The 72,089-nt window shown below is 39.4% G+C and overlaps 2 protein-coding genes and 1 pseudogene across 2 annotated transcripts; all 3 read right to left on the reverse strand.

Annotated features, from left to right (window-relative positions):
* Positions 1 to 26,419: 26,419 nt before the first annotated feature.
* On the reverse strand, positions 26,420 to 37,651 carry LOC147908280 (uncharacterized; annotated as a pseudogene).
* Positions 37,650 to 39,134, reverse strand: LOC147908281 (uncharacterized). The gene has a single exon (XM_087410429.1). The coding sequence runs from the start codon at positions 37,970 to 37,972 to the stop codon at positions 37,655 to 37,657; it is 318 nt and encodes a 105-aa protein (XP_087266555.1). The 5' UTR covers positions 37,973 to 39,134; the 3' UTR covers positions 37,650 to 37,654.
* A 20,122-nt stretch (positions 39,135 to 59,256) lies between these two features.
* Positions 59,257 to 60,081, reverse strand: LOC147908282 (uncharacterized). Its single transcript, XM_087410517.1, has one exon. The coding sequence runs from the start codon at positions 60,079 to 60,081 to the stop codon at positions 59,257 to 59,259; it is 825 nt and encodes a 274-aa protein (XP_087266643.1).
* Positions 60,082 to 72,089: the final 12,008 nt, after the last annotated feature.

The raw sequence follows: 72,089 nt of genomic DNA on the forward strand, positions 1-72,089 counted from the left end.
AATGGACAATATCTCTTTCGCTCGATTGATTTTCGGCGTATATATTCTTTTACTCGATCCATGTCTTAACGTTCGTAACTGAAACTTACGTTTGAATAAAAAAAGTCTAATACATTGCCTATATACATTGCATATATGTACTATCAGATCGGACATGTCGCGACACATTTAACAGAAGCGTTGATGTTTTTGAATACATACATACATACATACATACATACATACAAACATACATACATACATACATACATACATACATACATACATACAAACATACATACATACATACATACATACATACATACATACATACATACATATTATACATACATACATATATACGTACATACATACATACATACATGTGTTCATACATATACGTTCATACATATAATTCATACATATACGTTCATACATACGAGTACATGTATTACAAAGGAAGGGAAAAAAGAAATACATAATAAATACGTTAACATATTTTTATTTAAAAAATTCTTTTGCAACCACCAGTTATATTTTCAATACATTTTGTAACGTACAATTCTGAACATGTTGTCCACATCACATAGTATTAGCAACATCCAGCTTGATTAAATTAAAGATTCCATGTCTTCGTAAACTACATCCAAAGTCTCGATGCACATGCGTTCTCACTCATCGTCCAAAAGCAAGTTCCACAGCCACGTTCGTTTCTCGCGCCCCTTAAGTATACGATAGCATCATTTTTAAATACAGCTGCTGTGATCAGACGTTTCGCATCGTTGTACGGGACCATCCCGTCTTCCGATCGCAATCCATGATGATAAGCAGTCAACCAGGAAGCGCAAGACCTGTCGAATCTTGTCAAAAATTTCCATGGCACGGAACTCGTAAAAATGTAATGTGTGAGAACGATCCCCTGTTTCAGCATCGCCACTTCCTTCACGATCAATTTCTTGTTAATGATAAATCCTTGCAGATCCATGAACGTTGGCAACACGAGCATGTTGTCGAGAAGATTGCGGTCGATTGCGATCGATTGCAACGTATTATAGATCTTATACCGTATTAGAAGTACATTTAGGTGATTTTGCGTACAACGTTGGTCAATGGATACTGAACCACGCGATCGTGTATGATGAGATAATAGGCTGTATTTGCGGGTACATCCTCTTTACATTCAAAGTCTAATCGCACGTCCACGGTGCCACTCTTGACTGATTCGTTCTGTCGAGAGCAATCGATGATCACGAATGAACCATTACGTAAAAAAGTTGTAAAAGAGACTCGGCTCGAGATACTTGTATCCGTAGTAGCCCTTGCAGAAACACTCGTACAAGTCGTACAGAATCGCACATCTATTTTTATCAAAATCCAGATTCAAATCATCGTACGGATAACATTCTGAATTCAGGTATAGTTTCGCATCGGTTAATTTGTAGTCGTCGAATCGATTTACATCCTTGGACATGATGTTTTTTCGACCTGTTTGCGAAAATAACGTAGTGCGGCTTCTCGAGCTGAGTAGCCATCTTGATGACCCACGAATGCTTGGTTGTGCTATGCAAGAGCGGAAATTCGTACAGATCCCACGAGCGAAAAACCATGCTCAGATCTTGTCCGCTCTCCAAAGCGCGCAGCATCGACAGCTTATTTATCTCTCTCAATAACACGTGCGGCATTCGCTATTGTACTTTGAATAATTCGAGCGTTGGTTCTATCGTCGGATGTCCCGTCAGACAATTGTTGTTGTTGCGCGCTCGTATTAAAATCGTGACGAGCGTTGATCACCACGCGTTTGTAATCTTCGCAAAATCCCAGCAGTATGTAGAGCGGTACTCAGAAATTAAAATATTCGGCTGCAGTAGTTTGCGCATCCCAGCCGGCATTCCGTAGAATCACGTTTCTGTCGGATGACACTATTACATAGTTTTTGAGCGTGCTAGTTATGCCCACATTTCTATTACGGTCAGTCTCCATACCATTGAGTTCATATCGAATCGTATCGAATATGAACGCGACGCAATTATTTCCCAACGTCACATGAGCACCCTGGACCACTTTATTCTTCATCAGTTTTCCCTCGACATATAGAAAGCTTTCGTTACGGCAGTGTGTACAGATCCTATTGCTGTATGGGTATTCTTATTTCGTCGCTGTACCCAAACATTGTGTTAACGAACGGGCTGTAGGTGTGAGTCTCAATCTTGATGATGCGATCGTCGAAGATCGGCTCGTCTTTAATGTTTAATATATCAGTCATCTCAAATGTTGCGCACCGCGAATCCCAATTTAAAAATGTAACGTTCGAGGCGCTGAGTTTCTTCTTTTTTCTGACGCAGCTGGATGAGCGAGTGTTGTCGAGCTGTGGCATCACCGACCTTGTAAAGGATGCGTTATTTCTCTGCGTACGCTCTGTTCCGTTCAGCACGAACATCTCACGCTCACGTTATCACTGTCGCCGTCGTATGTGCAATCTAACGGTGATCTCTTCTCCTCAAAACTTGAGCAATCATCTGTTCTGATCGACGATACATATCATTAGATCTGTAATGTTCCGTGCGATAATCGGTAAATGATTTGCGTCAGCCTCTCCGATATTTTATATTCTGGAGACACGCTCGGCAAAAATTCATGTATCGTGTGTGCGCTTTTGCCGTTGCTGTATGCACCCGCGGTCACGTTACACTCTACGCGGATAACGTTTACATTCATTATGTTGATCGACACGTTCGATTCGTGCCACCTTCGCGGCTGCAGTATACGCTTCGACGAGAATCCCAGCAGCGATCCAATGCTGTTGGACTTGCCAAAATTTATTCTGTACGCACATCTAATCTCATCGTGTTGTAGTTTGAGCGGACCGTAATCGGGTATTCTCCATCCTCACCATTATCATCATCATCATCAGTGTCATTGTTATTGTCACCATCCACTACATCAACAGTTTCAAGTCGCGGTGCGGACGTTTTCGTAAAATCGCGCGTTTCAGAAATTCATTTATGTTTCGCACTTCGTACGAACCCTCGGGAATTGTAATTTCCGCGACGACGACGCGTGGTGAAATAAAATTTGTTGTTCGATTCGTTCACGTTTGGTATCATGTGATAAGTCTCAAAAATCGCCAAACCGAGCTCGTAATCTCCATCACTCAAATCTATGGCGGGGAAGTATTTCGCCACGAGGACGGTGCTCTTTCCGCTCAGCGTCAACGACATGATGGAAAAAAGCATTCGATTAATATTAAGATTTTACAGCACCTCGTCGAGTTTTAAATTCACGCGCGTGTACCGTTTGTAGAAACCGCAGACATATCTGTCCGCAGAAACTCTGATCGTACGTCTGATTGGGACGTACGATTGTATTCTATCATCGTAGCACCGTTCTCGAAATATCGCACCAGTTCTTTTAGGCGGTCGAAGATTACCGAAACTGTCAAAATACACGAATTAAAACTGTCAAAATACACGAATTAAATACGCGATTGTTCCTCTTCACGTACGCTACCAGTGAGTACCAGGCCCCGTCGCATCGTCCAGATTTACGATACCGCTTTCGTTTCGGCGCACGCCGCTCGTTGGTAACGTGTTATGGATGAAAACGCCTCTAAAGTATGGTACACGCATACGTCTCGCGAGCTCGTTCAATTGTATATTGGTAGTTGCGCCAGACGGCATTTTATCGGTTTTTTTTTCTTTGCAGCTATGTCCATATTTGTACGAAGCGAGATACAGTCCGCGACCCTGTTCCATCGCGCGATCGTGACATTGCAGCTCTTCGAGCTGACATCGCGCTGCTATGCTATCGTTTACCGCTTTCGCCACGCTGGCTGCTCCGCTGATCAAGGACCCGAGTGCGCCCAACATTAGCAGAAACGGTAACGCATCGCCTCGTTTCGCCGTCGGAAGTATCCGCTTTTTCGTCGCCTTTTTCTTCGTCGTCTTCTTCGGTTTCATGCCGATCTTGGTCTTGGCTTTCATCACTGCCCAGACGGTAGCAGCGGCGGCTCTCTCGCTCAGAGCCGAATCTCTCGCGACGACGCGTCCCAGCACTTTATCGGCGAGTACCTTGTCCGCCGTGTGTCTATAGGTGAGATCGTTGTTCCGAGAATACGCAATGTCGTGTTCTCGGCACGCCGCGTCCAGCGGATTTATGCCCGCGTCATCTCTGGCTAATCGTTTCGTAAGCCGAGTGCCCGGACCGCAAAACTGGTAGTCCGAAATATGTAACTCGAAAGGAAGCGCGTTTATCGCTCGATTTAGCAGATCGCCGCGCGACATTCGCTACAGTCCTGTATCTTCGGTGTGAGGCGTCAATATGCGTTCGCTGCCATGGCTGATTGCAGTGTTCGTCGCAGCGACGATAAGTTCGAACCTCCGAATCGGTCTTCACGTGTTCCGGAAGTTTGTCCCAGACATGTTCGATGTATTCACCGTAAACGCGTAAGAGTACGACCTTCGGTATATATTGCAACTGCTCGGCGTTCAAATTTCAAATATCGGAAGGATGATACAGCGCGAGATACATTTTGCTACTGCGCGATTCGCGGATTCAGGCACCTTTAATTAATCGTTCGAAAGCGCGTACTCTTTAATGTGAGCATGAAATTCGTGTTGCAACCGCTGACGATACGTGTCACAAACTGTAACGCAAAATCACAAATGATGGCAATGCGAAGAAGCGCAAGCACGAAATGCTGCCGAGTACTATACGCGTGATCATTTGCGGCTCGTCGAATTGTGATAAAATTAACTTCTCATAAGTTTGTTCGAGAATCCAAACGGCGTATGTTTCGAGAATGTGTACATCTACTCGAAATTACTATAATAACCAAAGTATTGATATCTCGAAAATTTATTTACGTCTATCGAAATCGGCTACTTTACGTTTTCCAACAACAGCGACATCGTTCCGAACGAAGCGCGCCCAAATTCTATTTTTATCTTTGATGACGTGGCACGCGACAAGCAGGATGCTGTGAGAGAATATTTTTCGATGGGTCGCCACGCGAACGTTGACTGCTCCTATCTCTGTCAGACGTACGTGAGGATACCTAAACATCTGATACGCGACAACGCGAACCTGTGATCCTGCTGTTCAAACAGGATTGTACCAACTTGAAACACGTTTACAATGATCACGTGAACACCGACATGTCCTACGACGAATTTTGCTCGTTGTGCCATGACTGTTGGCAAAAAAATATGGATTTTTAGTAATAGACATAGATAGTGCGCTTAAAGATGGGAGATACAAAAAAGGATTTAACGAGTTCGCGATACTGTAACGTCACTAGTCGTTGTTGATACTTCGCCAGAGACGAACATGGCTGATGTACGCGAGTGTGAAAAAATCGCGAGAGAGATCGAGAAGACGAGCGAGTCGATCCGCAAAAAACATCGCGCTGAAAACCGATAGAATCGAGGAAGACATGGCATTGGACAGACATTTTAAACCTATTATCAAACCGCTGCGACAGATCGTTGACAGCCCCGGTGTGCACGCGATAAAGAGACAGTCGCGTGACGATGGCGCAGTGTTTGCCTCCAAGCGTGAGAGGAAGGAAGAAGAGGAGAAGGAGGAGGAGGAAAAGGGAGAAAAAGAGAGTGAGACGTTCGAGCGTTCCGCGACTCCGGATAAATCCAATGATCGATCGCACGATCATGTACAGCCGATAACCTCCACTCCGCGTATGATCGTACCGATAGAATCGTTGGATAACGTTTTCGAAATGACGGACAACTCGCTAGCAACAAAGATTCAAAATCGGTTGCAAAGGTTTCGTCGGAAGGTCGAAAGGCGTTGCAAGCCGGCTTGGTTCCGCTGGGTCAAAAGTACGTCGATGTTGTCCTGAGGGGAGCGCGAGATAAACAGAAGAGTGATATAGATTGAATGGTATAGATTATGTATACGGCGTTTACCTACACAAGAATAGATTGATGTTTGGCAATAAACGTTTCGACGTGGTGCTGACAACATTAATTATCGATGGCGTACGATACGCCGGTACGATTCACCCGGTCTTTACGAGTTAATTTTTAAGAGAATTCCTGACGATCTCCTTTACACGGAAGACGATATGAACAAGTACAAGAGCATGCTGCTGGCGATGAATGCGCACAAACACAAGCATCATTCGCAGGGCCGATTATTGAGCAACAGGGGATACAAGTACAAATACGTAATCGCGCCGTTGATGTCGATCACATCCAAGAAACAGAAAAAAAATCTGAAAGGAAAGGGTTTATCTCACGCAATGACATTAAATGACAACGCGATCGATTACGTGCACTGGGACGATCCCAACGAACTGTGGATCGTCTACGATTGCTTGACGCTTCGCACCGAGCGGGCAACGCTCACGACAACGAGATGCTGTCGATTATCGAGGAATTTTGCGAAGCGGGTCTTATTATAAATTAAATCGCGTATCGACGAAACGAGTCAGTCGAGTGGCGTCAGCAAGAAAAAAAATACTTTTGTCCTTTGTATTACGCGTAGAATGAAAAAGAAATCCAGCGAAAAGAGAAAAATTAGCTCCGAGAGACGTCGATTCGTCAAGGAATTGCGCTATCCGGCGAGAAGAAATTTTCCACGAAGACGCGTTATAGTTCGAAGGTACGATGATCTATGGCAGGCTGATATCGTCGAAATGTGTCCGTACTCGAGCTTCAACAGAGACCACCACTACGATACTCACCGTCATCGACGTGTTGAGCAAATACACGTGGGTCGCTCCAGAGCAAGGGTGGAAGCGAGACGGCTGATGCTATTGTTGAAATAATTCGAGTAAGTGGAAGATGTCCTAAAAATTTATAAACGGATATGAGGAAGGAGTTTTACAACGCCGATGTGCAGAAAATCTTGAAAAAACACGACGTTAATCACTATTTAATCCACATATTTGACGTTGAAAGCGTCGGTAGGCAAACGGTTCAATCGTACGCTCAAAAGCGACATGTAGAAGATGTTTACTTAACGGCAATTACAAGTGGATCAACGAGCTGCTGCGTCTCGTATCAGATTACAACGCGCGCAAGCATCGCACTATCGGCATGCGACCCGCCAACGTAACTCCCGCGATTGCCGAAAAACTCTTGGATACGGTGTACAGCGTGATAAAAATCGCTAGTCCAGCAAAATTCAAAGTGGGCGATTTCGTACGCGTGAGTAAGTACAAGACGATTTTTGAGAAGGGTTACACGCCAAATTGGACCACTGAAGTATTTAAGATCGTTAAGGTGCAGCGTCCCAACCAATCCCGTAACCTATCTACTCGAAGACTATCGCGGAATATCCGTCGATGGTGCGTTCTGCGAGTTGCATCGCACTACTCATCTGGACGTGTATCTCGTGGAAAAAGTACTGCGCAGGAAGGGAGACAAGGTGTACGTCAAGTGGCTGGGATTCGATGGATTGCACAATTTATGGATACACAAAAACAATGTTATTTGATAAAATTCTTCGTGTATTTTTTTTCTACATATAAAAATATATCAATATAAACATATAAAAATATATCAATTTAAATATATAAACGTTTTTTTTTATTACTCCCCATTTATCATCATCATCATCATCTTCGTTTTGGAGTATACAAAATGTATAATTATTTGTAACAATTTATGTATGAAGTAGAATACATATGTAGTAATACATAATAGTAATACTTATATATATGTAAAAAAAAATGTACGTAAAGTGTAAATCAAAAGAATAGAAATACACAATACGCATAAATGATAAAAACATGAGACACATAAAGTAAGTAAAGTAAATTAGAATACTAGTATACGGGGTGGGCCATCTATTGGTACGTTTTTAAAAATGCGATCAAATGAGCATACATTGATATTTTTTATTAATTTTTTTTTGTTGTGAAGCTAAAAGTATCCGCGTCAAGAATGAAAAACGATTTCGTTCATGTGGCTCCCTCTACTGGCCTTACAGTATGCCATTCGGTCACCCCAATTATTAATGACATTTTGGACTACCTCGGCGCCAATTTCACTCAAAACAGTCGTAATATTGTTTTTCAAAGCTGGAATTGTCTCACACTTTGGGCCACAGCCTCAATATTCTCGGGTGTGCGCACTGTCCGAGCTCTGGGACCACTTCTGTCATCCACTAACATCCCTTTCTCACGAACTTTCCTCACCAATTTGCGTATAGCTCCTTCGGTGGGTGCTCTATCACGACCCATATTTCTTTTCAAAATTCGTACAGTTTCGGCGACACAGCACTGACTTTGAAAATAAGTTTTTAAAATTTCAAAACGCTCTTCAAGAGAAAACATGTTGTTTCGTGCCGCGGACGGTATGACTAATAAACTGTCAAAATTTCGGGTCTGTAGCTCGTTCGGTGTTGCCATACGACGAAATTCAAAAACGTACCAATAGATGGCCCACCCTGTATAATACGTATATAAATATTAAAAATATGCGATATGTATTATATGAAAGTACAATAATCGTAATACATAAAAAATAGTAATAATACTTGTATAAATATAGAAAAGTGTAAATTACAGTAGTAATATATAATAGCAACATATAATACATATAATACATACGAGGTCTGTTCAAAAACTATCGCGAATTTTGTGTTTTTTCAAAAATTATTTATTTATTCATGAATATCTATTTTGTCCCCTTCAAAGTAATCCTCATCAGATATTATACATTTGTGCCAACGTTTTTTTCAATCCTCGAAGCACTTCAAAAAATCATTTTTTGTGATCTTGTTCAGCTCCTTCTTCGATGCTGTCTTTATCTCCTCAATCGTAGCGTAGTGTCGTCCTTTCACGGGCCTCTTCAGTTTCGGGAACAAGAAAAAGTCACAGGAGGCCAGATCTGGGGAATACGGTGGCTGCGGTATCATTAGTGTGTTGTTTTTGGCCAAAAATTCGTGCACAAGTAACGATGTGTGAGCAGGGGCGTTATCATGGTGCAAAAGCCAATTTCGCGGCGACCCGTCTCATGTCCAAATCATTGGTAAAAATCGAATGGCATGAGCCAATCGATATGTTTAGGTCCTCAGCAACTTCTCTAACGGTGATTCGACGATTGGCCGATACTATTTTCTTCACTTCATCAATGTTTTCGTCTGTTGTTGACGTGCTCGGGCGTCCGGCACGCTCTTCGTCGTTCACATCTTCTCGGCCCTCTGAAAACATTTTGTACCACCGATAAACGTTGATTCGGTCCAAGGTAGCTTCACCATATGCCACAGTCAACATTCGAAATGCATCCGCGCACTTAATTTTGTTTTTCACACAAAATTTGATACAGATTCTTTGATCCATTTTTTGGAATAGGCAAAAAACGAAGACGAGCCAAAACACGTGCAAGCAAAGCAGCTGTCAAAAATTAACTGAACATTCAAAATGGCCGAACTTGTCGGCATAAGTGAGAGACATGAGTATCAACATAACGCCACAAAAAAATCGAAAATCGAATATACGTAACCCGCGGAAATTCAAAATTCGCGATACTTTTTGAACAGACCTCGTATATTGTATTATAAAGGTATCCGTCAATGTCCCCACGGTAACGTCTCCGTCGAGTTCGATACGACGTATCGTTTGTCGTCATATGGACTCAGAGCGATTTTCGATTCAGATATCGTGTACATCTCGTGTAATTTAGATCGTATACACGACAGTGAGTCATTTCAATCTCTTCGTTCAAACACCGAGTGTAATCGTCGAATGTTATCGTTCGCGCTACGATGTTATTCTTTACGCCTTTCGCCTTTTTAATATCCTTCTTGCCATCCATTCTCATCGCGTACATCTTCGCTCTAAGTCCAACAAATTCGGTCATTAATTCACAGTTGTTCTCATCCTTCATCAGGTCGAATACTTTTTTGTTTGCGAGAGGCATACCGTACACGTTGTCTGCCGGATAATCGTTCATGTCGAATCTAGCGATATCGCGTTTCAGTCTCGTAAACATTGTCGCATTCTATATAGTAAATGAGATTATCCGTGTCGGTGTACATGATCATTGTCGCGATACATCGGTGACATGTACTTGTGATGAAATTCGTACAAACAGACTTTCGCTATGTCAAGTATGCACATACCTACGTAAATCGGCTTGTTGAATTTCACCTCGAGTTTGCGACGGCGATCAAATTTTCCGTAAAGACGCTGCGGCTGTGCAAATTCGGTTTCGCGATCATTGCCTCCGTGCCATACCGTCCGTCCCATTTTGTTATTAATTTTACATCAACGTGGTTGCGCACATTTTCTTTTTCATGGTCTTACCGAATACCGCGTTGTTCATTAGTTTATACAAATTTTTTTCGAAATCATTTTTCGCGAGCGTTCTAAATTATGTATTGAGTTCAATGTAATCGCAGAGCCATGGAGATTGAACGAATTGTAGCACTCGATGGATCTTTATTATGCGAAGACCATGACGAGTACATTGCTGCAGGTTTGCGGTAATGGATGACGTAACGCTGCTTATCGTATAACGTCGCTAGAAGTTCATCTTCGCGTTTGGCGGTTTATCGCGCGTTGGACAGAAAGGTAGGTCAGTGTGTCGGTCACTGTGAATATTCGAGATCGACCCCGGGAATATAATCGGTAAGTGAATCCGGAGCAATCGCGCTCACGTCAAAGTTCGCAGCGTCTTCGACCCACCGAAATTCGGTGTATAGTAAAGGTTGACACTTCGCTCATCCAGATACAGATTATTCACAGCGTAGTACATCAAGTACGACGACGGTTTCGATGGATCGAACGAACACATGTACTTGTTATTAGCCTGCGCGTATCTGCCGGAACATTGACTGAGGCCGCCGCGTATATCGCGGATGAACATGATCATATCAATGTCGGTGAGCAATTCGAATCTTATGCATATATATTTCAGCATAGGGTCCCACGTGAAACCTGGCAATGTATAATAATGCACGGGATCGAGACAATAACTCGCGATGGAGCTATTGCGGAAATTTTCGAAAATGTCTGCTAATAACAAGACATCAGTTTTCAAATACAGATTACTGTACTCGTCGAGCGTTCGGATGGAGAATCGCTTCCAGATGTTCGCGGCGTGAGCGTAATCGCTCTCGGATACTGTATCGCCTACTGTATCAACGAACTGAAAAATAATTCGCGCGGTGGTAAGCGCATGTCCTGCAATTTTTCGACACAATCATTGTACCCGTACGGAAAGATACCTTTTCGTGTGAGTAATTCAAATTCTTCATCCGATAATGTAGGAAATTCGGAACGTACAATTTTTAATTTATCTTTGTCGAGATACGACAAAGACAAATCCAATTTATCAAGGCTTGCATTTAAAAATTTGAAAGAATCAATGAATCTTAATTTTATACAATTTTTCTGAAAATTCTTTTCATTTTTGTCTTTGATGCTATCGACAATAGTGAATGAAATATATTTTTCTTCAGTTATCGATAGTATATCTACATGATACGTCTCTATCGTACGCGATAGTAATTTCCTTAATTATAAAATGCGCGTTGAAGCCTGATAAATTGTAAAATACGATTGGAATATATTGGGAGTAAAAATTAGTTTTTCAAAAGATGGTTCCGGCTATTGTAAATGGTTTATAGTGATTTTGGCGTTTTCAGAAAGGTTAGACACCTGCTAATAATATTCAGTTTATATCGCTTTAAGTTTAATACAAAAACCTTTTTGTACTGTGTTTGAAATGTCGAATTTTGTGTTAACCAAGCAACATTTGCGGGAGATTCTAATTTTCTGCTTTAATTGGAAGTAAAGTACAGCTGAAGCCCATCGAATGCTTATCGAAGTTTATGGTGACACTGCTCCAACTTATAAATCATGTAGAGAATGGTTTCGACGTTTCAAGGATTTGATAGAGATTTCATAGAGATTTCAGCGTTGAAGACAAGCCTCGCTCTAGATAGCCAAAAAAATTGAAGACAAAATATTAGAGGCATTACTCGAAAAAGATCAGAGTCAAACGCAAGAGGAGCTTGCAGAATCATTGGGAGTAACTCAACAAGCCGTTTCTGCACGATTGAGAGCCATGGGAATAATTCAAAAACAAGGAAATTGGGTGCCTTATGAACTGAAACCGAGAGACGTTGAAAGGCGATTTTTCACTTGCGAACAGCTGATTCAAAGACAACAAAGAAAAGGTTTTTTGCATCGGATTGTGACTGGAGATGAAAAGTGGATATTCTACGACAACTCCAAGAAGAAAAAATACTACGCTAAGCCCGGTCAATCATTGCCATCGATCTCAACATCAACACCAAAGTCAAACCTTCATGGTTCGAAGATCATGTTTTGTATCTGATGGGACCAAAAGGATGTTTACCCTCTGTTGAGCCTGATGTTGAGCCTGGATGTTGAGCCTCTGAAACCTGGCGATTCCATTACGGGCGATCGGTATCGGCTACAATTGATTCATTTGAGCCATACATTGCGAGAAAAACGGCCAGAATACGAGCAAAGACATGATAAAGTTATTTTTCTTCATGACAACGCTCGGCCTCATGTCGCAAAAGTCGTAAAAAAATATTTGGAAACGCTCAAATGGGATGTTTTACCGCACCCGCCATATTCTCCGGACATTGCTCCTTCTGATTACTGATTGTTCCGAAGGATTTGGCAAGTCACCGGTTGACTTCTTTCGCAGAAGTCGAAAATTGGCTTCAAAATTGGATCGTCTCCAAAGACGAGTCATTTTTTCGAGATGGAATTCGAAAATTGTCTGAGAGGTGGGAAAAAGTAGTAGCCAATACTTTAATTTGTTCATTCATTTTGTTTTGAAATGCACTTTTGAACACAAAAAAACGGACCGAATTAATTTGTACTCCCAATAAAACGAATTTTTATAATTTAAATTACAATTCGAATGCGCTGGACCACGATATCTACCGGTGAGATGACAATGATCGCGGACCCGCATGTCGTCCGGCGCGAACGATTACTCGCAGATGTGACAACGCGTCGCGCTACGGTATGCCTCCCAGTGCTGTTTAGATAACGTTTCCATGGGCATTTTGGTGGATACGATATTTTTCACGCGATGCGCCAAATCGTTGAGTTGTCGCGCGAACCACGCTATACAGTCTTCATCGCGATGGAAGTGATATGATGATAACGCGTCATCGTACGCATATCGCACGTAGTAGCTTATGCTAAACGCATCATGCTGTTTATACGCGTACGACGACGCGTTTTCCTTGTCGGATTTCGTCTTGCGTAAGACGCATTCCAGATCGGCGTAGATGATGAACGGCACTCGTTCTCGATTGTTATAGTTGTCGAATTCGAGCCATCTGTCGTCCTTGCTCGGTAGTCGGCTAGCGCAATCGTTGATCTTCTGGTAGTCCACTTCGTGTAACTGCAATTTTTCGCACGAACTGAAGTAATAAAGGCACCTGAAAATAATAAAGAAATTTTTCTATTTCTTTTTACTTCTTTTTATTGACTTTTTTTATTATATTATACTAACCGATCACAAAAATATTTCCTGCTCTCGTTCCCAGTAATTTGTAATCTTACAAGGCGGGATAGATTTTTATCCACGCAAAGTGTCTAATGTTGTCGTTGCGTGAATGTTGTAGGAACAGGAGATTGACATGCTTCTCCTTCTTGTCATTAGTAAGCCGCAGAGGAAAGATCTGTCTATTTTCGATGCTGTAGACGTTGATCGACACCGAAACACCGCGTTCAATCGTTCGAATTTCGGAATGTCTTTTAAGGGGATGCTGGAGCGAAGGCCGAACTTGATCAAGGTCGATATTACAGGTTTTCATTTCCAATGTATAATCTGCTTACGCCCTCTGAAGTTAATATGATCATGCAGGAAATTCGATCGATTAATTATCGATATTTTTATTCCGTTTCCTACATTACCATCTTAACAGGGACGTGTATTAGGATCGGTCCCACAATGTAAGATTTATTTTGGAAAATTTTCCAATTTTAGAATTGAAAAAAAAATAAACATAATTGAAGTTAATCTTATATTTGTAAAATCGGACCTTAGAAATTTAGTTGCATTATATACATATTTAGTTGTATTATATACACATGCAATGTAGGCCGTGTTCTAATATATATCACCAGTACTAAAAGTCTGTAATATATATAAAATACAGATTTTTAATTAATAGATATATCGATACGAAACCGTAATAGCACTTTTTTCTTACATCCAATGCCATTTTAGATTACGATAATATATTATCATAAATGAATATCATAATATATATATATATATATATATATATATATATATATATATATATATATATATATAGATATTCATGCAGATATTCTCTATGTCCATTTTTGCAATATTAAAATTTTATATTATAATGTGTATAATGATATATAAAATGTAATTCTAACGTTGTATATAAAAAGACATTCATGAATACGAATTACAATTACATTTTATGTGTATTATAATATATGTGTATATACACAATAACACAAAAAATATTATATTATTATTGACATATTAGTGAAGACATAAACATGTTAGTGAATTAATGATATATGCAATATTAAAATTATATTTTGTACATTATTGTGTATATGTGTATATGTACATTATAATACATATAAAATATAATTATAATTTATATTCACTAATAATGTTTTGTTATATGTTACAACAATGTTAGAATTATCATAGTATAATGTACAAACAATTTTCTATATTAGATATATAGTCGACATATTAGTAATGTATAAGTACTATAAATATCTATCTCTTTTTATTAGACAGAATAAAAAGAGTTACATTATGTATGTGCAATGTCGTATTCATTTATATATATATATATATATATATGTATATATATTAGGTGTTGGAATTAATTCGTAGCGTTTTTGAATGAAAGAATGTTATTTATTTCACATGAGCATTAAAAAATACATTAATGAAAGTACTTCCCATCACTTGTAAAACGCTACGAATTAATTCCAACACCTAATATATATACATATATGAAACACGTGTCCATATATTGACAGTAATATATGTTACATCTTGACTAAACTCTAAATGATAGGGAAAATCATAGGAAAAAGTGATACTACAACTGTATTTCGATATTCACTGCGAGTACTGAAAATACGTAACTATAGATTTTCAGTATTGACAGTGTACATTGACACATGGGCCTAAGCATTTTTTCTGTCGTACAATGTCATTTTAGGTCAGGATGTGATATGTATTAGCTATACATAGATATATTGTATTACACATATAATATACATAGCTATACCATTTTTTGCTATGTTTAATAAAAATATGTAGAAGTTAATCATGTTAAAATATTAGTGATGTACTTAAATATAACACACAAAGACAATATTGTACAATATTGCATATATGTACTATAATGTGTGAATATACATACGTTGCAGATAGAAGTTATCAATGCTAAGCTGTTTATGCATTCTCTGTGTTTAAATGTGCAATATTAAAATTGTATACATATATAAAATATATATATATAATGCATGTATATATATATATATATATATATATATATATATATACACACACACACATAAAATGAGGATTTATCAGAGGATTCGTAATTTGATTATTTTTTTTAAGATGTTACGTCTGATCATCTGCGTTTGATTATCGTTAGCTTTGATTTATGTTCGTTGTATATTCTGATATTGAAATATAAAAGTATATATCACTAATATTTGATCATAAAAAAATATATCTCTTTTTATTAAACGTAGAAAAAAGAAGACATCAGTACACCTTTTTGTTATACGTAACAAAAAGAGATGAAGTAGCTACACACATATGTGAATATGAATAAAAATATATTTTATAATGTGTGTACATATCATAATGCACATAAAATATAATTCTAATATTCACTAATAGACTGTGTCTATATTATATCTGCATCAAAAGCTAAGTATGAGTAACTTCTATCTCTTTTTATTATGAGCCTTCTACAATAACACATTAGTTACAAATCAAAAGTCAGAAGCTAAAAATTGATCAATCACAGCCAATTTTTAGCGTTTGACTTCTTATTTATGGTTGATTTATGGCTTATAATTGTAAAAGGCCCATTAAACATAATAAAAAGAGATGGAATAGTTACATATGTATGTGCAATGTATTTACGTACTGACATGTTACATCCTAAGTTAAAATGACATTGGGAATAAAGGAAAAAGTGCTATTACATTACACGTGTATACATGTATTTCAAATACATGGTTGCATCCGAAAATATATCTAAGTCACAGTCAGAGTGTTCATTTAGTAAAAATATACTTATTGTAACTTGCTGTTAGTCAACGTACATTGACCTGTAAGTGTATATATTTGCTAAAACACTTTGAATATGATATACTTACATACATTTCATAAACGTACAGCATCGTACAAAAATTATGCATGTGACTATTGACTGTGTAATGTATGTTGTATATATATATATATATATATATATATATATATATATACGAGGAGTATCCAGAAAATAAGTTCCGTTTGTATTATACGTTTAGTAAGGTCGATGTATGAGCGAGCTGGCAACACAGCATTGAAGAGGGGAAGCTACCGAATAGAATGAGCGGTGTTCGGCGTCAGTAGCTCGTGAAACACGGTCAGGAGAGGTTATCAAAATGGAGTCCTCCACTTCGCGTCCCGCCACCTCCATTCCGATTCCTTCTCGAGTTGTTTTGCGTGGCATCATTCAGTTTCTTTTTGCTCAAGATTTTAAATCGGTTGATATTCACAAACAGCTTGTTTCTGTATATGGAGAGAGTGTGATGAGTGAATCTATGGTGCGGAGATGGGTCCGAGAATTTAAGGCAGGAAGACATTCGCTTGAAGACGAAAGTGGGAGAGGCAGACCCTCCCTTATCACGGATGAGTTGACGACAAAAATTGAAAATGCGATTCGCAATGATCGTCGTTTAACTTTAGATGAACTCCACAACCTTTTTCCAGAGATATCCCGAAGTCTTATCCATGAGATCGTTTCAGAAAAACTCGAATTTCGCAAGGTTTGCGCCCGTTGGGGTTCCCAGAGAACTGACTCCTCTACACAAGGCCACACTAGTGACTGCAGGTAAAGAATTTTTGGACCGTTACAGGGATGAGGGAAATGACTTCCTTAAATCTATAGTCACTGGAGACGAGACCTGGGTCGCCCATTACACACCAGAAAACAAAAGACAGTCAATGCAATGGAAGCACACCTATTCTCCAACTGCAAAGAAGTTCAAAGTGGTCAAGTCCGTCAAAAAAATCATGGTTTCTCTCTTCTGGGACCAAAAAGGAATTCTGCTGATTGATTTTTTGCCTCAAGGAGCAACAATAAATGCGGAGCGCTATTGTGAAACTTTGAAAAAGCTGCGTCGGGCCATTCAGAACAAAAGAAGGGGGATGTTGACGGCAGGTGTGTCCCTTCTTCACGACAATGCTCGGCCGCACGTCGCTGCTTCAACAACTGCACTTTTGAATCAGTTTAGTTGGGATGTTTTGACCTACCGTATAGCCCGGATCTAGCACCATCGGACTACCATCTTTTTACGAAACTGAAGGAGTCCTTGGCCGGAAAACGCTTCCAAAGCGACGAGGAAGTTCAGACAGCTGTAACTAACTGGACTAAAGAACTGGCGGGAAGTTTCTATGCAGAAGGGATTTCGAAGCTTGTTTCCAGATATACAAAATGTATTGAGATTGACGGGAATTATGTAGAAAAAGACTAGAAGTTGTCAAGTATTATCCATGTAAATTTTAGATTTTTTCAATAAAAACTTTATTTGTCAAAAAAAAACGGAACTTATTTTCTGGATACCCCTCGTATATATATATATATATATATGTATACATACATATATGTATAACATATATATTATATAGGGTGTCCAAAAAGACTCCGGATTTAGGAGCTGAATATAAAGATGACTATAACTAATCGTAAAGGAATGTGAACGTGTATCGGCATGCATAGTATGCCAAAATATAATGCGTTGCCCTATGATTCACGTTCTACGATTCAATTACGACCATCCTTGTGCTAAGGCTATTACATAACGTTTTTAGAAAAAACGTTTCAGACAAAAGTTGTAAGGTTTCAAAGAAACTATTTACTGATATTCAGTTTTTTTTCTTCATTAGTTTCTTTGTTTCGGTTATGTCAAGCAATTAGCTTTTGATTCCATCATGACAATGCATCTATTTGCATTTCTTTAATTGCAGACGCAAAATTCTATAAATTGGTTTCGTAATTGTATTTCACCAAATTTAATAATCGAAATTCTTCTTCCAATAAATTAACAATAGTCAGTCCACGATAAACGCCTCTGACATTTATCTGTAACTAGCCAAAGCACGATTTACGGCTGTGGCATTTTGTTATAGCTAGCCAGCTCACAATTAACGCCTCTCACAGTGAATTAAATATAGTCAGCCCACGATGAACGCCTCTGACATTTGTCTATAACTAGCCAAACCACGATTTACGGCTGTGGCATTTTGTTATAACTAGCCAGCTCACAATTAACACCTCTGGCAGTAAATTAAAAATAGCCAGCCCACGATGAACGCCTCTGACATTTGTCTATAACTAGCCAAAATATGATTTATGGCTGTGATATTTTGTTATAGCTAGCCAGCTCACGATTAACGCCTCTGGCAGTAAATTAAAAATAGTCAGCCCACGATGAACGCCTCTGACATTTGTCTATAACTAGCCAAAATATGATTTATGGCTGTAATATTTTATTATAGCTAGCCAGCTAACGATTAACGCCTCTGGCAGTAAATTAAAAATAGTCAGCCCACGATGAACGCCTCTGACATTGGATCATAATTAGGCAAAGCGCAATTTATTGTTATAACAATAAATTTAATCATATCACTTGTATGATAAATAAAAGTGATATTTTTACGAATAACATAAAGATGCTAACCTTTCTCATTCTGGCTTTATAGGATGCCAAAAAGAAACACACATCACAATAACCAATTTTGGCCTTCTAGAGTGTTTTCCAACAAGAGACACAGTGCGACACGGTGCATTATTACAATCTTGTTCGATAATACAAGGATGAGATATTGTACTGAGTCGCTTATTATAAAGCACCCATAACCTTCTCTTATCAAAGGCAGACAATATTCTGCTACTATTTTTTCTATTTTGTGAACAAAAAACACTATAAATATATATATATATATATATATATACATATACACACATATATACATACACACACACACACACACACACACACACACATATATATATATGGTGTGTGTAGAACACTACTACACTACACTACATTGACAGTACTGTTGTGCGGCAATGATACTGTGAACGCGGGTCATACTGGTTACAGCTGATTGACTCGTATAATGCCGTTGTTTTCTACACATACAGTGTCACGCAAAATGATATATGTATGCATATATATATATATATATATATATATATATATATATATATATATATATAATACACATACATACAAAAAATTTTTATTTATCACTCTAAGAAAAAAGATACATAATCGATATCATGATCACATTATCTTTTCCTTAGCGACTAATTAAGAAAAGGCGTTCACCGTATCTAAATTCACGTTATTGTAAAAAGACTCTCTATTATCTTTGAAGTTCTATTATTGATACGTCATTTAAATGTATTCTCCAGGTTAATTCCACTAAAAAAAAATACAAATAAATGACCAGATGTATGATGCGGTAAAGTAAAATTTTATATTACATTCTGTGGCATAAAAACGTGATCAGTAACTCTTTGAAACTGAATGTATCATAAAAATAATAAAGTAATATTTTAAAAGTACATTACATTTATAATAGTAAAATGCATTAAGTTATTAATATGATGTTCAATCACCATTATTAAGAAAATACAATATTATGTAGGAAGGAAAATATTTTCATGACAATTTGCTGGAAGGTATGGTCGCAGCATGTTTCTTATACTATGACACTTTTGAGATACACGTCCACGCGTGAGCGGTTCGGCCGTCAAGCGTCGAGCGATTGTGAAGGAAAAGTAGGCAGCATTTCAGAAATCGGCTCGAAATGCGCAACTAATTTCGAGCACATTGAAGTATACGTATATAATTTTTGAAATTTTATAAAAAGTATTAGGTGTTGGAATTAATTCGTAGCGTTTTACAAGTGATGGGAAGTACATTCATTAATGTATTTTTTAATGCTCATGTGAAATAAATAACATTCTTTCATTAAAAAACGCTACGAATTAATTCCAACACCTAATATATTTGGAGTAATATGTTTATTAATAAAATTTAATAAATAAAATGTTATTTATTAAATAAAAATTAAAAAAGGAAAAAGCAGAATCGAACATAAGATCTCCAATATTCTGATCTTGCACCCAACGCCCGAGACCACGCGTTCTTGCAGATCACCTCGACGAATGCGATACATATAGTGTATGGAAAGTCGTAAACTATTGTATATCTCATCAATGTTTTGAAATCATTTTTGCATTTGCATTTTTGTTACGTTAATGAGAAAGATATATGATTAATATAATTTAATAAAAAGAAAATGAAAGAATTTTAATTCGACAAAAATTGGAGATTTTCACATCTGCTGGAGTATTGAATATTAGTCCAAGAAACCGAAGTTTCTCAAAAAAAAAAAACGGAGAACTGGCAACCGTGTTCGTGATTTAAAATTCTTTCAATTTTTGTTATTTCGATAGAGCGAGACAGAGAAAAAACAGATGGATAGAAGCTCCGATTGTAATCGGTGAGTCTCCGCGCGGACACACCGAACTGGGCCCGCTAGCAAAACAATGAGTCATCTGTCTCTGTCCTTCTCTCTGTGGTCGCTTGTTTCTAGCGACCGAAAATATTTTCTCGATGATCTCGACCGCTTGGCGTGTATCATAAGGAGGAAAGAGACATTCTAGACAATACTTAATTTTTATTAAATTATATTAATCCTTTGCCCTACGATTTAAGTTACGATGGCGCGTGCCATAATTAGTTTATTACATAAACAGCCTGGAACATATTGTTTATGTTTGGCTCGATTTCTTTACCACGAGTCTCACATGATATTAGTGAAAGAGTTAATCATATACCTTTCTCATTAATATATAATAGCAAAAATGATTTCAAAACGTGATAGTTAACGAGATATAGTTTACGATTTTCCGTGTATTTTATGTACCACGTTCATAGAGGCGGTTTGCAAAAACTCAGCGTGGTCTCGGGCGTTAGGTGCGAGATCAGAATGTTGAGAATCCTATGTTCAATCCTGCTTTTTCCTTTTTTTCTTAATTTTTTTTTTAAACAAATAACGTTATTAATGACAACATATTACTCCAAATATATTTTTATAAAATTATAGAAATTGTATGTGTACTTTAGTGTGCTCACAACTAGTTACACATTTCGAGCCAATTTCTGAGGTGCTGCTTATTTTTCCTTTACAACCGCTCAACAGTCGACGGCTGAACCGCTGGATCGCGTGCGGACATGCATCTCAGGAGCGTCACAGTATAAGAAACATGCTGCTATCATACCTTCCAACATGAAAATTATCATGACAACATTTTAGCATGAAAATTATTATAAAAATATTTTCCTTCTTACATAATTGTTATTTTCTTAATAATAGTGATTGAACATCATATTAATAAGTATATACATTTTACTAAATATTATGTACTTTTAACATATTTACTTTATTATTTTTATACATTACATTGATACATTCGGTTTTCTTTCAAAGAGCTACTGACCACGCTTATGTGCCACAAAATGTAATATCTTTTAATATAGAATACTGATAATATCAATTTAAGACTAATAAGAGTCGATACAGAACGAGATGCGTAATTTTAAACTGGAATGATTCAACTTCAATAACTCCGTGATGTCTTCTTTATTCAACATGAATAAAGAAGGCATGTTGAATAAAGAAGACATCACAGAAGACTAAGGAAAGTAAAGGATTGATAATTTGCTAGAAGATACGGAGCATATTTCTTAGTGCAACGCTCCTGAAATACACATCCGCGCGCGATCCGGTGCAGCTCAGCCGTCGAGCATTGAGCGGCGGCGGCGGGGGAAAAGAAGGCGATGCCTCAAAAGTCGACCCAAAATTTAATATGTATTCCAATAACTATTGGAAGAATACCGAATCACTTTAATAGATAAATAAAAAATTATTTGTATGTTGCATATAAAGGCACATATAAAGGCTTTTTGATTTGTTAATTATAAAATTATATTGACATCATCCTTATAATTATATTAATCATCCTTATAATTATATTAATCGCACTTTTGCGATTTGATTGATTATCAGAATTTTCTTTCGGATGATAATTATAAAAAAAACATTTCACAGAAAGTACTGATCGACGTTACATTATTACAGAAACATAATTTTTTTTTGGATTTTTTCTAAAGGTAAATTAAAACGTTTAGAAATACACATATAATTTCAATAATTAAATAAAAATATATATAGCCTGTAATATATGTTTGTTAACCATGTCTTCAATCACTTATTTAAAAAAAAAATTATGAAAAAAGAAAAAAGGAATTGATCATGAGATCTCTAACATTCAGATCTCGCATCTTACGCGTGAGACCACGCCGAGGTCTTGCAAATCTTTTCTATGAACGTGGTATATAAGGCTCATGGAAAATCATAGAAATATCCCGTAAATTCGTGTTTTGAAATTATTTTTGCTATTATACATAAATTGGAGGGATATAGGATTAGCATAATTTATTAAAACTTATATTTTATCTATAATATTCCTTCTCCTCTTAATTATACACATTGAGCGGCCGAAATTTTCCAGAAAGCATTTTCGGTCGCTAGAAACAAACGACCGTAGAGAGATGGGGGGGGAGGAGAGGAGAGGAGAGGAGAGGAGAGGAGAGGAGAGGAGAAGAGAGGAGAGGAGAGAGAGAGAGAGAGAGAGAGAGAGAGAGAGAGAGAGAGAGACTCTGAAGGATAGACTCGCTGTTTCGTTCGACGAGCCCAGCTCGGCATGCGAAGTCTCACCGATTACAATCGGAGTTTCTATCCTTTTTTGTTTTTTCTCTGTCTCACTCTGTCGTACTTCTGTTTCAATAATTCGTTCTGCAATTCAAGAATGTGATTTCTATCGATTCTGGCATCATCATCGATACATCAAGAACGCATGATTCCTTCTCTAAACAACGATCTTGATATATATTTCTATATATACAAAAATATATTATTATGGCGTTTCCGGCTGATAATATATTGCTGATTTATTTACAATGGTTCAATCCATTTCTATAGTTGAATAGCAATACTACTTCGTTTGCGCGCGACCGATAGGAGGAATGGCGCTTCTTACTAAGACTCGACATCCGAGTCAAAAATATGCTGTATACAATAATTTCAGACCTTGCATAAGTAGCTGGCGATTTACAGAAAACCTCAAAGAACAATACTATGCTTGCAGAAACGAGTTACGAGCTTTAGTATAAGAACAAAGTGTATACGAAAATTTCATTTATATGCTACGTCTGTTACGAGATTGCCGCTTGTCATTCTGACATCCGAGCAGAAAGAAAGCTGAACCGAAACATATCACGTTCCGAACCTTGATATATGCATGTGTAAATAATTCAGTAAATAAAGTTTAAACATATGTTGTATATATGTACACGCACACACACGCGCGCGCGCGCACACGCATACATACGCACACGCGTATGTATGTATGCTATTATATATGCATATATATATATATATATATATATATACACACACATATATACACATACATACATATACATACATATATATATATATATGTATATGTTATTTTATATATATGCATCAATAATTTACTAAATAAAATGTATGTAAAAGACAGAACAGTGTAATTAAAATAATTATCTTCATTTGTATTCATATGTAAATAATATGGTATGTTTCTTGTTTAGGAAGAAATTATTTCAACAAAATTGAAATAACTAATATCATATTTATTTTATTATTTTTCTTCTCAAAAGAAAAAACTTTGACCAGGGCACGTTTTGATTGATATGGGCCTGAGTAGGTCGATAATTCAGATCATTTCTATGGTTCAGCGACGCACTTTTCATGACAGCGCCGCTGTCGGAATATCGCGGAACTAAAATACTGCTCAGTTTCATGGCTACACGTCAATTTCACTCGTAATATACAAACGAAGTTTTTGTACACGCCTTTCTCTTATACTAAAACTCCTATCGCGTTTCTAAAAGCATAGGATTGTTCGTTTCGGTTTTCTGCAATTCGCCAGCTACTTTTCATGAACATGCAAGATCTGAAACTCTTATATGCAATACATATTGTGATGTGTTGACTACAGAAGCCGATAACAAAACTGTAAATCTTTAATTTTCTTTCGTTTTTCGTATTCAAATGTTGCTGGCGACTTGCGTTGTTGTCGATACTTTAATTGTGGAGAAGGATTTTTCAATCCATAAACTCAGTTACGAGAAAGGCATTTTTAAAATTTAATGATAAAACAGGACACTCCAGCATCCCCTTAATGTCACTGGAAATTCAATACCCGCGAGATTTAATACTGTGGTGTAATGCGGGTATGATGATTCCCGATTTACATGTCTTTCTGTGGGGTACAGAGCGGCGACCACCGATCACGCGAAATATGCATTGTCCGTCGAATAAACACTGATCACCGCTCGTTTCGTCATTATTTCTTATGGCACTTCGATATGACATTCCGCATGGATTATGCTTATTCACATTCACTACCAAATTGAGGATTCGCGACAATGCCCACTGTTGCATTCCTGGAATTCTTCGAGCAATGCTAGGATAGGCTCGACGAAGTGTCGCTTGTACCATATCGCGCATATCGGTGCAACGATATCTCGCTGTTCTTTGTAATTATGCTCTTATTAGTACGTTTATCCTTCGTTGCAAATTTGCTATTGAACGCGGTGTTCACTTTTACACTGCCGTGTCTTTCTACAGCGTCTCACATTCGCTCGAGCACTACATCGCCAGCGTCTTCTAAAAACCGCCGCGGCTCGATGTTATTAGAGTTTATCACCGCACCTGTCAATATACGACTCTCAAACGCGGCGTCGATCTCTCGCCAGACAAGAGATCGTTTGTTGCGATTCGCGTATTCGCCACTCGCCTGAATGTGCACGAAACGTGGCTTCAATTCCAACTTTGCACCCGCGAGTCGCGCGATTCTCTCCACTGCGGATCATTTATATCCAATGGTGAGACGCGGACGCTTGGCACGACAAAGCTCTTCGAGCTGCTCGATACATTTGTCGCATCGTTGCATCCATGAGAAACACTCCATCAGAGTAGTGACCTGGCCGCACTGTTCCAGCAGTTCGCGTTCCACTCGTGGTTTTCCATGTTTTTTTTTTGATGTGTGCAAAGTGGACATATGCTGCACGAGAATATAATGTACAAAGGTAGTCTGCAATTCGTGTACGATCTGCCGTCTAGCCTACCGAAAGAACCGGTCTCATGTACCCTGACATGATACATTCCTCCATTGTTGATGTCAGCTATACGAATCATGCATGATGTGCATACGGTTAAAGAACCACCCGTTGTATAATAATTGTGGATCACACATTGTGCTTAGTATGAGCATTCAATGTACGAATTTCTGGAGACGACACGAATTTTTCTACGTGATACATTTCATACTCGCTCATATCACTAGCACATCCACTATCGTCGGATAGTATTTCTTCGTCGGACTATTCTTGGTCCATTATATTCTTCAAGTTTACTTCCACTTCATCAAACACTTCGTCTCTAATATCGCGAACTGTTCCTCATCCACATTTCTAATATATTCTGCTATGTCGACTCTGTCCTCAATGTTACCGATATTCTCGAACTCTACATCATCCATTATATCCTCAAATTCTATTTCCAATGCTTCAAATAACTTGTCTGCATTTACACCGTCCATGTCCTCAACGTCTGAATGATATCAGCCATACTTTTCGCATTACACTTATTATGATTCGGTAATTTTTAAAAACGTCAACTGAGATGTCGCGCGCTTATGACCCATTATATATTCTATTTGCGACTTCTTTGTCCCTTTGTCTATCCTTCCTATTGGGTTGCAGTGGCGACGTGTCACCCGATTTCACGATTCTTCCTAGATAAATATCATTATTGACGTTTCTGACCTTGAAAGAAAGAACTATGAGAATGCAGTATGATGTCATCATCTATCCCTCATTGAAGGCGCTTTGTGTAGTAGCCGATACATCGATGATGTGCCACCGATTTCCTAGAAAAAAGTCCACGTTATAGTACTGCTACACATTTTGGGGTAGGTGTTGGATGGCGGCAGTGACCCCGCAATGCATTTTTGTGATATACGCGGGGTCCGCGGCGACAACTCGAAACGCACTTTAGGGTGAATGCAGGGTCCGCGGCGGCGGCAGTGGCGTTGGCGTCTGCGGCGGAGTGTGAGGTGGCGGCGGTGGCGGCAGCGTCTGCGGCGATGGGGTGTTGGATGGTGCTGGCGGTCCCAATAATACGTGACATCACAACATAGCGATATGTATCATCACATCACACCGCTGGGATTCATCATATCAGTAAACACCGATAGCACCAGGACTTCCCGCGTCTCCCCCTCCCTTCTTCGCGCCTACCTCTCGCGCCCCGCACCCTCCTCAGAAGACCTGGGTTAGAACCGCCACTATTATACTACTTAAAGTGTATGTCATCTCACGTTAATATGTTTTTATTTCCACTAACCAATAGACATTTAAGTAAGTATATGTGTGTGTGTGTATGTGTGTGTGTTTGTGTGTGTGTGTGTGTGTGTGTATGTCGTGTGCGTGCGCGTGTGCGTGTATATAGGGTGATTCAAAATAATATATTATCCTTGAAATGTCATATTCCTGACTTAATTCTAAGACGATTTGTCCTTTGCTAAAATTTTGTCAAAAGCGTAATTTTTAAATTATAATAAGAAATTAGCGAATGACGCGTAGAGAAGGTAGCCAGGAGCGGCGTTTCTCACTGTCCGACGCAGACGGGAGACCTTCTAGACGATCAGACGATCGCTACACACGCATGCATATGCGATCGCATTCTCTCTCACTCTCTCTCTCTCTCTCTCTCTCTCTCTCTCTCTCTCTCTCTCTCTCTCTCCCTCCCTTCCTCCCTCCCTCCCTCCCTCCCTCACACACACACACACACACACACACACACACACACACACACACATACAAAATTGCCTTGAAAAAGTTTGATGACTTCGACATGCTGCAGCTTGAAAAATAAGAAAAACTTCCATCGATCATTGATGGATCATGTACAGCTCCAAACTATTATCAGTTAAACTTCCATTTCTCTAACAAGTTTAGAAATCACTCGTTCCCATCGATGCACGCAGATCGAGTAACCATTAAAATACTTTGTTTCTTATAAAACGCATCACTTCGATATGTTTACGCTCAGCATGTAGCTATTCATTAACTTGAAGAAAACAAAGTATTTCAATGATTACTCAAAAAATTTATTACTGTATCTCTATCAATTAAGTGTCCGTTTTACTATCGATGGTCCATTTTAATCCATTATTATTAATTAATCATTCGACTGAAAATCACCGAAGAAAAGTAATCACACGCCGCGTTTATTCGATGACAGCATGCATTTTAATAGAGAATCTGTTAATTAATTACTATAAATCACTGCCGATTAATTATTCGTCGACTTAATATCACTCCACGTTATAAACCAAAACTTATGAAAAGAAGAGTATTGAAGAAGAGACTTATGAAAACCACAGCACAAGATATTATTTGTGATATTTAATTATTAGGTGTTGGAATTAATTCGTAGCGTTTTACAAGTGATGGGAAGTACTTTCATTAATGTATTTTTTAATGCTCTTGTGAAATAAATAACATTCTTTCATTAAAAAACGCTACGAATTAATTCCAACACCTAATATCATTACATTAATACATCATATAAACATTAGACGTTTCGGCCACAATCTGGCCAGTAAATTCAGTAAATTCACAAAATTCTTAAAATGCAGAATTACATATATTTGACATTAAATTCAGCCGTCGTGTAATGTAACTATGTATAAACGTATTCTTTCATCTTGTGAAGGTCCATCGTACAACAATGCAGCGCCAATTGTCATATTGCGAATTATGTAGAACAAGAATTTCCAGATTCTAATTTTAAATATTAATCTATCATTAATATTTTCTAATCGAATTGTATGAAAATTGAATCGTTACTTGTTTTAGAAAAAATGATGAATCTTAAGCATTTCCTTTACACAGATGGAAATTTGTCGTGACATTGTGTATTATTTGTCATATCACATATGTTACCACTATTATATGTGTTAAAAGTTTAGATTGTTCTAGAAGAGAGATCTTTCTTTAGAAAAGGCAGATAAACATCGGACAAACCTTCAGTGTCACTTTGCTTATAGATACTACTTATTTGGCTTTTTATGTATATCATTTCAGAAGTTCTTCTTTTCAATAATGATTGTTCTGCATCTAAAATTCTATTATCTCAATCTAATTCCTGCATCTCATTCAACTGGTGACATGAAACCACTGACATCTCCGAGGTGAATCTTCTTATGTTAGCCCTATGTTCTTTTATTCGAGTTTTTAATTTCCTTTTTGTTTGACCAACATAAGAAGCCTCACAATATTTAAACAATTTATTTTATAAACCACTCCACAATGGTTCTCTTTACACAAAGGATCTTTTCCAGTTTTAATAAATCTATTTAATTTATTTATAGATTTGTAAGCGATATTAAAACCCTGAATATGTGATAGTTTTTTAAATTTTTTCGATACTTAAATATGGTACTATAAAAAACTTTTTCTTTAAATTAGAATTAGAATCGCTTTCATTATTGTTATACTCACTATTTTTATCTAAATTTGTTCTATTTTCTAAAGTTTTGATTCTATTTTTATATTGTTGAAAAAATGAATTCAAGAGGATAGCCATTCATTAACAGAGTGTGAACTAAGTCAGAAATGTTTTTTTCTTGAAATTTTGGATGGGATAAAAACAATATTCTATCTAATTGCCCGATGATTACACCCCTTTTATGTACTAACGGATGATTCGAAAAATAATTTAAACATCTCCCTGAATTAGTAGGTTTTTTATAAATATCGAAGATGATTCTTCCTTCTTGTCTCATTAGTTTAACATCTAAAAAATTAATGCCGTTTTCATCGTCAAAGTCAACTGTAAATCTTAGCCTTTCATGATATGAATTAAACATTCTCCACTTTGTTTTTGCATGGACAATACAATGTCATCAACATAACGGAACTAAAAAGACGAGATAATATTATTAGTCGTAATAATTTCTTGTTTTAAGTCTTGTAGAACAATATTCGCTAATATAGGGGACAATGGAGAGCTCATTGGCATGTCAAAAATCTGTCTAAATATTTTTTTGGCAAATTTAAAAAATGTAGAGTTAATTATAATCATAATTGCTTTAATAAATACATGGAAAGAAATCAAAGTCTTGTTTTCAATCAAGTTTCACCTACGTTCAATACTCTTTAATACTAAATTGATCGGAATGTTCGTGTACATCGAGATCACGTCGAATGATATAATACTGAAATTTTTATCGATTATCCTTCCATTGAGTTTATTCACAATATCAAAACCGTTTTTTACATAACTGAAATTTTTTTTGTTATTATTGTTTATAATATCTTTTAGGAAGATCGTCAATAGATAAAAAGCACTGTTTATGCAACTAACTATTAATCTCAGCGGATGACCTTCCTTATGAATTTTTGGCAGTCCATAAGAACTCGGAAGTCGCCGTCCGATACATACAATTTTTTGTATATGTTTAGGTCAATGTACCCCTTGTTTTTCCAATTTTTTAGTAAATTACTAATTACCGTTGTTATTTTGTTGGTGGGATCTTTATTTATTAAAATGTATGTGCTCATTGAGAATCTCATACATTTTCCTTCTGTAACTTTTTGATTCATAATTACTGTTGTATTACCTTTATCAGCTTTGGTAATTAAAATTTCAGGATTCTCTGAGATGAATCGTTTTACCTCCCTTACACTTTCTCGTATGATATTATTCTCAAACGATTTAATGTCGCAGTTATCTATTGATTTAAATATTTGAATTACTTCGTTCCTAACCGTTTTACAAATTTCATCATCAGTTCTGACAAGATTCATCATTTTTTCTGTAAAACAGGTAACGATTCAATTTTCATACAATTCGATTAGAAGATATTAATAATAGGTTAATATTTAAAATTAGAATCTGGAAATTCTTGTTCTACATAATTCGCAATATGACAATTGGCAACATTGTTGTACGATGCACTTTCACAAGATGAAAGAAAACATAGTTACATTACACGACGGCTGAATTTAATGTTAGATATATGTAATTCTGCGTTTTAAGAATATTTGTGAATTTACTGAAGATGGCCAGATTGTGGCCGAAATATATATATTTTTCAACATATATATAAAACACTGTATAAATATATATATATGTAGTGTATTAGTGTTTTGTGTCTACAAAATGAAAAAAATATAGTAGAAAATCTGTCTTTAATAAGAGAAGATTATGAGTGCTTTCTAACAAGAGCGACTCACTCAGTACAACACAATGATTATCTCATCCTTGTACATCGGCGAACAACAAGACTGTAATAATGCACATGTCATACTGTGTCACATTGTTTTTCTTTGTTAGAAGGCATCTTATAAAACCAAAATTGGTTAAAAGATTATTGTGATATGTGTTTCTTATTGGAAAGCATCCTATAAAGCCAGAATGGGAAAGGTTAGTATCTTTATGTCATTCGTGAAAATATCACTTTTATACACACATACACACACACACACACACACACACACACATATATGTGTGTGTATAGAACACTATTACTGAATTGACAATACTGTTGCGCAGCAACGATACTGTGAACGCGAGTCATACTGGTTACAGCTGATTAACTCGTATAACGCCATTGTTTTCTACGCGTCACGTAACGTGAAAAGTGAAAATTTTTTGTATGTATGCATATATGTGTGTGTGTATGTGTGTGTGTGTGTGTGTGTGTGTGTGTGTGTGTGTGTGTGTGTACTTTTCACGTTTTCAACCTAGGAAAAAAGATACATAATCGATATCATGGTCACGTTATTAACGACTAATTAAGAAAAAGCATTCACTGGAAGCGTTTGAATCCACGTTATTGCAGAATTCTCTATTATCAGAACTCTCTATTATTAGCAGAACTCTCTATTATCTTTAAAGTTCTATTATTGATATGTCATTTAAGTGCATTCTCCAGAATTTATTCCATAAAAAAAATGCAAACAGATGATCAGATATATGACGCAGTAAAGTAAAATTCTATATTACATTCTGTGGCACAAAAGTGTGGTCAGTAGTTCTTTGAAAGAAACCGAATGTCATAAAAATCATAAAAATGATAAAACAATATTTTAAAGATACATTACATTCAGTAAAATGCATTTACTTATTAATATGATGTTTAATCACCATTATTAAGAAAATAACAATTATGTAGGAAGGAAAATATTTTCATAATAATTTGCTGGAAGGTATGGTCGCAACATGTTACTGTGACGCTCTTGAGATACATGTCTAGCATTCAGCCGTCGAGCATTGAGCGGTTGTGAAGGAAAAGTAGGCAGCACTTCAGAAATCGGCCCGACATGTGCAACTAATTTCGAGCACACTGAAATACACGTATAAATTTATAAAAAAGTATTGAAAATCTAATATAAGTAATCACATCTAATATAGTAATTTAATATAGTATAGTAATCACTGCCGTAGTAGTGTTTTTCCTTATGTCCAATTTCACTTTAAGTTAGGATGTAATATGTATTGTCAATATATGTATTGCAGGTACAAGTGTAGCTACTTCATCTCTTTTTATGTTTAACAAAAAGAAGTACAAGTTTCTCATTCTCAGATATTTACGCAGATTTTCCCTATGTCTATTTACACGAATATTAGAATTTTATGAATATTATTTGTGTATGTATGTGTGTATGTATGTATGTATGTATGTATGTACGTACGTATGTATGTATGTATATGCATATATGTATAATGAACATATAAATTTCAATAGTACATATAAACAGACATAGCGAATATGAATTAGCTATGTAATTGATATATGTATAATGATGCACATAAAATATAATTCTAATATTCGCTAATACGTCTATATTCTGGATGAATATCTGAGCATAAATAACTTCTGCCTCTTTTTATTAGATATAATAAAAAGAGATAAAATAGCTATATGTATATGCAATGTATCGCGATGTATTTATAATACATATTGCATCCTGAGTGTATCCACATAAATTTGCATAGCCGCATAAATGTATGTATAAAAAAAGTTATCCAATCACATTTCTATTATAAAGACATACATAAAATACGATTGGATAATTCATTTTTTTATTCATATATCTATGCAAGTTTACGTGAATATATCCTAAGTTTAAATGGCATTAGGAACGAAAAAATGCTATTACATTGTACGTATATACATATTTGCATTTGAAGTTATATTATTTATATTGATGTCATAGTCAGTGTCCTTAACAAAAATACACTTACTGTAGCCTGTTGTTGTCAATGACTCGTATTCAGAACGTGCTTATAACGATGTTAGTGCGTTAACATGCTTTACATTACGCATATTATAGAAATTCGAAGATAAAAGCGCGTTCTGAATACGGACCAATATTAACTTACATTGACTAGTAAGTGTCTACATTTACTAGAACGCTTGGAATGTGATATGTACACATAGTCATAGACGTATAGCGTCGTATGAAATTTATGCGTATGAATGGCCACGCAATATATGTTACATATATGTCTAACACATATATATTAGGTGTAGTAAAAAAAAATCCATTATTTTTCCAATAGATGGCTTTAGTAATCTGTATCTCGCGTTGCGAGATATTGCCATCTATTGGAAAAATAATATTATACTACACCTAATACAAGGGCAAATCAATAAGTATCCGTGTTAGTAATGAAGATGCAAATTTTTCACAAAAATTTTTTTTATTTTTCAACGTAAGAAGAATACAACGTATGAAGAATACACCTTTTTAGAAGAATACACTTTTCCCAACGCTTTTGCAATTTTTTTAACCCTCAGAAAAATATTTTTTCGATTTATCGAACTCTGTAAAATCTAGGACTCTGTTTCGGCGATGACCTCCTCATTCGACGTGAATTTCTTTCCACCGAGCCATTTTTTCAAGTTTGGAAACAAGAAGAAGTCACAGAGAACTAAATCCAGAGAGTACGTAATTCGATCAATTGGCTGTGGCGACTGCGAAGGAGTGAGCCGGTGCATTGTGAACAATCCATCGCGGCATCCATCGGGTCGACAGCTTTTTCATTCTCAAATTATCATGCAAAATATTGAAAATACATTTCGTACGACATGCTTACAGCCTCTGCTACTTCATGCACTTTCGTTCGACGATCAGCGAGAATCATGTCGTGGACTTTTTCAACGATTTCCTCAGTAACGACGTCTGCCGGGCGGCCTGAGCGCTCCTCATCAGAAACAGACGAACGACCACGTTTGAATTCTTTGAATCAATATCTAACGGTTGTCATAGGTGGTGAAGAGTTCCCATAGACAGCATCCAACTTCGTTTTTATTTCTTCACACGTTTTTCTATCCAAAAATAAGAAACGAATCACGGATCGATATTGCTCTTTTTTCATTATATCGGAAACATCAAACACGCTTACGAATTGCTATCAAATCAAGACTATTGCTTCACTCTGAAATTTTATATGGCATCGTTTGAAAGATGGTAGTACACGATGGCAATGCCAAATTGCATCAGCAACGTTGCTTGAAAACATTACTTATTGATCTTGAAACACTACTTATTGATTTGCCCTCGTATGTACGTATATTATACATAGATAGTATATAATGTCCAAAAGGGGGATCTCGGATTTATGAGTTGGACATAAAGATGGCTATAACTGAATCGTGGAACATGAGTTTTAATCGAAATATATAGTATATAATACGCCAATACATTTTGCGTTGATCTATAACTATGATTTACAACTCACAATCAGTTACGGACATCTCTGTGCTAAGGAATAATTTCCAATGGTCTTGACCTTGACATGTAATGTCAATGTCATACATTGAAACAACATTTATTTCTTTACCAATTTCTTCATCTTTACTTTATCTAGGAAATATCTCCCAGAATACATTGGAGATATCTCCTGGATAAAGTTGTCCACAATTTATCTGGAAGTGAAGAAAATGGATATTTAACGGTTTCTAACAAATATAAAAACAAGACATTATTTGAAATTATATCAAAAAAATTGGATTAAATTAAATTATATATTGTCATTAATTTCGACAATATAGAATGGGCCCATCCATCGCCCATTGCCGTGAAACGCAATCAAACATACACCGTTGTTGTGCTTAGCCCATAACATGGGCAAATATTCTTGTCTAAGACACATACATATATTAAAAATATTTATCCGTCAAAGTTATGTATTTTCTTCTAACTGTTCTATTATATCACAGTGTGTTGATTACACTTACGTATGAAAGTACAACAATATTTTTTGAAATAATATAACATTTAAAGAATATTTATTCTCTGGTAAAAGGCAAGAGTGTATTGCTTGCTACAATAGAAACAAAGTGATGTCTCATTAATTCAACGTTTTTGGAATATTTCTCTTTGCAAGGATTTTTACTCAAGGCTATATCCGTTGTAAAAGCCGCAACATGTATTCCACAAGACGTACCATCCGGTTGCGTTTGAACTTTTTTAAACCTTATGTCAGTAGATATTATTTGCGGAAAACGAGCTCTATATTGTCTTTCTTTCGACGTCATTTTATCATATGTACAGCCAGGTATGCTATCATATACAAAGTTTTTGTAGTAAAGTTTTTTTCAAAAAAGATGCAGCGCCAGTGATCAATACAATTTCTTTCAATTATTTGGATACTTTTGCGATCACTGGCTATAATTAATTCTGAATATTTTAAATAATGTACGCTTTGTGTTTCGGAACAAAATGTTTCTACCACAATGCGTAAGAAAATATTCAGTCATTTACTATATTTAGACAAGACATTCTCTTTCATAGAAAAAAGAGATATCTGACGATCGTCTAGAACTCTTCGATTTGCCATTTCATCTGTTGTCGGAATATGATTAGTTATATGACTAACAAAAATACAGCCACCTGGCTCTATCACAGTAGTAGAAACAGTAACATTTTTTCGGTTGAAATATTATTACATTTCAATCGTTTTTCATTTTTCGTTTCGTTTTCTTTTTCATCGACTGATTCTATTGTTATATGTTGTCACTTTGTGATATAAGTATTTACCATTTTTGGACAACTCTTTCGCCTGTATTATATATTTTGGTTCTCTGATAGGCATATGTCTAATATACCGACTGTCCAAAATTTCAGGAAGCATGCAGTCAAAATAAAAACATGTTAAAAAAGACAACATTTTATTTTGCCAAAAGTCATTGTCTCTATTAACATGCACTATTTTTATGCTTTTCGCTGTCCACAGCGAAAATGCTATAATCGCGCTGTTATATATTTTATATTAGACCATCCTCCTCGAGAAGCCCATCAGGAGAAGCACCCAACCACTGATTGTTAGAATCAATAAACAATCCGCATGGTTTTATATCTTTTTTTAATATTTTTAATTTATATTTTGCCATTTTCTCCATATCGTGACCATATTTCATGGTATCGATGGATGGAGAAAACAAGGTATTTTTTGCACAAGACGTTAGCCTCATACGACATACTGTTCTAAAATTTTTTTTTTGCTGTCAACATTATTTTTCTCAGTGACAACCATAATTCGCTATCACTTTGCTCTCTAGTTTTGTATTCATTTTCTTTTCAGTTTTTGGCATTTTCAAACAATTCTTCCATATACCTTTGTTTTCTTTCTTCAAATATTTCAGAGGATACATCTGGTTTTTGCAACTGAGGTCCGTAATAATCATCTGTTTTTATTAAATTTCTTTTGTTTTCCATCTACTTTGCGATATTTTTTGGTTCGAGCTATTTTGATTTGTCGTCGTTTTTTCAGATTCTCGATAATAGAAGGAGTCACACATACGTTTTTATGTAATTCTGTGAGAGCTTGTTGCGTGTTATGTTGAACAATAGCTGCTGCAATTCTAGTATTGTAAGAACCACGCGCACCATAAAACACGTGCTTTCCATTAACTTCTGCGCAAACTATCGAGTGAAACGATTCTGCTAAATTGTTAATCACATTGAGCAACAAACACTGTCGGCATAAGCACTTAGGTATGTGATTGCATCCTGTATTTTAGGATAAAGACCGTACAATTTTAAATTCGGAACATAATTTTAATTATTTGTATTAGCGATGTTCTCGCATGTACGGCCACGTTCTTTACACTGTTTGTGCTCCCCAAAGATATGGCTAAGAACATTTGTTATATCTTTTCGTAATTCCTTAGCTAAATGATGCTGAGGTTGCTCCTCTTTTCTTCTGCACTTAATTGTACAATTTTATTTCTAATTTTGGAAATATTGTTTTTCACAAATTTCACATTTCGTGATTTTATAAAGTCATGATTTCTACGCAATTTTGGTTCTGTTGCTTCTGCGACTATTTTTAATTTTTTATATAAATTTCGAAGCAAGTGATTAGTGCATTCTACTTTTCGCACCGTTATCATTTGCTCTCAATACGGATTGCTATTTTTGGACAGATACACATTGCTATTGCCGTCGGCAATGGGTATTTTAAAAATCACTCTATGCATTGCAATGCTACGTGTGAATCAGCAATAGCATCACTTTCTATGCGTGCAGAACTAAGTTACGGTCGAAATTTTTATAGCATTTGTGATTTTTTGCTTCGAGACCTTTTCCATCATATGGAATACAAAACTTGTTGCGAATGCCGATAAAGAAAACCTTCTTCGTGCAGAAACCAATAATAGCTCCAACTCCGAAAAGTGAATCATGGGCACTATCTTTACCATATGATCTCTTTGCCCAACTATCATCCGCTACAACGGTTATGTATGGATGATTGTTAATTATTTCATTTCTCTCTACAGCGAGTTGCATTTCAAGTTTGTCTGCCATTTTCATATTTTTAATGGCTGTTTTTTCTAATTCTTCGAGTACTATGTTTGGATATTAGATATATGTTTTCTCCGACATACACGGTACATTTACAGCTGCAAATACCTCTTTCATTTGAGTATAATCAATCCTAATGGTAATGGTTCTAGCTGTGATAGCCATGTTCAGATCCATATTTGTAGAGTCTATGGAATGTAATCAAAAATCGGCCTTATGAAAAGAAAATTTGCATTCATAAAAGAACTGCGTCTTGAATCCAATATGACGAGTATTTACGAGTTTCCAGTCTTTAAACCGGCAATGTCGCGAATAATTATCAAATACTTGATGGAGTTCTTTATTGAAGAAAGCAGAATTTATGATACGATTACCTTCAGGCTCATGCTCTTGTTGTACGGCTCATCTTTTCGATGATAAGAGCATAATCATCCGCACATTCTTGTACACGTATGTGCTTACTTTCATGCTCATGCTGGATACGATCAGTATCACATGGCCTGTGCTTTCGATGACAAGAGTATTGTCATCTTCACATTTTTGTACATTTATGTGCAAATCTATACTTACTGGCTTCAAGCACTGTGTACTTTGAATACTAATCTTTGAATCCATCAAGTCGTACAGTAATTTCACTGGGTCCTGATAACTGATAGATTCGTCGTTAATATCTTCAGGTATCTTCGTACTTTCTGCAACAGCCAGGATTTTCTCCTTCATCTTCAGTGCCTCCTGCAAAAAAAAAGATATTAATAAAACATTTTATTAAATCCAGTTTTGTTATTTTAAATATAAATACGAGGACAAGTCAATAAGTTTTTAGAAAAATATAGTAAAAATATAGTAACACATTTTTTTTGATCGATTCATTTTTATTTCTCAACATAGTCTCCTTTCAGCACTTGATCCAACGATTCTCCAACTTTTTCAATCCGTCCAAATAATATAATATGATTTATCCAACCCTTCAAAATAAACCTCTGTTTCGGTGATGAGCTGCTTTCTGGTAGTGAATCTCTTTCCACGTGTGAATTCGTGCATTGTCTTGATGGAAGAGCACTTTCTTCTTCGCCAAATGGGGACGTTTTTTCTTTAAAATGTTGTTGGAACAACATCCAATAAGGCTGCGTAGTAATCGCCATTAATTGTTTGCTTGACGGAAGGTAATCGATATGAATTATATCGCGTGCATCTCAAAAAACTGTGGCCATCACCTTTCCGGCTGACTTCACGGTTTTCGCTTTCTTCGGAGCTGGTTCATTCGATGAAGTCCATTGTTTTGTCCACTGTTCCTTCATCTCGGATGTGAAGTAAAGGATCCATATTTCGTTTACAGTAATGACGCAGAAATTTATTTGGATTACGTTAAAACATCTCCAAACATTGTTTTGAAATTGTCACACAGTCGCGTTTATGGTTCACAGTGAGCAAACGCGGCACCCATCTTGCCGATAGCTTTTTCATACTCAATTGTTCAAAATTGAAATCACTGTGCCATGTGATATGCCTATGACCTCAACAAGCTCGCGCACTTTCACTCGTCGATCAGTCAAAACAATATCGTGGACTTTATCGACGATTTCTGGCGTAGCAGCCTCAATTGGACGTCCCGAACGAGATGCATCACATGTGGCTGTACGACCACGTTTAAATTCATTCACCCAATTGTATACAGTCGCAAACGCTGGTGCAGATGTACTATTATTACAGATGAACATTATTCAACTCGGCTTTGATTTCTTTCGGCGTTAAATCTTTCATATGTAGATGTTTGATTACTGCACGAAACTCGTTTTTTTTTTCATTTTGCAAAAAATACAAATGTTGTTCGCTTTAATCATCTACAGAAATGAAACTACGTGATGAATTTCGCTCAAAATTTGACAGTAATCAGCTGAAAGATGTTACTTATCAAAAAGTAATGTGACATGACACTGCAAGTGGTCTTTGAGAGATTTTCTAAGAATATCATGTTTATTATTATATTATACATAAATGTTATTATTTTTCAAATAAAAATTGCGTAATTTGAAGTTGTAATAGTTCTTTGCTTATTTTATTATTATTGAACATGAACTATTTATATCATTCATAAGACTTTAAATGATGCTACACTTGCAGCATTTATAATTTGGGACTTTTATTGTGATGTATTGGGGAATTATAAGATCGCAGAGGTAAGAAAAGATTGGGTAAGAAAAAATTCCGTTCCTGGTAAAAGAAACATGTATCTTTATGTCAAGGCTAGACGGATTTTACAAGCATTGCCCTGATCGAGCGCCGGCGGAAAAGTGTCGATTCTCTCTCGCATACTCGACCTCACACTCAGAGAAAAATTATTTGTTTTTCAATTGTTTTCGAAAGTTCCGAAGTTTCGATTTTAAAAGAATACTTCTTTAGCTCATTCTTCCTAATTTTCTTGTGCAACGGTTACCTCTCCCGACAAATTACAACATGTGCACTATTGCACTTGGCTGTAATGTCGAATTTTAACTATCTACTGAGATTTTATCCGCAAATGAGATAAATCTGTCGCCAATTATTCCTTGCTTTTGCTGTCACTGCTTACATTTGACGTTTTACCTGCCTCGTGTCTGTCTCTCTGTATTTTTTTCTAACTTGAATAGCTAAGCAGGTCTCCCATATTCGCGAGTATTCTCTCGCGATCCCGAGAACACGATATTCTCCTGATGAAAATTAAATCTTTTTCGAATGCATTTTTAGTTGAAGTAATGGCGATATATCGCCACAGTACCTCCCTGCCAGTGCCTCCCTGTGCTTACAGCGATAAACTATATATCCATGCGGAGTGATTCCTGCTTAGTTGTAGTATTTTTTTTTAAATAGAATAGAATAGAATGAGATAGAATAATGCAATAAGACGAAAATTAATTAATTCTGATCCGCCGTTGGATCTTATGTCATATAACAACCGAAAATGTGTGCTAATGATTTTAATTGTGCGATTAAAACTATGCAATTTTCTCTAATTGAATAAACTATTATTCATCGTCTATGTGTATAATACTCCTTGGCGTTTACGAAAAATATACACGTAATTATACAAAAAATGAAAATTCTATCTTCTTCCGACTTGTAGACGATCCCGGAAACGAACTCTTCTGCCCGATCTCGTCGCCACCCCGGCTCGTTCCCGAAGACCCAGCGCGTCCACGGACCTCCTCGGGTCGACGTCCTCTATACTGTTATTATCAATCGGTGTCCTGTCCATGTTCCTCGTCTCGGAATATTGTTTTCTGTATTATTTGAAAAGATGTGAGTTTTAACCGATCTATCAAAATCGTTATATCTCTTCCTTTTACCTGAACGACAAAAAATTTGTCGGTCCGGCTGATCCCCGAGTATAGGCCGTCATAATATCTTTTTGGGTCCATCATGACAGACGAACACTCAGTCTATTGTAGCCAAATCCTTAAATATGAACGCTCTCCGCGATGTATCCCCTCGACTGGACGCAGGTCGCCAAAATGACGACTCAATTCCTTGATGAAATCGATGGCATCGCCCATATCGCTCGACTCAGGAACTGTCCAAGGAAGTCTGTCCGTAGATGAGTTCAGCCATCGTCGTCCGCAAATCGTTCCTCTAGGAACGCTCGGATCCGCAACAAGATGGGTCGGCAGCACTTCCATCCATCGGTCATTGCCATGATTTTTGATTGCCGTCTTGAGCTGTCGATGGAAACGCTCGACCATCCTGTTGGCCTAAGGATGCTACGCCATTGTCCTCAAATGCGTTGTCTCGGTCAGCTCAATCGGCGAAATAAGTGGGACCCAATTTGTCGCCCACGATCCGTTGTGACTCGCAGAGGTAGTCTGAATCTCGATCCATCCTTCATAAAACGATCTCGTCACCGTTTCCGCCTCTTGATCTCTAAGAGGACATGCCTCCGACCATCGCGAAAACCAATCGACACATGTTTAGCAATTTCCCTTTTGAGATTAGCATCACTATGATGTCGATATGCACATGCTCGAATCTTCCGGACGGTACGGTAAACTCTCTTCTTGACTCCGACACGTGGCGAGTCACTTTTACCCGCTGGCACGGCACACACGCGCGAGCCCAGTCGCGACAAGTTCATCGATGGCCAAATGTAACGCTGGGCCACAAGCCTGACAGTCGAGCTAATTCTTAGATGCGCTAGATTATGCACTATGTTAAAAGCAGCTCGTCGGAAAGACCCTATCAAGAGTGGCCGTGGCGTTGCTTTTGCCGTGTCACAATATATTGTCGTTCCCGTTCCTGGAATTTCGACCTACCTCAGCTGCAATCCCGCTATACATACTTTCTAACTTCCTTGTCATCCCGCTGCGACGCCGCATAATTCATTGGAAATTCGAGCTCCTCGATCCTGGATAACGCGTCCGCCAAATACTTGTCAAATATCTGTAGTGAACTGGCCGACGGAATCCAGATGTTTGAATTGACGTGGTGTGCTCTTTTCCGGTTTTTGGCGGAAGATGAGCAGCTTATGATCCGTATAAATAGTGAACTTCCTCGTCTCCACCATATGTCAGAAGTACTTGACGGCGAAGTATATAGCCAAGAGTTCTCGATTAAATACACTATATCTCGCCTCAGCAGGATTCAGCTTTTTGAAATAGAACGCTAACGGCTTCCAATCGCTACCGTTTCGCTGCAACGAGACTCCGACGCTATGGTCGGACGCGTCTATGAACAGTGCTAACTCTGCGTCGCTCTTTGCGTAATTCTTTGGATGCACCAGCAGTGCAATTTGCGCCAGACTCTCTTGACGTTGCAACGCTTGCTCCGCCGGTGTCCATGCTATTGGAGTTTTTTCTATTGCGTTGTTATGCAAAAAGTCATTTAACGGTACTAACATCTCAGTGACTCTTTGTGACTTCTAAATTTAGCATGCCGAGATATCATCGAAGATTCTTAGCCATTTCAGTACTCACGTGCGCGAGCAACGCATCCCTTCACCGGTCACCGAATATCCAAACTTGACTTCCGTTCCCCCGAATACGCGCTTCGCCGGATTGATAACACCATACGTCCTCGAACAACATTTGCAAATACTCGAGGTGCTTCTCGACCGACAACGCGACGAGAATATTGTCGATGTACGCGTAGCAAAAATCTAGACCACGAAGAACCTCGTCCATAAACCTCTAGAAAGTCTGCGTGGCGTTCCGCAGGGCGAAAGACATTGCCGAGAATTCGTACATTCCGAATGGCGTCGTAATTATCGTTTTCGGGATATCTTCCTCCGCGACCTGGTGATATGCCCGAAAATCAGGTCAATAGTAAAAAACTTCCTTTCCTGAAGAAACTGTGCGAAATCCTGTATGAAGTATACTCTGGATAACAATCCAGAACAGTCTGCACGTTAAGAGCCTGATAGTTGCCGCAGGGTCGTCACTCTTCGCCCATTTTGGGAACCATGGAATGCAAGGGCGATAACCAACAGCTCTTCGAAGATCTCGCAATTCCAAGCTCCACCATCCTCTCGAACTCCTTCTTTGAGATCAAATGCTCCGGCGCGATTCTCCGTAGACGACATACCGACGATCCTGGTGACGGTCTTGATGTGATGACGCGTCTCATGCTTCGTTTCTTCGAAATGGCCCTCTGGCTTTGTAACCTCCGGATATGACGCCAACAATTCGTAGAATGACGTTGTACTCGCGACATTGTACCTCTGACATTTGATTAGAACTTGCCAAAGCTCGATGTACGGTTGTGACATTTCATTACAATTAGCCAGCTCATGATTAACGCCTTTGGTACTTACTAATTAGATATCTCTGATACTACTTAGTCTCAACTACGATTTCAAAATATATACATTGCTTTAAGTATGAAATTATCAATATTAAAATAAGCAAAGGTCTGCAATCTTGTTTTACAATATTTTTTAGGACATTATAGTTATTAATTTATGTAACATTTATGCAAGTAAAATAATGTCCGGTAATATTGTATTATACAACATTATAAAATATCCTCTAAAAAAAGTAAATGTATATATAAAAAAATGTATGGTAATATAAAAATTTCGTAAAACATTTTAATTAATTGTATTGCTTGAAGAAGATGAATGGTACAATAATTTTGGAAAGATGAATTTTTCGAGCTCGTATAAAGATTGATGTTACAAGAGATGTATTACTTTAAAATATCATTTAAAGAATAAATTATATACCTAATAATTATTGATTTGTAAAAAGTCTAAATTATTTTTATATGCAAATAGACAAATGAAACATTTTAAAAAATTCCACATTTTTGTTTTAAAATTGGCAAAAATTGTAATATCATTCTTAAACATTAATTTTGCACATTTTTAACAAAAATATCGTAATTGCAATATCACCTGCTCGGAATTCAATATGTATGTCAGAACATGAAACGGCACGGACATTGCTCTTTGTTAATGAATACAATCAAATAGAGTTTGTTCCGTCAATTCCAATGAAGACGATGAATTGGGTGGCTCAGATATTCTTTTATATTATATTATTAGCATATGTACATAGCACATATGTATGTAATTTATATATGTAAGTTATATATATATATATATATATATTTATATATATGTTATATATGTAAGTTATATATAAAACGTTATAAAAGTTATATGTAAAACGTAATTAAAATTTTTTACAATAAGATTGGAAATCAGACCGTTTATGATTATAAAATTTTTTAAATTAAAATTTTTTGAAAGAAGATGTAGAAGTTTCCATAATTTATGCAATCCGAATATAAGAGTAAATTTTAAGGTTATAAGAGTCATAATGCAGAAAATCTTTGGTATATAATATATATTATGTTTTTTTTAGTACAAAATATATTATGCACAAAAGATTTCTTGCACTATGACTCTCATAATCTTAAAATTTTACAACCAGCAAGCATTTACAAAATATTACTAAGGCAAAATTGTCCATTTTATGAGCATTGGCTTGCTTATCAATCAATTTAATATCCATTATTTATTATATTTCTATTCAATAACTGGATTCAGATTTTACGGAACTTTTGTATGCAGTAACTGCAAGCAAAGTGTTGCATCCTAATTGGGATCCTAAGTAATTTTCCTTCTCAGTTACTAGACAGAAGTTGGTATAACTGTTTAGTAACTGTTCAAAAAATGCATGAAATTTCTATCAGAATCACTTTATTTAATAGACAAATAAAAAATAAATATATTTCCCGAATATATAAAAATTCTGATAACGCACAAAATTCTGAAAGTGATGATGATTAATATAATTATAAGGATGACGCTCCAATATAATTTTATAATATTGAAATTAATAAGTCTTTTACGTTGTGCAATTTAAAAATAATTTTTTATTTGTTTATTAAATAAACTGATTTGATATTTTTCCTCCTATTGTTAGTTTAAACTTTGTTAGTTAAAACTTTGAAAGTACATATATAATTTTAATCTGAAACCTAAGGAGGGGATCGCCCGCCATGAGCTAATAGGACGAATAAAACTGAATTGGAAAATCTAATATTTTGCAATTTTCGTAATAGTTAACGAGATTAATTTTTAAAGGTACGAATAGATGCGTTAGACCAGCTTAGTACTGCTAAGTGTACCTTCAATCGAGTCACGACGTTTAGGAATTCGCGGTGGTGTACACGGACGCTTCCAAGCAGTTCCCACTCCTCGCGCGTCAACGATCGAATGTGGATGAGCACGGATACGAACTTATTTGATGTTTTTTAAAAATCTTGTTTTATATTGCGACCACTGTATAATGGTACAGAAAAAAATTGACCTAGAAAAATTGTTTATATACATTCTGTGTGTGTGTATATGCGTACATATATGCTGTCAAGCGCAATGCTGACGCGACATGTTATAATAAAATAAAAAATAATAAGTAATTGCAATATTACGTTTGATCATTATCGCATGATGCTGTCCTCGAAAGATTACCACGAAAGGCTGACGAAAGACGTCTCGTCAGCAAGGATACACGGAAATAGCGATACAATATAAGCGGAGCACCGATTCGAGGTTTATATTTGAATTCAATTCAGTTCGGTTTTGAATCTTGCTCTCAGTTCGGAGTTACGTAAACCCAACCGTAATTCGCAACGAAATGTAATGCGTCGGGAAATATTTAAATAACTGTAAAACACGAATATGAGAAAAACTTTTTTTTAATACATATATACAATACGTAAATCAAAACGACAGTGATATAACAAATATTCGATCCTGACGTTCTCCCGAACCTGTTGTGCCCGGTTTCTGGCACAACAATGCGCGCACACTAAAAAATATCGGTTGTACTATTATGAAAAATAATTCTTTCTTTATAATTCACTTGTTTTTTTTCAATATGTAACAGTTATTTTTAACGAAGGATGTATGTTTTGATAAGAATTTAAAAATGTGCACTCATCACAAATTTTAGAGAAAAATGTATTATTAAAAATTCATATACTGCATAAATGACATAATCTAAAATGCAATTTATAACATTTCGGAGAATATTATTTCTTATAACTTTCTTTAAGAAAAGTCAGAATGAAGAACAAATCTTTTTTTTAACTTTATCTCGTAAAATAGTTTAATATACATGATAAACAAGGACATCTGTTGTATAGGCCGCGGCTTGACGTACATCGTATGTTTACACCAGTGATACGACGATCGAGAAAGCATTTTCGATCGCCTGAAAACAAATGATTAGGCGAGAAGGATGAAGAATTCGGCGCTGAGTGAGAGCGAACAAGACAGCAATAAAGAGTCTGTCGTCGCTCTGATCGTTTGTTTTCAAGCGCCCGAAAACTGAAAATGCCTTATTGATAATCTTGCGACCGCTTGGCGTGTATCAATAACAGGGGGAAACAGATATCTATTAGGTGTTGGAATTAATTCGTAGCGTTTTACAAGTGATGGGAAGTACTTTCATTAATGTATTTTTTAATGCTCATGTGAAATAAATAACATTCTTTCTTTAAAAAACGCTACGAATTAATTCCAACACCTAATATATAACATAGAACTTTTGATAAATTTTAATAATCATATCCCTCCCATTAATCTGTAACAGCAAAAATGATATTAAAATGCAATGCGTGCATGCGTGCGTGCGATCTCGCGCATAATGTGCTAGATCAGAATATCAGACATCTCACAGTTCTTGCTTTTTGTATTTAAAAAAAAATTTTTTTTTAAATAAATAAGAAGTTATTAATGAATATATTAGGCGATATATATTTCTATATAATAATTGAAATCATATGTATTAAAATATATGTATAAGTATATAAATTATACATATTAGTATATAAATTTGTACATTTTAATATCGTGATTTATAACATATTTTCGTTACACTTTTTATGGAAAATCACAATTTCATATATGTTTTCGTGTAAGATATATCCATTTCAAAGCAATGTTGACAATCCATAGTGGCTTAGCGGTAAGGTGTTCAATTCGTCACCTGATAGACTTGGATTCAAAACTTTGCGTCGTCAGCATTATATTTTCCTATAAATGCTACAATGAAGAAAAGAACCTGAAAATGAGATCGAGAAGTTACAAGAGATTTACCGTACGATGCAGAAAAAGAAACAAAAAGAAAAAAACAATATAGATCTTATATCGCCGCCGTTGGCAGGATACATACATTACCAGCATCGTCAATAGAAAAAGGTGGCGAGAACGAAATAATTACTTAGTGCCACTGGATTGTTTTATTTTGCAATTATTAAATAATAAAGATTTGAGACGATAAAATGTTGTTAACGTCTATTTAGTATTTTGGAGCACTCATATACTGCATAAAATATGATTACATGTTAGTTTTTAATGCATTCTTGATATGTATTATCGTGTTCAGAAACACTTGGTTTTTTCTTGCATTTCTTGAAAAGGTAAATTTTGTAATAAATATAATAAAATATTTAAAAATCAATGCAAATCTAGCGTATAGTAAAAAAGATTCTTGTTTTTTTTGTAAACTATTTTATATCAAAGTTAAAAACCATTTTGTAAAAGTAAATTAATGCACGAGAAAATCAATATTATTATAATAAATAATCACATCATTTTAATAAACAACTTTAAAGCAACAAAGAGCCTATTATAAAATATTTTTTTATTATTTTGTATATAAAAATGTTTTATCAAGGTGCAGCACTCCAGAATAAAATAAAATAATAAAAATAGAAATTTAGACAAAATTTGAATTTACAAAATTATTGATACGTATTTAGGTGTACAAATAAGTTTTAAAGCGTTTTTAATGAAATTTAATATTTATTTATTTAGAAATGAAAACACACTTAATTATCAAAATAATCTCCATCATTATCTATGACCTTTAGCCATCTTTCGGGCAGCTTGCGAATTCCAGAAGCGAAGAAGGTTTCGTCTTTCGATGCGATAAAATTATCCATCCATTTTCGCACTTCTTCAAATGCTCGAAAGTATACACCGGACAAGACGTTTTGCATTGATCGGAATAAATGATAATCAGAAGGGGCTATGTCTGGGCTATACGCCGAGTGCGGCAGAACTTCCCAACCAAGAGCTAGCAACGTTTCCTTTACAGGTTTACCAACATGAGGCCTAGCGTTGTCATGAAGCAATTTCACAGGACGTTTTCCTTTGCCAGTAAATGGACAATTTCGTTCGATTTCTTGATTTAAACGGATCAATTGTTGACTGTAGCGATCACTGTTAACCGTTTCATTCGGATGGAGCAGTTCATAATATAGCACACCCTTCATATCCCACCAGATGCATAGCATAACTTTGCTATGGATGTTGCGTTTTGGCGTTGATGTAGTGGGTTGTCCTGGATCCACATAATGTTTTCTCTTTTTAAGATTATCGTAAAAAATTCACTTTTCATCACCAATCACGATTTTCCATAAGAAAGATTTTCTATGCTGTTTATTGTACAGATTCAAACACTTCTCAAGACGATGATTTTTGTTTTTTTCACTTAATGCATGCGGCACTCATTTTCCTTCCTTCAGAATCTTTTCCATCTGCCGTAAACGAATTGAAATATCTTGTTGAATTACTCCAAGTTGCTGTGCAAGTTCGTTTTGTGTTTGACATGAGTTTTGATCGAGTAATGCTTGCAATTCATTGTTTGTAACCTTCTGAGGAGCACCATTACGTTCTCTATCGCTAACATCAAAATCATCCTCTTTAAATCGCCTAAATCAAAACTCACATGTACTTTTGGATACATTGATTCCAAGAATAGAACAAATTGATTCATGGTTTAGCAGCGCTTTTTCCTTGATGAAATTCGTATCGAATGCAGTGTCGAATAAATTGCTTGTCGCTCGCCATTTTAAAACCATTTAATTTTGAAGTTAAGTTTCCAATTTTGTAAAGTCAATTATGTTTTTTAATAGTACACATTAAGCGCCACTACATATCAAAAGAGCGCGTAAATATTTGAATTCTAAGTTTAAATTATACATTATACAAAAAACGCTTTAAAACTTATTTGTACACTTATATATATATATATATATATATATATATATACAGGGTTGGCCATATTCGACGGAAAGATGTTTTTTTTTCAATCACGGGAAACGTCGTTACTCGATCTAACATCTCTTTCCCATGATTGAAAAAAAAAAAAACATCTTTCCGTCGAATATGGCCAACCCTGTATATATAGCTTGATCAAAAAGTTTCCGAAAGAATTCATTCAGAAAATTCAAAATACAAGTTTATTCATCAAAAATGATATTGTCCCCTTCAAAGTACTCTCCAGTGACTGCAACGCACTTATGCCAGCGATTGATTCAGCTCTCGAAACATTTCTGGAACTCTACTATTGGTATAGCCATCAGAGCCGTCTTCGATTTTTCCATTACCTCCTTTCGGCTGTTAAAACGCGTTTCCCGCAGGTTTTTTGACTCGATCGAACAGAAAAAAATTGCAGGGAGTCATATCGGGTGAATTCGATGGCTGTTGGATGGTATTCGTTATTGCAAACTCGTTGTTGCAAATTCAACTCCATTTTAAATCTGTAAAAAATCGAAAACACGCGCAGAGGTAGATGTACTCAAGACGGCGTAATTTTTACAAATGTCAAGCTATGGCGATAAAATTTGATGGAAATGTCAATGATAGATGTGGCAACCTAGCCAAAAAAAAGAACTCAAATCAACTGACTCAGAGCATCACCTGATGGTCTCTTCCGGATACTTTTTGATCAAACTGGTGTATATATATATATATATATATATATATATATATATACACACACACACACATATATATATAGGTGTACAAATACACACACACACACACACACACACACACATATATATATATATACACAGTGCTACAAATATGTTCCCGAACAGGGCCTGAAAATCATAATTGAAACAACAATATGCATATTTTTTTGGTTTTATTATTCAAAATATTCTTCTCTGGCTTCAATACACTTGTTACAGCGATTCAATAGTGATTCAAATGCATATTCTCAGTTTGCGGAATTGCCTCTAGTGCCTGTGTAGAAGCTGATTGGATGGTCGGAATGTCATCAAAAAAGCGTCCTTTCAATTTCAATTTCAATTTTGGGAATAATGAGAAGTCGCAGGGGACCAAATCAGGTGAATACGGTGGATGGTTTAACACGGAGACATGATTTCGAGCCAAACATTGACGGACAATCAATGAAGTGTGACACGGTGCATTATCATGCAACAAAGAATGTGATGACCAATTTTCTGGATCACGATATTCGGGGCGAATGAATTCTGCCCATCAATCGCTTTAAAACTTCGAAATAATATACACCAGTAATTGTTTGGCCAATTGGAACAAACTCTTTGTGGATAATACCTTTGCTATCAAAGAATGTGATGAGCATTGTCTTGATTTTTGATGGAACTTTTCGTACTTTTTTTGCTTGTGGTGAATTTTTTGACTTCCATTCCGCACTTTGACGCTTAGTTTCTGGATCATATTGAAAGCACCATGTTTCATCACCCGTAACAATTGATTTTAGGACGTTTGGATTATTTTCTGCGGCTGCAACGATGTCTCTGGAATAATTGATTCTCGCTGATTTTTGATCGCTTCTTAATGTGTGTGGAACAAACTTCGCACAAACCTTCGTTTTACTCAAATCTTCATGTAATATGGTTCGAATCGTTTCTCTACTGATATTTAAAGCCTCCTTCATCATTTTTAGTGATGCATTGCGATCGTTTGCAACAAAATCACGTACTTTTCGATCATTTCGGGTGTTCGAACCAAAATTGACCGTCCTGATTTTTGTCATCTTCAAGGGTCTCTCTCTGCCTTCCAAAAAACGCTTATGCCACTCAAAAACAGCTGTACGACCTAGACATTGACTGCCGTAAACTTGTTGCATCGATCAGAATGTTTCTGATGCACTTTTACCAAGTTTTGCGTTAAATTTAATCACTGCTCTTTGTTCCATATTAAAATTTCTATCTCGATCAAAATCTTTAACATGAACTGTCATATCTTCGTTATATGTCAACCAAAATGAATGAAACTTTGACAGATGATAGCAAAATGTTCAATCTTTAAAATGCATGTTTGAACGCACAGATGTCGCCACTGGTTGCTGAGATGTGGTTCGTGTTCGGGAACATATTTGTCGCACTGTGTAAGATCAAAATTACATCAAGTAAATATATTCGAGATGAAAATCACTCTGAGTCCGTACGACGATAAACAATCATACCGAATTCAAAACATTACATGGGGACATTATCGAATACCTTTGTGTTCGAGATCGGTAATTCAAAAAAAAGGTAAGAATTCCTTCGGTCGACCGACAGTAATTGTTATTGAACGCACGCACAAGGCGAGCTCGTGATTTCATCTCGAGCCTGGCATTAAGCCTCGTCAAAGTCAGGGATTCATTGTTCTTTAGCCTTTTCAAAACAATTCGGTACACGCAAACAGGCACCGGCAACGGAACATCGAAAGTTCTAGAACAATTCGATTCGCGCACGCGAGCGCCGCGCTCCGACGAATACGTCACGCGCTGTCACCAATCCCGCGTACGGATTTTCTGTCGCGCATGACTGTTACGTTGAACGTCGCTAGAAAAGAATCGAAAGCGCCAATCAATTTTGTACAATCAATGCCACGTGATAATTACGATTGTGGCAAAATTTAATTGGATTTCTCCCAAGAAGAAAGCCCGGACCGGAAACAATAAATGCTTCGATCTCGCCGGTCCTCAGGGCAGATTGAGCAGATTGAGCAGATTGAGCAGATTGCGCAGATTGCTAAAATAGTCTACACCGCTTATACCGTCTACACCGCTTAGAATTCTTGGACTTCTTAGAGTTCTTATTTCTAAAAGTTCTTCGAGTTCTTAGAATCATAGTCTCGCTACTATACCGCTTCGTTAAATCGCCGCGCTAACCGCTTAGTGAAATCGCGATAAAACGACTCTTTCCGAGAAAATCGCCAAGATTTTCCATCACCGCGATTCCGAATACAATTTTGGAAAAGGTGACTGCATTTGATATTTTGTTAATCTAATATTTAATTAATTATATTTTTTGACTCTGTAACTGATTATATTAAAGAATATTCTTTTGTTAAATTAAATGAAACGGAGTTCTCTTCACTGTCGTGCATCATATCACCTTGTGCCGTTCTCTCACTTGAATCTTTCCGCGCGGTGCATTCTCGCACATTTTCTGGTCCTTCGAGCCGGATTTAAACTAGCGAGAAAGATAGTAAGACAAACGCCGCATCACTTTAAAAATTTCACGATCAGCGCTCTCGCTCTGGTTCGCTCTCGCACACTTTGTAAAAAAAGGGTCTTGCAATTGTATTATCGAAATGGACCTTAAATAATCGATCCTAAATAACATGGAAATAACCCTAATTATTGTATATAGTATTACATTTATAGTAAAAAATATAGATTTTTTTATATATTACATTGAAAAAGATGGGTATAAATAATAAACATTTTATGTATTTCATATATTTTTTATATATTGAGAGTACAAATAAGTTTCCGCCGTTCTTTAATAAAAAATTAAGCATTTATTGTGAAAGAACGGTACATAATGTTTTATTGAAAGTATTGTCCATTGCCAGCCACTACTTTTTCCCATCTTTCTGGTAGCTTACGGATACCGCGTTGGAAGAACGCTTCATCTTTTATATGATGTGAAGTGCTGCTCAGACAGGCCATGCGTCATCGATCGAAATAGATGGTAATCGGAAGGGGCAATGTCTGGTGAATAAAACGGGTGGGGTAAAACTTCCCACTTGAGTGTTTCCATGTAGGTTTTGACCGGCCGCAACATGTGGTCGAGCATTATCATGCAGGAGAATAATTTTGTCATGGAGTAGTAGTGGACGCGTTTTTCCTTGAGTGCTCGGCTCAATCTCATCAATTGTGTTCGGTAGAGAGCCCCAGTAATGGTTTCGTTCGGTTTGAGCAACTCATAATACACGACACCAAGCTGATCCCACCAAATACACAACATGAGTTTTTTTCCATGAATATTCGGCTTGTCGATGTTGAAGCATGGCCAGGTAATCCCCATGATTTCCTCTTCTTTGGGTTATCGGAGTGGATCCATTTTTCATCACCAGTGACTATACGATGCAAAAAATCCTTTCGTTTATGCCTGAAAGCAGCATTTCACATATGGAAAATCGGCGTTCAACGTTTCTCGGCTTCAGTTCATATGGAACTCAATTCCCTTGCTTTTGAATCATTCCCAATGATTTCAAACGATGTGAAATTGCTTGTTGAGTCGCTCCTAATGTAAGTACAAGTTCTTTTTGCGTTTGGCACGAATCTTCATCCAATAATGCTTCCAATTCCGCGTCTTCGTACACATTCGGCCTTCCGCTATGTTCTTTGTCTTCGACGTCAAATTCACCGTTCTTAAACTTTTGAAACCACTCACGACAACTTCTCTCACTTAAGGCAGCCTCACCATAGCTTCTACAAGCAATCGATGAGCCTCAGCTGCAGATTTCTTCAAATTAAAGAAGTAAATCAAAAGTTCCCGCAAATGACGCTTATTCGGCTCAAAATTCGGCATTTTCGCACAAAAAAAATATATGATGCTGATACAAAATCACTAGTATTTCAAGGTTATGTTGTTGATAGATGTCCAACCTTACGATATAACGTTTTATATCAGACAATTTTAACCATAGCTTACTAGTGGCGCCATCTTTTGTCAAACGACGGAAACTTATTTGTACTCCCAATATATTTTTATATTTAAAACAAATACATTTTTTAATGAAAATACAGTTTGTATGAATTGTGCGATACATTTAATCCAAATCATTTTACGTAAACCTCGTCTCCTCTCCTGCGCTATACTTTTTCCACGAGATACACGTCCGGATAAGCCGCGCGATGTAACTCATGTTCATAGAACGCTCCAGAGATAGATTTTCCGCGATAGTCGTCCAGTAGGTAGGTTACGGGATCAGTATGCTGCACTTTAATGATTTTAATCACCTCGATGGTCCAATTTGGTTCAAACCTTTCTCGAAGATGATTTTATATTTGCTCACACGACCGAATCACCTATTTTGAATTTCATCGGACTCGCGATCTTTACGTTGCTGTATACCGTGGCTAAGAGTTTTTCAGCGATCGCGGGAGTAACGTCGACGAGTCGCATATCGATCGTTCGATGCTTGCGTATTATAATTTGATAAGCGCATTGATTCATTTATAGTTTCTGTTAAGTGTAAATGTCTTCTACATATTGTTCTTTAATGTGCGATTGAATCACTCAATAACCGATGTTTTCATTACGGAGTACGTTGAATAATGATTGATGTTGTGTTTTTTCAAGAGACGTTTGCACGTCAATGTTCACGTTGTAAAATTCTTTTGCCATATTAGTCTGTAGATTTTTTGAACATCTCCTGTTCTTTCGAATCTCAGCAATAGCTTCAGCCGTCTCGCTTCCATCTTTACTCTTGAGCGGTATGGGCCATGCGTACTTGCTCAATACGTCGATGACGGTGAGTATGTAGTAATAGCTTCTGTTGAAACGCGAGTATGGATGCATTTCGACGATGTCAGCTTGCCATATACCATCATATCCTCGGACTATATAACGCGCCTTCGCGAAAAATTTCTTCTCGCCGGAGCGTGCAATTTCTCGACGAGCCGACGTCTCTCGGAGTTAATTTTTTTTCTCTTTTCATCGGATTTCTTTTTCATGATTCGTGCGTGATACGCACGATACAGGGAACAAAGAAAGTTTTTTTCTCAATGACACAACTCGACCGACCCATTTCATGCATACGCAATTTAAGTCCTTTAGAATGAGACTGGCTTCGCGAAGTCGTTCATCGTATTCATCGTTCCTCGATGATAGACAGCATCTCGTTGTCATGAGCGTTGTTATCCGCTCGGAGTGAAGCGTCGAGTAATCGTAGACGATCCATTAGCTCGTTGGGATCGTCCCAGTGCACGTAATCGATCGCGCTATCGTTCAGCGTCATTGAGGAAACTCCTTTCCAGATTTTTTCTGTTTCTTGGGCGTGATCGACATCAACAGCGCAATTACGTGTATTTGTATTCCTTATTGCTTAATACTCGACACCCTGCGAATGGTGCTTGTGTTTGTGCGTATTCGTCGCCAGCAGCATGCTCTTGTGCATATCATCTTCCATGTAGAAGAAATCGTCGGAAATTCTTTTGAAAATTAATTTGTAAAGACTATGTGTACCAGCGTATCGATAATTATGTTGTCCACATCGAAAAATTTATTGCCAAACATCAGAGCATCCTTGTGTAAGTAAACGCAATACATGTCATACAATATATGTCGCTCTCTTTTCCTCGCGCTTCCCGCAGGATAACGTCGACGTACTTCTGACCCAGCGGGCCCAAGCCAACTCGCAACGCCTCTCGGCCTTCCGACGTTTGCAACTGATTTTGAACCTTTGTCGCTAGCGAGTCGTCCGTCGTTTTGAAAACATTCTCTATCGGTTATACGATCTTCGTACGCGATGTGAAGGTTATTGGCTGTACACGATCGTGCGATCGATCATCGAATTTACGCAAAGATGGAAAGTTTGAACGTTACGCTATTTTTCTCATTCTTCTCTTCTTCCTCCTTCTCCTCTTTCTTCCTCTCGCACTTAGTGACAGACGCTGCGTCATTGTAGCGCAACTCTCTCTTTATCGCGCACGCTGGAGCTGTGAACGATCTGTCGTAGCGGTTTAATAGGCTTAAAATGCCTGTCCAACACAATGTCCTTCTCGATTCTACCGATCTTCAGAGAGCGTTGTTTCTTGCGGATCGACTCGTTCGTCTTCTCGATTTCCTTCGCGGTTTTTTCACGTTTGCACACATCTGCCATGTTTGAAGTATCGACAATGACTGGTACGGTATCGCAAACTCGTTAAATCCTTTTCTGTATCTCCCATCTTTAAGCGCACTGTCCTTGTCTATCACTAGAAATTCATATTTTTGTCGCCAACAGCCGCGACACAACGTGCAAAATTCGTCGTACGACATATCAGTATTCACGTGATCGTTGTAAACGTGTTTCAAGTTGGTATCATCCCGTTTGAACAGTATTAGCAGATTCGCGTTGTCGCGTATCAGATCTTTAGGTATCCTCGTATCGTCTGACAGAGATAGAAGCAGTCGATGTTTGTATGCGACCCATCGAGAAGTATTCTTTCACCGCATCCTGCTTGTCGCATGCCACGTCATCAATGATAAAAAAAGAATTTGGACGCGCTTCGCAAGGTGGAACGACGTCGCTGTTGTTGGAGAACGTAAAGTAGTCAGTAGTAAAGCAAGGCGGGTTCTAACCCAGTGGGGCTAGAAGGGAGCGCGGGGCGCGGGGAGTATTCGTAGGCGCGGGGATGCTCGTAATGCGGGGAAGGAGGGGGAAAGATCCCGACGCTATTGATGTTATGTAAACATAGGACATCCCGGTCCTTTTTTTTTTTTTTTTTTTTTTTTTGATAACGGAGGGGAAATGCCTGACGCATACCCCGAGCCTCGAGGGAGAGCCCGGGGTTATGTGGGGCTTGCACCCACTAAAACCCCACCGAGTGTCCTTACCTGGTCTTGCATGAGGGACTCCCAGGAACGTGTGCAGCATACTTCTGGGAGTCCCTCAGGCCAGTCGGCTTATTGCCGTCTTCTATTCCCGCCCGGGGATTTTTATGGCGTCGTCTGAGAGACGACGTGACCCCGGGCGGTGCTTGGCACCTTCGACTTTATTCGGGCGCTGGGGGGACACCACCCCCTGTGCCCGCCGCCCCGGTTGGTGTTGGGGGGCGGGAGTTGGGGATCACAGCCCCCGCCGCGATCCCCAGCCCCTCGAGGGGCGCCAATCAGAAGTTTGGCGCCCCTCATGCTTCGGCGCCGCGAGAGGAAGTCTCGCGGCGCACCCCCCGCGCGCGGCGGCGCAGGGCTCCCCGCCCGGTCGCGCATTCGACGCGGCCGGAGGATGATGAGCCACTGCACCCCGCGCACGCGGAGAGTCATCCTGTTTCCGGCGGCGGATCGACCCTAGGGTCGGCGATCCGCCGCCGCTTTACTGCGCCCCGCGTCCGAGACGCGGGGCCGTCACTGATGATGATGGCGGCGGAGGTGGAGAGTTCACTGACCCCGACACTCCCGCACACCACCCCACCGTCCTCCTCTTCACTCCTCTCATCTATGGGGGAAGGAGGTCGCCGTCGTTCTCGCCCCGTGGGGCGGTCCCGGCGGCGAGTACGCGCGAGGGGTGACCCGGTTGGAGCCGGCGCCCGCGTTGACCCCCAACGCCACCACCCCTCGCATCTCCTTCCCCCCGTCAGCCCCGTCACCCGGAAGCGGCGGGGGCGGGAGAAGGCCCCGATCTCCCGGTGCCCTCTCCCTCTGCCTCTCAGCCTCCTCCTTCTGCGACATTACCCGATCGAAGGAGGAGAAGACCCTCCAAGCACTCTCCCTGCCGACTATCTCCTTCACGACAGCCGGCAGGGAGAGATCCTCCCCTATCTCACGGACCAGGACACCGCGCTCGTCCGCCCAAGTCGGGCAGGTCTCCAGCGTATGCTGCGCGGTGTCCCGGTCCCCGTCGCAGTGGTGACAACAAGTGGTCGGCTCCTTACCTATGCGACACAGGTACTCCCCGAAACATCCGTGTCCGGTGAGCACCTGCGTCGCGTGGAACGATAGTCCGCCCCATCCCCTGCCTACCCATTCCTCGAGGCAGGGGAGGATGGCCTCCACGGTCCGAGCGCCCGTTGTCGGCGGGTCGTTTTCGAGAGTGGAGCGCCACTCTTCGAAGACCCGCCGACGGGTGTTCCTTCTCAGTCAGTCAGTGGTCCTCGGGGTAACGATCCCCCCCCGAAGCCGAATGGCCTTCACCTCGGCGAAGGTTTCCGCCAGGGCGTCGGCCACGTACTCGGCAGGGGGGATCCCCGCGAGGACCATGGCGGCGGCGTACGACACCGTCCTGTAGGCCCTACAGATGCGCAAGGCCAGCCGCCGTTTCATACTGTGCAACTTCTGCTTTATTCGGCGGCTGGCCAGGGCCTTCCCACTCCATATCGGGGCCCCGTAAAGGGCCCCGGACAGGACGGCGTGCATATAAGCCCGCCTGACCGACCCGTTCGGACCGTGGAGGTTGGGCATGAGGCCGAGCAGAGCGTCTGCTCGGCGGCCCAACCGCGGGGCTAGCTCGTCGAAGTGTTCGACGAAGCCCCAGCGACTATCCACGGTGAGGCCCAGATATTTGATCGTTGGCCTCACCAGGACGCGGACATCGTCCACCACAATATGTGCCTGAGGGGGCACCCCGCTCTTTCCATCGTGGAAGAAAAGAGCTTCCGATTTAGCGGGGGCCACCCTCAGGCCCAACTCCTTAATGGAGCCGACCACGCACGCCACTGCGACGTTTGCCGTACCGACGGCTCTCCGCCAGGTCGTGGCCCCGACCACCACCAACGTGTCGTCCGCGTAACAAACGACGTGGCAGCCGGGGGATAGGGTCGCGCGGAGAACGTAGTCGTATGCGACGTTCCAGAGTAGGGGTCCCAACACGGACCCCTGTGGAACGCCGCACGACACGTCCCTCCGCTGCTGAAGTCCCATTTTGTTTTGCAACTCCAGCTGCCTGTCCCGGAAATAGTCCTCTATAATAGCGACCAGGTAGGGGGGCAAGAGGTGATGTCCTCTCATCGCCCCCACTACCCGGCCCCATGGGATGCTATTAAAGGCGTTGGCGATGTCAAGGGATACCGCCAACGCCACCTCCCCTCCCGCGGTCATCTGCTCCGTGAGGGCCCTGACTTGCCTGACGGCGTCGATAGTCGATAAACCCTCCCGGAAGCCATACTGACCGCGGGATAGATTGGGACCATCCCGGGACAGGTGCCGGACGATGCGGGCAGCGATGACTCGCTCCAGCAATTTCCCCGCATCGTCCAACAGGCATAGCGGCCTATAAGCGGAGGGACTCTCCGCTGGCTTGCCCTCTTTACGGAGGAGGACAAGCCTGGCCCTTTTCCACGGCCTGGGAAATATGCCGTCTCTGAGGCAGCTCGTGAAGAGCCGCCTCAGACAGCTGCCCACTATGGGAGCCGCGGCGAGCCAGACCCTTCCGTGTACACCAGAGGGTCCGGGCGCCCGCGGTCTCCCCTTGAGGCGGGCGAAGGCCATCACCATCTCCTCCCGGGTGACGCCCAGCTCCTCCGTCCATTCGGACGGGGGGCCGACCCTCTCCGGTATTTCCCTTTCCCTATTGGGAAAGAGGGCGACCACCACATCCTCCAGGAACTGAGCGTCCAGGGTTTCCGTTATCGGGGGGGCCCATCGGACGAAATTGCTTCGTCACAATTTTATAGGCGTCGGCCTTCGCCCTCCTAATGGCCGCTCTAAGGGCGCTCCTAGCTTCACGGAGCGCCTCGGCGGCCACTTCCACCTCCTCGTCGGTGCCCCGTCGTCTGCGGCGGGTGAACCTCCGTCGGGCAGCTACGGCGGCCCGTCGTAGCTCAGCTATCTCCTGGGACCACCAGTCCCAGACTCGCCACAGGATGGCAGAGGGGCATCGACGCGTCGCACGCGCGCGACATGGCGTCCCCGAGCCATTCGGCCTCCTCCTCCACCGAGCAGGCCTGGTTGGGTTCCGGCCACGTGGAGGAGAGGAGGCTCACCTCGAGGGCGCCGGGGTCCAACTTGCGCAAGGCCCATCGACGTTCCTTCTCATGTAGGCGGCGTCTTATCGACACCTCCGTGGGGGTGGACACCAGCTCCATGCGGATCAGACGATGATCCGACAATTCTCCTAAGGAGCTGGCGTCCACGTGCCAACCACGTATCCTGGCGGCAGCCGCGGGGGTCGCCCACGTCAGATCGACAATGGACTCCCCCCGGGCTCCCACGAAGGTACTGGCACGGCCTCTATTCAACAAGACTAGGCCGTGCCTCGCCGCCCACAGCAGGGTGCTGTCGCCCCTGGAGTCGGTGGATGGGGAACCCCACTCTAACGCATGGGCGTTGAAGTCCCCACCCACCAGTACTGGCCTGGGGGAGCGTCGTCTGATGTGCTCCCCCAGAGACTCCAGGGCGTCCTCATATTCCCTCCTCGTTAGTCGAGGAGGGAAGTAGCACCCCGCTACATCGATGGGCCCCCACTCTTCCAGAGCGAACCCCTCCGCCGCCGATATTGGAATCATCGGCGGGGTGTCGCGCGCGTGCCGGCTGACCACCGCCACCCGTCCCAGGGAGTCCCCCGCCCAGTTGGGGTGACTCTCCGGGATATGGTATGCGGCGATGGCCAGTCCACCCCCCCACTCGGCGAGGCACTGCATTAGCATGCTTTGCGCCCCGGCCGAGTGGTTGAGGTTAACCTGAGCGAGGACGAGGGACATTAATTATTGTTACCTCGTTCCTCGCCCCCACCGACGTTGGATTTGTCGGTCACGTCTGCGACCGCCGTGGGGGGTGACTCCTCCACGACGGCCATCTCAATGTCGGCCACTGTTACGGCCGACGTTGTCTCTGCGGTGGTCGCTGCCGCCGCGGGGGACTGTCCCGCAACGGCAGTGAGGGGGCCACTGGGCTTCTGCACCCCTTTTTGCCCTTCACTTTAGCGGCGGCGCATCCGGCGCCGCCGATGCGGTGCCCCGAGGGGCGGTCGAGCTCGCGGCACGCGGGGCAATCGACCTTAGCGCGGCACTCTCGCCGCGTGGCCGATGCCCCCACACCGGTAGCAACACCCGGAGCGATCCACGGTGCTTGTGCATTTGGCCTGGACATGGCCAGCTTCCAAGCACCGGAAGCATTGGAGGCTCCGGGCCGGCAGCAGGGCCACCCTGCAGCTCGACCACCCCACTTTGACTCGTGAGGCGGCCACTAATTGTTTGGCCGCCTCTACGGGGCACCGCACCCAGCAGGTGCCCAGCCCGTTGGGGGCCCTGCTGACTTCTCCCACCTTAAATTCCGGTGGGAGTCGCTTGCAGGCCCTCGCCAGATCCTGTGCCACCTCGGTGGGGGTGGCCGAATCATCGAGTCCGGTGACCCGGATCTCGGCCGTCTTCGATGGGCGGGACACCCTCACGTCGTCCCTGTTTGCGAAGACGGCCGTCAGCCTCTCGGCCAGCGCGTTCGCCTTGATTCGACTTTCCGGGCCCCGGACCTCCCAAATAAGGGCCCCTGTGATGGCTCTCCTGGGACGGAGATCCTCGATCCCCACGTCCTTGAGGGAGATCGAGGATCTTGCCTTCCCTACCACCTCTTGGTAGGAGGTAGGGTCGGCGCAAGTCACCACTATGGCCGCTGAACTTGGCGGCCTCAATTTCGGGAGGGGAGGCTTCTTGCCGGAGGCTGGAGGCCTCGCGGCAGTGCTCCCCTTCATCGCCGTCCCGCCCTTTTTCCCACCGCTCCCCTTTTTATTGGGAGCGGGGGCCACGGGCGCCCCGGCGCTCTTCGCGCTCTTGGGGAGGGGCCGGGGCGGCTCCGCTTCCGCCTTCTTCGCCTTGGCGGCCGCTCTCTTTGCCCCCCTCGAAACGACCTGCGCCCAGGTCGCCTCGTTCGCGTCCGTCTCCGTCCCCCCCGTCCACAAATGTTTTGGGGACAGCCGGGGGCGGTAGATTCGCCTTAGCGGCGAGGGAAGGCGCGTTGGCTGCGCTCTCTCCCGTCTTAGGAGCGGCCTTGGCGGCCCTCTTCGCCGGTGTGGCAGCGGCCAGACCGCTCCGCGGCTTTGTTGACGGCGCCGTCATCGGGGCGGGGCGACCCCCATCTCCCGCAGGAGACGGGGCAGGAGCCGCACGATGAGCCGCTCGATGCGGCCCTCCTCATCATCGACCCTGTCGGCATTCTCCCTCCTTTTATTTTTCGAAGGGGGTGTCTTGCCGACAGGGGCGGTCCTGTCCGCGACGGCCGCCAGGGGGTTCAGCTGCTTGTTAACCCCCTGCAGAGGAGGCCTGAAATATGGGGATCTCAGGTCCTCCTCCGTGACCGTCACGCGCGGCCTCTCCCCCTCCGCGGGAGCAGTCCTTCCTCTAGTCCTAATTGGACTGCGGTCGCCAGCCAGGCTATCGGGACCCGACCACTCCATGATCGAGTCCCATTCCATCCCCGGCATCACCCTATCCCTGCCGGACGTGCGGCGGGAGGTGGACTTCCCCCGGCCGTGTTCCAGTACCGCGACCCTGGAGCGGAGGAACACCAACTCTTCATTCAGCCGGCGTCTCTCCTTCGCTCAGGCGGGTCTGGAGCATTCCTCCCTCTGATCTACGTTTGCGGCCAGGCTGCTATCACCCGCCCTCGTAAAGACTGACGTGAGGGCTGCGGACAGCTTGGTGTATGCTGTCCACATATCCCTCACTATGTCGCCCCTGATGTTCTTTGATCGCTCAACCGACTTGGCAATGGTCGCCAGTTCGCGTGTTGCGACCGCGGCGACTGCGCAAATCGGTTGTTCGTCGAACTCGAGGGCGAGTTCGACAGCCTTCTCTTTGGCCTTCCTGGCCGATGTGGAGGACGGCTCAACTTCCGGATCTAAAATCGTCCGGTGGTCCTTTCTTAGCTGCCGGGCTTTAGCCTTTTCGGCCTTCTTTGCCATTGCCTCGGCAGTATATTTCCCGACATGTTCGGGATTTAGAGCTGGCCTCCCCCTGGACCTTTTTGTTGACTCCCCCTCGGAATCCGAGGAGGAGACAACACATTCGGCCGGCCGTTTTCGGCTCTCTCCTCCAAGGGAGCTCAGCGAGACCGTAGAACCGGCCCTCGACAGCGCTCCCTCGTAAGCGACCGCCTCGGCGCGCGCCCCGATCCTGCTGCTCGCAGGGCCGGGACGTTGTTTGCGCGAACTGTCGCTCATAGTTGAGCGAGCGTCCGCCTCTACACTCTGAAGCGAGCGTTCTCCCTCCACATTATGTTGAGAATTTATATTGTCCATTAGATTGATGCCCACGGCTCGCAGCGGCTCCGCCAGCCAGGGTGTACCCTCACTCCTCCCCCGAAGAATCAGGACAGGGGGCCCCGAGTTCCCCCGGGGGGCTAGCATATGGCTCGGGTCCCCGGAATGTATCATCGGGGACACTGGCCTCCGGCCCCTTACTCCCCGTGAGCGGATGTGGTGCGAGCCCACTCACGAGTTTCAGGGGTCCCTCGTCTCCGATGTCGAGGGCACCGCTGCGGGTGGCGCTACCCGGGGCGGCCCCACGGACGGTTCAGGTCACGGAAGCGGCGCCCCTTCCGGACCCTAGCCGCCGTGGCGACCAGCGTTGTTTGCGCTGCCCGGTGTCCCGCTTCGGAAGGGACGCCGTCGCGGAGACACCGGGCACAATACTCGACGCCCCCCCCTGACCTCGGAATACGTCCGAGCGGCCCGGAGGGGGCGGGAGTCGCGCGCCCTGTCTTGGAATACGTCCGAGCGGCCGCGTGACCCCCCACCAGGAGAGACGGGTGGTTCCGCGACAGACTGAAGTCCGCGCGGCCCCGTCCTCTCCTACGGACAGAGTCCGCACCTCTCGAGGCGGGAGAAGTCCCCGGTGCAATGAACCGAGGCTCTCGGAGACCTCATCCCCCTCAATGGCATGAGCCAGCCCGCAGCCAGGAGCACCCAGCATACGGGCCGTATCGCCTGCGGGAGCACCCGCGTCGACCCTTTTGCACGCAAACCCCAAAGGAACCACTCCACCTCACAGGGAGGAGGGGAGGGCCCCACGGGGGTCTACGTGCAGTGGGGGTCGAAACCCCACATCACGCACGGGAAGGGAGCAATCCTCCCCCTGACGGTGCCGTGCCACCGGGCGATTGAAGTCGGGGCCGCCAACCCCTACCGGCACACTGGGGACCCGTCCCGAAGGACGAGACCCCCAGGAGTCCCTCCCACGAGGAGAGGAGACCCCCTTGGGGTGCCGGACCCGGTGTACAGACTCTCCCCCGTGAGGAGGGAGTCCGTACAGGCTGCTCTTAGACCCCCACGTGTCGCAAGCGACCCGTGGGGGAGCCCTCTTACCACGACAAGGTGGCAGCCCGCGAGAGGGATTATCACTGGACCTAAAAGATTACCATTTTTGAATAATGGTACAGTTCTAATAAATTTTGAGTTTTACATGAATGCTTTCCACGTCTGGACAAATTAAATATTGGGTGTGGGAAAAAGTTCGTGGCGGTTTTTTAGTAAAATTCAAGTGTTTTTCTTAGAGTATTAAAATCATTTTATTTAAACCAAATATGCTCCATTATTTTCAATAATATGTTGCCATTTTTGGAGCAGAGCCATAATCTTATCGCGATAGAACTTCTGTGGTTTCTGGTCGAAAAACTGCTTCAAGTGATTTTTACAGGCCTCTTTTGAAGCCAACTTTACACCATTAAGAGAGTTCTGCAGAGACCTAAACAAATGATAGTCTGAGGATGCTATGTCAGGACTATACGGTGAATGCATTAAGATTTCCCAGCCAAGCTCTCGCAATTTTTGTCGAGTTATCAAAGATGTGTGTGGTCGAGCATTGTCGTGATGGAAGACGACACCCCCTCCTATTGATTAATTCTGGCCGCTTTCTCTCAATTGCTTATTGTAATCTCTCCAGTTGTTCCCAGTAGAGTTCAGAATTAATTGTTTGATCGGGCGATAACAGCTCATAGTGAACGATTCCCTTCCAATTCCATCACAATATCACTTTCTTCATCGTCAATCCAGGTTTTGCGATTGCTTATGCCTTCTTTCCTTCCTTTATTCACGATCTTTTGCGAGTTCGATTAGTGTCGTATGTGATCCATTTTTCATCATCAGTTACCATTCTTTTCAAAAATGGCTCAATTTCATTCCGTTTCAGTCGCAAATGTTAATTCGGTTCATCATGTTCTTAACACTCAACTCGTGAGGAAACATCGAGCTTCTTTTTGTATCCAGCAGTGTAAATGATTTAAAACTATTTTGTGGTCGATGCCTAGTTCCCTGGCAATCTCCACAATGCTCACATGCTTATCACGCTCGACTTTTTCCATGATTTCATCGGACTTTTCAGTGATTGATCGATCGGAGCGAGGTTCATCTTTCACATCGAAATTTCCAGTACGAAAACGAGAGAACCATTTTCGTGCTGCTGATTTTGATAGAGTATCTTCACCGTAAGTAGCACAAATTTGTTCATAAGCCTGTGCAGCGTTCTTGCTTTTATCATAGTAATACTGCAAAATGTAACGAATTTTTTCCTTATTTATTTTCATTTTCAATAAAATCACTTTTGATCCACTTCACCGATTTCAATCTTTTTCGGCTCAAAACAAAAGTTGCAATGTCACTTTTTAAACGCACGTCGCAGTATCGTTGATGCGATTAGTAGTTACCGATCGCTGAGTATTTAATGCTATCTAGTGGGAAAAACGCTACGAACTTTTTCCCATACCTAATGCCATGGTTCTTAGAACTTTTGTTTTTGTTTTTCCAATTTTCTTTTTCGTTTATATAAGTGTGACTTGTTCAAATCATATTCTTCGGTATTTTGTGTTGTTCGTATTAATTAAATTCTCTACTTCAATATCAACAGGTAAAACTTCAGCACTGGTTAGAATTTCTTCACTAATTGATGCCCTATCCGACTTTTTTAAACTTGCCGCTGTATTATTTATGGTATTGCAATCATCATTATTAGTAGTGATATTATATTATCGAATAAAACGGGAGACTTAAATTTATTTAAATTGACTTTATTATCAATTTCAGCATCAGTAACATCAATATCAGCAGCATATAACATTTTTATGGTACCTCTAAATGTTTTAATATGCGAAACTATAAATTTGTCAGCACGTACACATTTAGTTTTAAAAATTAGTTGTTTTAACTCTTTAAAATATTCTTCGCTACAGGCGAAAGATACCGTTTGTGCCGACATTACTCCTGACCATAAAGGAAAATGTTTAACTATTTTAAGTAAATTTGTAGCAAACTGTAGGTATCAATATGGATTTGATCTTTCTCCTTCAGTAATACTTGTTTCACTTGTTGATTGAATGCACTGCAAAAAGTTCTTCATCTTTGTGCTTTCATTGTTATCTAATTCGTTCATCGAATTATCATCAAGATTTGTTTCGTGATCATTGTCATATGAAAATGCATCGCCCTTAATTAATTTAATTAACCTCTCTTGCGCACTAAAGCAATTATTTTTTTCCTTCATAATTATATTTTCAGTATCAGAACTTGTGATTAAAAGATCGTAACAAATTTGGCGAAACATATCAATGTCTGTACATTTTGTTAACAGACCAACGCAGCGTACATAAAAGTCTTTTATTCACATATGTTTATTCTCAAAATATTTCCATCGACATACTAATTTTATTAGATGTGCGATGTTATGCGTATGATGCATTTAGGCTTTTGTACACAATCAGAACCTTCTAGAAAGATTAAGTTGATTGGGCATATTGATCAATATATGTCCTTAAATTTATATCATTAAACGCAAGGCTAATGGCATTTAATAATGCGGGAGAATAATCACATATAATTTCTGAAAGACAAGGAACAGGTGTTCGTAATCATTCTCGTAACCAGAAACATAACATATTAGTGTCATGCTTACAACAATATATTTCTCTGAAATCATTTGACACACTAGTAATATTTTAAAAGGAGCTACGATTTGATATAAAAATATCGTATGTGATATACTATTTGACCTTTTAATGCATTTTATTAATGAACCAGTAGCATCACTCAAATTATCTGTTATATTTTGTTGTTTAAATCTCTTGTATAAAAATACTTGTTCATCGCTCCAGTACAAACAATTTATGTCCATGTCTATTTCTCTCATAAATCGGCGGACTCGACAGAAAAAATCCATCGTTATGTAAATATTATGAGAGATACGTCTTGTCCCCACTTCCGGATGCTTTGCCATCGAATGAATGAAAAATAAGATATAAAACATGTATGAATCATAACACATGTTTAAATGTACAAACGTCTACAAGCGATTCCGAAATAGCATCCGTTTACAAATTTAAGATTGGCGAAGTTAGCATTTATCCCTATTTTGAAAATTCGGTACGATCACCTTGAGGATACAAACGAAATCGACGGTGGTACAAATGTCAACAAGTGATGCAGAAACAGCACCTAATGGCATTTGAAAAATTTCAATATCTCAAAGTGGAGTGCTAACATTAAAAAAAATTTTTTTTCTTCTAACCCTTTGAGGTATAAATGAAAAGAACAGTGGTATAATCGAGTACAAATCTAGCTCTGTCCAATGCATATAAACAAAATTTTTTTTCTTAAAATCGGATGCCAGGTTCACATAGGTTCCTTTAGTACATAGGGGGTGCGTTATTTTGCAATCGCGTAGCGATATGGTAACGTACGCTTTCCCTATGGTTATGCCTGTCATACGTATTTGTTCTTTATATATTTTAGCATTGTCTCTTAATGTTTTTAATTTTATTAGCGAAATTGTAGCTCCGGTATCAAATAAGAAATTGATTCTTTTTGGCTTCTAGGACGGGTAGATAAATAAATTGCAGCCTGGTATATGTCGCCTCGCAGCGCATGTGCGACACCCGATATTCAGCTGCGATGTGTGCTTTACGCGGTGTAGTTTCCTGCTCGTCTTCATCACTACTTAGTGATTCGGAGTTTTTTATAGCTTTATTTTATTTCCTCGGTTTCTATCTTTATTTTTTCGATGAGGATTTTTTCCATTTTCGCGTCGCGAAGATTTTTTTCTTTTTAGTTTTCCGTTTAATATCCAACAATTATTTCGAGTATGTCCGTTTTTGCTATAATAATTGCAATATTTATCTATGGTATTCACGTAAGAACGCTCTTCGGGTTTAGGTAAAGTAAACTGGTTCGCGTATTTGTATCGTGTGGCAATCACGTCTGTGATGCCCTTTTTTTTCGCATTTAGAGCATTTTAGATCTGATTCGTAAGTTGCGTGTGTATTGTTGTACCGCGTATCGTATTTTCGATTTTGGTTTATGTTTTGCAAGGTCGTTCCGCTAACTTTTTTTTTCGCGCTGCTATGAGTTTCTGCAAAGTTGTGTACCATTGTGCACGTACTAATAACTTTATTTCTTCATGTAGACTCGTTTGAAATTTAAGCAAAGCTTACTCTTTCATTATCTAAGATAGCACGTTGCTGCTCGGGTGATCCTTGCCTTTTTTCACTAATTCGTTTAATTCCATCGCGAATTTTCTACACGATGTCCAAAAGATTGCGCGTTTTCTGAATGTTTTTGCTTTAACGAGTTGAATTCCAATTGTAAATGCGTAGTACTGCTTTTATTTAGATATTCATTTTCTAACTCGCGTCTCAATTGTTCGTATTTGTAATATCACGTGTATGAAAATCCATTGCTTTTCCTCGTAATTTGGTACAAAAAACAACTTCTAATAGGATAGATTCATCGGCCGGATTAATATTTTTCATGGTGTAGTTGTTGGCGTTAAGGAATTCGCGTATACGATTACGAGAGATTCCATCAATATCCGGAATCATATTACGTGTTTCTTCGAAACTCAAGAAATTAATAGATGGTCTTGGTTGACTACGTATATCTCGAGTAGTACGACGTATGTGAGATCTAATGCGGATAGACTATGAAGTGTTCTATCGCGCCTGGTTACATTATTGGGCACAGTTCTAATTTGATCGGTCATTTGTACTCGTAATTCGCGTATTTCGCGTAATAGTTCTTGAAGTACTACATTCTCAGTATTTGAGTCGTTTGAAGCAGTGTCGTGTAGTAATCTTGTAATAACAATATGTCGGTCGTAAGTCTCTCATGTGTTGGATTTATGGTTTCGGAGAGTACACCAAACGTAGCATCTACAGGAGCGTTATCTGTAGTCTGATTTCTTTCACGAGACACCAAGAAATTGTTCTTCGCATGGTAAATTGTAGTCCTTTATGTCGAAGACGTATTTTCTTGTAATAGTACATTTAGGTCGTCGTCGTCGTCGGAGAAGTCAAGTTGTAAAGCCCTATTTATGTTTTCTATATCCTGCGCATTTGGAGATGTGTTTAATGTGCTCGTCTCCCTAATTACTTGATATCTCGTTACGGTGTTCGCTTTCATCGTTAGACATTCGCAATTATAATGACTACTTTACAATTTTTCGCGAATGGTATAATATTTTACAATGGAGTTTTTTTTTGTTTGTGACTTACACTATGAAGACCGCCTTCATTGTTGTTTTGGTTCTTTTCCTATCGGCCGTTTGGCTTCCCGTTCCGTTTGGCTTCTGCATTTTATGGCATTCAACTCTTGGTAATATGATGGCTTATCAGTAGGTGCTTAGTCATAGTGTTATCGTAGGGCAGGGCTGTTTAGCGGCTTCGTCGTGAATCCCCTCTGATGATCGTAAGCTGTTTCTCTTATTGACTTTTACTCGATCCTCTTGCAATCGATTTTACTTTCTGTTTCTTTATTTTGACGGAACCGTCCGTCCGTTTATTTTCAGGTCTTATTATTTATTCAGGTCTTATAGCTTTATTTGCATGTTGCGTTTGTTGATTCCAGCTTCTTAGTTTGTCCTGAGTTTGTCTCCTGGGTTTTTTCCTCTCGCCTTTCTCGTCAGGTTTGTTGAGGCACCATCTGGCAATCGCTATCGTCTTGCGAGAATGAGAGATAAATTCTATCATTGCTATCAATGTTATACCCTTCGTAGGGATAATTACGAGGATTCAGGATGTGAGGTTAGAAGGATTACAGAACCAATGGTTTTTTTTTACAAACGTTTACACTATTAATACAACTTACTTATTGATCAATTTGTCATACGGTCACCGACTTTATCACGTTACCGAAAGATACGCACGGCCGTTCTCACTTATAGAGTGATACTTTTTAATTACGACTAAACTTACGCAATGTATTGTATCCGTGCTTATTCGATTTCTCTCCTTCTCAATTCAAGAAGCGGGTACATATCTTATTCTAAGATACTGAGCTGGTCAGTTTAATTGGGGCTTGCCCTAAGTTCATACATACTTATTGGGGGCGGGGAGGTGGGGAAAATCGGTCAGTCTTCAATAACTGGGAAAGTTTTCCATATTTTATTTTGTGTTGTAGCCATTATCTCTATTTAGATTATTAGATTTCTTTAGTAAATCATCCGTATTTATATAATAAGGAATTAGCTTTAAGGATAGCATTAAAAAAGAAAATGCTTGGATAGAAATAGTCAAGATTTTAAACACTGGTACTTAATATCTCTCTAATTTTCTATATTTTACTAATTTTATTTGTTGGAAAGTAACTATATATTCAGTTTGAATTCAGTTTGAATTCAGTAATTTAAATTATTTTTAATATTTAGAAAGTAAAATTTTTAAAATAATTAATATTTAGAAAGTAAAATTTTTTAAATAAATTGTATATTTTTTATTTTTGAATGGTATGATTCATGAAACGTTGGCACTAAAAATGAATAAAAACAAGGTGATAAACCGCAAACCTTCTGATATAATTATTTAAGATCAGTAATTTTTATTTTTTACTACGATTAATATAATTTTCATTTTTAGTCAATGATTGCCAAACCAGATGGACACGTCTGAGAGAGCGATATACGCGAGAAAAAAAGTAAAAGAAAAGAGAAACAACAACTGGAAGTAGATAAGTTAATTTAAAGTTAAATTAAAGTTAAGTTAAAGTTAAGGTTTACTGAAAGGTATAAAGTTAACATAATAAGAAAAAAATCTTTTTTAAATTCAAAGCGAATCTTGATGCTTAATATAATAATATATATAATATATATAATATATATAATTCTTGTACTTTTTCAGTTCTACAAACATGCTGATATAGTTTATTGGATTTAAAACACTGAAATAAAATCACAAATCAAATTGTTTGTCAAGTCCAAATAAACTGTATCAGTTAGTAATTTATAGAGCTGAAAAAGTAATGTGAAAAAAATAAACATTTATATTATGCAACTATTATTAAATACCATAATCCGCTTTGCACCGAATAAAGGATTTTTCTTATGATATTCTTCTTATAATTGTATTCTTTCTTACTTAAAATTAAAACTTCTTGTATAAGTGATTCTTTTGCGTTATTTTTTCTCCAAAACGATAACTAACTTACAGATAAAAAGAGCGCCTCCATCAATAAGATATTCTAATCATCAAAAGTTTATAAAATTTATCTGTCTCTCTCTTTTGCAACATTGTTTTCTAATTTTTAAACATTTATGTAAAACTTTGAAAGCATACGTTTGCGAATTAATAATAAAGTTTTTTTTTTCTTCAGAAATTATGACTCAAATGACAGATAAAATAACTTGTCTTGCATGAACATGGCTGATGTAAGTAACGACAACGACATATATATAAAAAGTATACCACTGCCAAAATACATCAATTTTCAAAAGTTTGTAATTAATCATCACATATATTGTATTAGGTGTTGGAATTAATTCGTAGCGTTTTACAAGTGATGGGAAGTACTTTCATTAATGTATTTTTTAATGCTCATGTGAAATAAATAACATTCTTTCATTAAAAAACGCTACGAATTAATTCCAACACCTAATAATTGGAAGTGTGCATTCGCAAATCAATGATGAAATTTTTTTTTTCAGAAACTTCAATTCAAATGACAGCAAACAAAATAATTTGCTTTGCATGAACGTAGCTATTTTTGAAAAAAACAACAACGATGTATGTGCAAAAAATACGCTACTGTCGGCAAGATATTCTAGCCAAAAGTTTGTAATTAATTGTTACATATAATTGAAAGCATGTGTTCACAAATCAATAATGACATTTTTTTCAGAAACTTTGGCTCAAATGGCAACCAAAATAACTTGTCTTCTGTGGTTACTTCGATTGAATATTCTTTAGCAGATATAAACAGCAATGTAGATTCAAGGCAGTATGTATTTAAAGAACTTTCGCCCAGATCTGGAAATAGTGGAAGAGCAGTGTCACAAATTTTATTACCTTCATCAGAATTTCAAGAGCGTTCCAGATGAAAAGGTGTTCAAACCAAATGGACAAAATCAAAAGGAAAATCACAATCAGATTTTTTACAAAATGCAGTTTGTAAAGTAATCTCTTTATTAGAGAACAGATCTACGATATCTTCATTGTCATCTTTTAACTGAGAAATATCAAAAGATATCACTTTTTGTCAGCTCATATTATCATTACTTAAAAATATGCTTCAATCTGAAAAGACGCAAAAAAAAAGGAAATATTACGAATCATATACGATTTATAAAATTGTGAACATAACTCTATACAATCTCAAAAAGTAATATATTAGTTAATAATTATATACACACATATGTACGCATACATACTATCTAACATAATGCACAGAATCGTTCAATTAAATGAAGAT

This window comes from Acromyrmex echinatior, chromosome 10 (genome assembly GCF_024713525.1).
Source record: "Acromyrmex echinatior isolate Ae372 chromosome 10, ASM2471352v2, whole genome shotgun sequence".
Lineage (NCBI taxonomy): Eukaryota > Metazoa > Arthropoda > Insecta > Hymenoptera > Formicidae > Acromyrmex > Acromyrmex echinatior.

Excerpts from the sequence above, each read along its gene's own strand:
- LOC147908281 (XM_087410429.1), bottom strand. The coding sequence starts at position 37,972 with ATGAAGGAGAAAATCCTGGCTGTTGCAGAAAGTACGAAGATACCTGAA.
- LOC147908282 (XM_087410517.1), bottom strand. The coding sequence starts at position 60,081 with ATGCTAATGCAGTGCCTCGCCGAGTGGGGGGGTGGACTGGCCATCGCC.